The 72,089-nt window shown below is 37.0% G+C and overlaps 2 protein-coding genes and 4 pseudogenes across 4 annotated transcripts; 2 read left to right on the top strand and 4 right to left on the bottom strand.

The window, feature by feature from the left end:
• Positions 1-15,607: 15,607 nt before the first annotated feature.
• Positions 15,608-16,144, top strand: LOC132611584 (uncharacterized). Its single transcript, XM_060325994.1, has 2 exons — positions 15,608-16,032; positions 16,135-16,144. The coding sequence occupies exons 1-2, from the start codon at positions 15,608-15,610 to the stop codon at positions 16,142-16,144; spliced, it is 435 nt and encodes a 144-aa protein (XP_060181977.1).
• A 6,588-nt stretch (positions 16,145-22,732) lies between these two features.
• LOC132610900 (E3 ubiquitin protein ligase DRIP1-like) lies at positions 22,733-27,727 on the top strand. Of its 3 annotated transcripts, none has more exons than XM_060325310.1 (8): positions 22,735-22,963; positions 23,141-23,262; positions 23,838-23,937; positions 24,890-25,349; positions 26,104-26,693; positions 26,942-26,992; positions 27,275-27,347; positions 27,428-27,727. In XM_060325310.1, exons 2-8 carry the CDS (start codon positions 23,154-23,156, stop codon positions 27,590-27,592), a joined length of 1,548 nt encoding a protein of 515 aa, XP_060181293.1. In that variant the 5' UTR covers positions 22,735-22,963; positions 23,141-23,153; the 3' UTR covers positions 27,593-27,727. The 3 variants fall into 3 exon arrangements, with proteins under 3 accessions (XP_060181294.1, XP_060181293.1, XP_060181292.1); XM_060325309.1 differs by having other exon boundaries at positions 22,738-22,963; positions 26,101-26,693; XM_060325311.1 differs by lacking the exon at positions 27,275-27,347 and having other exon boundaries at positions 22,733-22,963; positions 26,101-26,693.
• A 1,084-nt stretch (positions 27,728-28,811) lies between these two features.
• On the bottom strand, positions 28,812-31,363 carry LOC132611583 (phospholipase A1-Igamma1, chloroplastic-like; annotated as a pseudogene).
• Positions 31,364-33,268: 1,905 nt separating this feature from the next.
• LOC132611582 (phospholipase A1-Igamma1, chloroplastic-like) lies at positions 33,269-37,036 on the bottom strand (annotated as a pseudogene).
• Positions 37,037-38,111: 1,075 nt separating this feature from the next.
• Positions 38,112-48,325, bottom strand: LOC132611581 (phospholipase A1-Igamma2, chloroplastic-like; annotated as a pseudogene).
• Positions 48,326-50,645: 2,320 nt separating this feature from the next.
• On the bottom strand, positions 50,646-52,565 carry LOC132611580 (phospholipase A1-Igamma2, chloroplastic-like; annotated as a pseudogene).
• Positions 52,566-72,089: the final 19,524 nt, after the last annotated feature.

Raw genomic sequence — 72,089 nt, 5'->3', positions numbered from 1 at the left:
TCTGTTCGATCATATTCACAATCAAGAGAGAATCAAGTTCAAGGAGGAACTGATTGTAACCATTCGTCATGCACCATTGTACACCAAACAATGCAGCACTGGCTTCTGCCAAGTTATTGCTTTCGTATCTTGATGGTGCGGAGAAGGCAATAATTAAGGAGCCAAGAAAATCTCTAATCACCCCTCCTATTCCCGCTTTACCAGTTTGAGCAAAAAAGCTTCCATCAGTATTGATCTTCACCCATCCAGGCTCCGGTTTCTTCCATAGAACTGGTTGGCAAATGACTTTTGGTTTCATCCTTTCCACTGCACTGCACATTCGTGTCCATAATGGAGGAAAATTGATCTTGGGGAAAGCATAGCCCACTGCCCTTTGCACAGTCCAATCAATCTGAAAAATGATTTTGCTTTGAACAGGTTTAAGCTGATCTCCATATTTGTATGAGCAGAAGCTTTTCCACAGCGCCCAGCAGATCACTATTGGAGTGATTTTAAGAATCATCTTGTGAATGCCATTGATATCTCTCATCTTCCACCAAATCTGCAAATTGCTCTTTGGATTTTGATTTGTAACTTTAATGCCTAGAGGAGCTCCAAAGTAGTTCCATATCTGTACCGCCAATTGTCCCTGTACGAAAAAATGCTCCAAAGTTTCACAGTTGGGGTTAGTGCAGCATTTACACGTAGGTAGTAGTTGACTAATATGTTGTTTTTTAAATTTACAAAGTATATCATCAAAAGGAAACTTCCTTCTTAACATCCTCCATGAGAGAAAGGATATTTTGATAGGAATCTTCTTATGCCAAACCTGATGGATGAAATTCATTGCAGGGTACTTAGCTCTTATCATTTGCCAAGCACTATGATTATCAAAATTACCATCCATGGAAGAATTCCAAATTGCATAATCTTGTTTATCAGGATTGCCCACAGAGATACTAAGAATTCTTCTGACAATGCTATCAGGTAGCAGAGTACCAAGTTTCCTCTCATTCCAAGCATTTCCTTCTAGGAAATTCTTCACAGTGATCTTTTTGGATTTCGGAGCATTGGGCCATTGAAGAGCTAAAGCTCCATTTCCCATCCAGTTATCCCACCAAAAGTTGCATTCTCCATTGTTGATTTTCCAGACAATATTGTCTTCTACCTGAAATTTGATGTTCATCATTTTTCTCCAAGTATGGGACTGTCCATATGCTATTTTCCTAGCCACTGGATGAATAGTAGAACAGTACTTAGAATACAGGAATTTAGCCCATGTAGATTGGTTGGTTCTGAAATTCCACCATCGTTTGGTGGCAAAGGTGTCGCTGATCTCTTGTAATCTTTTAATCCCAATGCCACCTTCCTCTTTGGTTTTGCATAAATTTTCCCAAGAACTCCAATGGTGTTTGGATTTTTCAGCAGTGGAGCCCCAAAAAAATCTTTGTAGATGTTTTTCAATAAGCTTGAAAGTTGCTTTTGGAGGGTCCATAGCAGCAAGGGTGTAAACTGGAATAGCCTGCAAAACATGTTTAATAAGAGTTAGTTTCCCTCCATAAGAAAGTAATTTTCCATGCCAACCACTTAACCTATTAACTATCTTTGTTACAAGACCATCAAAATATTCAATCTTCCTACAGCCAATATAAATAGGACAGCCTAAATAGTTAAAAGGAAATTGCTTTTCCAGAAATCCAGTAGCCTGTCTCATTCTATTGATCCTGTAGTTGGCCGTTTTGGGAGCTGTGACAAAAAAACTCTTGTCCCCATTAACTTTCTGACCAGAGCTCCTCTCATATCTCTGAATCACTTTCATGACGGCTTTAATGGATCTAGTCTTGCCTCTACAGAAGATAACAATGTCGTCTGCGTAGGCAAGGTGATTGATTTGCGGTCCCTTCTTGTTCATGGAGAAAGGAGTGAATCTGTTATTGTTGTAGAGGTTATTGAGTTGTCTTGTCAACACTTCTGCAGCTAATATAAACAAAGAAGGAGATAAAGGATCTCCCTGCTTCAATCCTTGTGTAGAAGTAAAGAAACCTTTTCTGGCTCCATTAATGATAATGGAGTACCATACTCCAGATATCAACCTGTAAATCATGTTAGCAAAACTATCACAAAAACCAAATTTCTTAAGAACAGATATAAGAAAAGGCCAAGCTAATCTATCGTAAGCTTTAGCCATGTCAAGTTTGATAATCATGTTGCCCCCAGTGTTCTCCTGTTTAACTCCTTGAACAATTTCTTGAGCTAACAGGACATTTTCAGTGATAGATCTTCCTTTTACAAAACCACTTTGATTTTCCGAGATTAAAGTAGAAAGCAAAGGATTTAATCTAACAGAGATAATTTTCGAAATAATTTTGTTGGAAAAGTTACTAAGACTGATTGGTCTTAGATCAGAAAAAGTAGAAGGTGAGGAAATTTTAGGGATTAATGCTAAGCAGGTATGCGTATAGTACTTAGTAAGCATTTTACCAATGAAAAATTCCCGAACCATCGCCGTGACGTCCACCTTAATAATATCCCAACACTTTTGATAAAAAGTGCCATTATAACCATCTGGTCCTGCTGAACTTACCGGACTCATATTAAAAACAACATTTTTAACCTCGCATTCGGAAGGAATGGTTGTCAGCATCTTGTTTTCAGCTTGTGAAACTATACCAGGAATGCAATCCAAAAGTTCCCTGTTGGTCTTGTACTGTTGCAGATTGAATAATTTCCTAAAGTGCCTGATTGCTGCTCTTGAAATTTTTTCATCACCTTGAATCCACTTGCCTTTGTTGTTCTTTATTCTATGCAGTTTCATTCGGTTTCTTCTATCTCTTGAAAGACTGTGAAAATACCTGGAGTTACTATCTCCTTGCTCAAACCAATCAACTTGAGCCTTTTGTTTCAAAATGGATTCCTGAATAGTCATCCATCTTAAATATTCCGCCTGACCTTTGTTAAGATCAGTTCTAGTAATATCGGTGTTATCCTGGATATCTCTTTCTTCTAGAATCTGAATTCTATTTTCCCATTCTTCAACATTCTTGTGAGCATCCCTTATAGTAATTCTAGACCAGTCACTTAGCTTTTTGCTCAGGATTTTCAGTTTCTGTTGTAATCTCCACATTGGGTTACCAATGATATTGATGTTCCAAGTTTGCTTGACCAACTCCATGAAATCCTTCTGCTCAGTCCAGAAATTTAGGAACCTGAAGTAGTTAACAGAGGTAGAGTGATTAGAATGGCATTTAAAAATAAGAGGTCTGTGATCCGAACCTGTTCTCACTAAGTGCCTCACATAGATACTGTTGAAGTTTTGAGCCCATTGGTTGTTAATCATGATTCTATCCAATCTTTTCCAAATCCTTTTTCTTGGCTCTCTATTATTGCACCAGGTAAATTTCGGCCCCACGAAGCCCGCATCAGCCATCCCGCAATTATCCATACTGCTAATAAGGTCGAAGCTCTTGGATGCTCTATGAGGTTTACCACCCAGTTTCTCATCGGGATCCGCTATAACATTGAAGTCTCCTCCAATGCACCAAGGGTCTGAAATATTCTGGCTGATAACCTCAAGACTTTCCCAGAGATCTTTCCTTTCAGCTTTAGAACATTTAGCATAAACACTGGACATGTAGAAATTTTCATTGGTCGCAGCATCATTGAATTTAATAGTAATGAACAGTCCAAAAACACCAAATTTTACCATTAGCCAAGTAATGAACAGTCCAAAAACACCAAATTTTACCATTAGCCAAGTAATGAACAGTCCAAAAACACCAAATTTTACCATTATCGTTAGAAACACAATGTTGAAAACCAAGAAATCTCTTATAGCCTTCAATTTTGTCTTTACTAACCATAGGCTCCATAATAGCCACAAACTGGCTATTATTCATTTTGACCAGATTTCGCAATCTGTGAATCGCTTTTCTCTTTTTTGATCTAACCCCCCTAATGTTCCATATAATAGCACTAATCATAGAAACATTAGAGGGTAGATTTATTTTGACCTTCCTTCCTTTTTTTGGCTTTTTTCTTGCTTTTGCCTTTTCCTATCTTTATTGGTAAGATTCCAGCTTGTTCAGATTCTGCAGGGGTGTTGTCAATATGCTCCTGAACTTGTTCTGGTAATTCTTGTTCCGATTGGCTTGATGAGTTCACGTCGTCAAGTTTGTCTTCTTTTTCTTTTACCCTGTTTTTATTAACACTGCTAGTATTGTTGATGTCTTCTCCATTCCCGATATTTAAATCAACAAACAGCTGAATGCCCTGCTGATTCCTGATATAAGTGTTAACACTAGAGGTTATGAAGCCAACCTCCTCCAGCCCCCGTGAGCTGCTATCCTGCTTTTCCTCTTCTTGAGAATCAGCTACATACTCTTCAGTAACACTATTATTTTGATCGGCATCATCTTCCATGTCGGTTTCATTCAATTCATTTCCATCCCGTTCATTGTTAGTATCACGAAATTGTTGAATGATCTCATTCTCTTTAGTCGCTTTCTTAATTTTTTGGCGCTGTTGTTTCTCCTCATCGCTGGCAGCAGGCTTAGTTTTTTCAGCTGTACACAATTGCTCTTCAGTGACGAATTCTTTCTTGTCCTCCCCATCTCCAACTGATCTGTTATGGATTTTTTTTCGAGCAGCACTGACCAAAATCTTGGTTCTCTTTTTTGGAGGCTTCTTTTTCTTCTTCCTCTTAATCCTATCCAGCTTTTCTTTCAACACAGAAACACTCTTAGCCTCAGTATAATTCTTTTGATCATTGGCCTCTACAATAGACTGGTCCATTCTCGTGTTAGAGGCTTCGTGCAGCTTATCTAGCCCCTGTTTCTCTGCTTCGTCTTCAGCTTCTTGTAGATTATTTTCAACTACATTATCAACATCAACAATTTCCTCTACCTGTACCTTATCTTTGTGCCTTATCTTCTTATTTTCTTTATCCTCCAGCTCCTCAACTTTCTTTTTTTCAACCCTTCTACATTGCAATATAGAGTGTCCTAAAATCTTGCAATGAGTACAAAATTTTGGAACGTTCTCATATTCGATCTTTTGGTAGAAACCTTTTCGAGGACAATTTTCATCCTCCGTTCCAACAAAAATAGAAGTTAACTTGGTCTTGGTCAAGTTGACCTCCACTCTAACTTTGGCCATGCTTGGTCTGGTGCGATTTTCAGTTGCAGCATCCATAGTTAGCGGAATTCCTATTGGGGCTACTACTTGTTTAACATAATTCCAGGTGTGCAAATGGAAAGGCAATCCTTGTAACAAAACCCAAACAGGGACTATCGGAGAGTCCTCATCAGGTTTGAACTCCGGTGTCCATTTTTCCAGCCACATTACTTGTTCGTCGATTTCAATGGATCGTTTATTCCATACAGCCTTAAAATCTTCTTCCATCGAGAAATTAAGAAAAACAGTACGATAATCATAAACCCCGATAGTTGCCTTACCTTTGACAGTAATTTTCTCCGCAAATCTAGCTCGAAGTTTCTCTATTTGTGGTCTGGTTCTAATAAATTTTCCAACCAAAGTAAATCTGCATTCATTAGACATCACTCCGTAGTAATCTTCCAAGTTGAAGAGAACCGCTGCTACTCCATTGTGATTTGTGAATTTTGCTTTAACGTCGGGGTTCCCAAATCGATTAGGGTTCTGAAGAGCAGGGGTCTGGATTGCTTTAGCATAGTTGGAATTGGATGGGGATTTTTTGGTGGATGTGTTCGCAATGTTGTTAGCATCCACATATGGACGCTCACGCGCCGTTTCCGGCGCCATTATCGTCCCAAAGGGGACGGCGCGTCTATTACAGACGCTGGTATGTTGCCGTGGGTTGTGGAGATGAAGTTTGTACGGAGAGCGTTTGTTTTAAGAGAGAGAATATGTAGTACCCTTCATCTCAATTTATGCGGTAGTATCCGACTGAATGCAATTTTTTTTTTTTGAAAGAAAAATGAACATTCTTTGAAACTTATGGATGAAAACAAGTCACAGACATTTGTGCGATTGTAAATCATTTTATCAAAGAGTAAATTGTGAAGTATAAAGTTAAATTATTTCTGAATAAGAAAGTATGACATTCTTTTTTGGACAAAACAAAAAATATGATACATAAATTGAAACGGAGGGGGCAAAAAGTATGGAGTTTTATGTCTAATTATGAAAATATGGCGTCCTTATAACTCTTCAATAAGTTCAATAAGGACTTGAGTTTAATCTTTTTTCCTCTTTGTACTTTTTTTATTGCGGTGAATTTTGTTTATATATGACTTGTATGCAAAGAATGGAATGTATATATGCATTAGTTTATACGGAAAAAAATAAGATTTGGTAGACGCGGTTCTCCTTATGTTCAACAAAGTAGTGTATAACTGTATATATATGTTTTTCTTCGACAACTAGCTGATGGCTAGCTAGTTAGCAGCTAGTTAACAACTAGTTTGCCCGTATTAAATGTAAGATATGATATAATTTTATTTTTGCTGGGGTGAAAAGGTAACACAAATTTACTAGCAGGTTTAGCAATTTTGGGTTGAATTAAAGAAGAATGATATTTAGGGAAAGCTTTGAAATTCACGTGCAAGTCACGTGACTGAAGTGTGAGAATGATATACTTCTAAAAATATTTGTGATGTTTATTGAGATATCTTATAGGTGTAATTTAAGTGGTGTATATACTTCAGGGATGTGTTTTATATATAATTTTTGTCACGACCCAATTCGTGAATCGTGATGGCACCTATATCGTCCCCTTCAAGTAGGCGAACCATTCCCACATCATTTTGGTCATTTATAAGAATTATGGGGAAATAAACAATGATTTAACTAACAGATTCAACTTATATAAATGATAAGTGCGGAAGTAATAATAACTCCAAAATCTGGTCTAGACTAGTTCAAGAGCTACTATTAAGAAGATACAAAGTCTGATAAAAAATACAAATCTCAAGAATACCAATACTATCTCAAGACTATGGAATAGACAGTTGTATACAAAGGAAGAGTATCCAGGTTGCAGATATAGCCAAAACTCACCCTGGAATCTCTGACAAATGGACTCGATCGGATCACTCTCGAGGACGGTACTGGAATTAATAACAAACTCTGCACTCAAAAGAAGAATACAACAAGAGTAGCATCAATATAAATAACAAGTACTGGTAGGTATCATAGGCCGACAATAATTAGTTCACATATACGAAGAAAGAAATCAACAAGTAGGTAGATAAGCAATCAAGCATGCTCACAAATCACATTATCATAATAATTAAAGGCTTCCACCCACACATACATCCTACAAGAACTCGTTTTCCAAGTCATAAGCCTAGGTGAAGCTTCTAAACCACAAGTCTGCCAGGTCTCAATAATCTCAATTCAATAATAAAAAATTCAAGTCGGGAACCTAGGTAGAGTCATTAATTCACAATCTCGTCCAGTCTATAATCAGATCCATGCCACAACAATAATACAACAAACCATACCAAAATCAGATATAAGGAGCCAGATGATGATGTAGGATGAAATGTAATGATGTGCGATGCAATGCAATGCACTGGCCAAATACCTCAAATCTGTACACACATGCTTAAGGCATTGTTCGCACAATAGTCATGACCAGCGGGGGACCCATGATGTCCATGTACCACTCACTCCAGAACAGACCTCGAATTACGAGTTCACAAAATAGGCCACATCCTCACCCCCTGTCAAATGTGCTTTATATATATATCACAAGATCGGTCATATCCTCACCCCCTGTCAAATGTGCCATATATATACCACAAGATAGGCCACATCCTCACTCCTTGTCAAATGTATCTCACATATACATATATGTATGCAAGATGAGTATTCAAAATATAGTTTAAGTATAGAAACCCCAAATATGGAATGATGAGTTTGTGGAATGAGAATGAATGCATAATACTCAACCATGGAATGAATCAACAAACCAGTCCAACAATATAGAGAGTCTATGACACCCTTTACTTCCAAATATAACAAGTACACCTCACAACTAAGTCTTGTGTCACCAAAGTGTTCCACTTTCTCATTTATCATCATTAGTACCAAGTCATAATTCAATATCTAAATACATGTGAAATGAGAATGTATGTCATGCACGATATCTTTATCAACAATAAATCATAAGTCAAGATTTCATCCGTGTATTATCATAATTATACCTCACAATTCAGGCCTAATCTCATTATCCTTCCTTTCTCCGATGATAAGTGACACAACAAGAGAGAGAGATGAATACAAAACATGTATCACAACATAACAAATAAGGCAACAAGCCTAATCACAATAACAAGGCAAGAAGTCACAATCAACAACAACCAACCTAATAGAATTCCATCCCAACTCCATACCCGAAGGCCTAGCATGCTTTCCTCGTCAATATCTAACTCCTACATATGTATCACTAATTGGAGTCTAACCGAAAGGTAAGCCGTAACCTACCTCGAATGCAGAACATGTGCCACAAACTACTCCACTTAAGCCTTCCTTTCCGAAGTGCCTTGGATCGATCGAAGTCTAACAAATATCACACTAAGCAAGTAAATGACTACAAGTCAACTAATCCAAAGAAGAATTGATTAGGGGAAAGTTACCCAAAATACCCCTACACATTATCAGGGTTAAACCGAAAATTAGGAGTGAAATTACCCTATCTATAGCCCCAAATAGTCATCATCCTTAATTTCATGGATCACTAGTCACAACTAATCCTTCAATTTCATCAAATACCCAAAACCTCCAATTTCAACCTAGGATTTATAGATTTCTAATTCTCAACCCCACATGATTTCAACCACCAAATAATGACTGGAAACAAGTTGGAAACACAAAACTAGGATTAGAAACTTACCCCAAAGCTTAGATTCGTAGAAGCCTCTTGAAAACTCTCTAAAGCAAACTCAAAAACTTAGAAATAGGAAATGGGAATGAAGCCTCAGATTCTAGGAATTTATCTTCTGTCACTACAGTGCCTTATTCGTGATCGCAATCTGAGACCAAGCGATTGCGAAGACGAAACCAAAGACCCAACTCGAAAACCTATCGCGATCGCGAGACTATGGCTCCTGATCGCGAAACACCGCGACTAGCCAACTAAAAAAAGCGCCTCTACGCGATCGTGGGGACACTTCAAGTGATCGCGAAAGAGCACACCAGTAATAGCTGAAACAGATTTACCGGTTTTTAACTCCAACACCCCGAATCCCGAGACTCATTCGGAACCTCCCGGATACAAACGAAATATGCACATATATGTAAAAACGCGCTACGCATCCACCCGTGACCTCAGAATTCCCAACGGAGGTCATCTTGACCAAGTCAACCCCTAAACAGCCAAAACTCGCTTTCCAACCAAAGACACAAAATGCTACCGAGCTCCTTGGGAACCGAACCAACTACCCCCACCAAGTCATAATCGACCCTCCGGACCTCATGAAATTGACGGATTTTCTAGAAATATCCGTTTACCCAAAAGTCAAGTATCGGTCAACCATTTTTCACTTTAAGGCTCTATTCCACATAAATCATCATAGAACTCGGCCGACTACCTTGGGAACCGTACCACCGATCCCCGTGGTCAAAATTGTACTAACAGGGCTCAGAGATGGGTCAATGAGGGTAAATGAGTCAAAAGTGCAATAACGACCAAGTGGGTCGTTACAATTCTAGCCATATTTGACACGTATGATACAAAATATTACTGACATGGAAAGTTATGATTGGTTAATATACATAATAATTTTATTTTGTTTTAAAGTTCATGTTGATAACAAGGTAATTTAAAAATTATCTTATGACTCGATTATCACAATCTTGAAGTCGTTGTGGACATCACAAAACTAATTTTGCCATATTTTATAACAATCCTAAAAATCCAAACTTCTTTAAATCTATTACTTCATCACAAAACCTGTCGTTTCCCCTTTTTCTATATATCCCTCTTTGTTCCATACACACAAAACACAAATCAAGAATCAAGAAAGCAAGGTAGCTACACATATTTACTAGCAGATTAAGTAATTTTGGGTTGATAGAGTAGAATGATGTCTAGGGAAAACTTTAAAATTTCACGTGCAAGTCACGTGACTGAAGTGTGAGAGTGGTTAACGTCTAAAAATATTTGTGATGTTCTTTGTTTATAGACATCACAAAACTAATTTTGTCCATATTTTATGCTAACAATCCAAAAAATCCAAACTTCTCGAAAAATGACTTCTATCAAAGAGCTAGGAAAGTCATTTTCTCTTTTTTGTGAAATTACAATTCTATATCATAAAAATATAGTAGTCTCTTTTATACTATACGTCTTTTACTTTCCAGTGCGTCTCTTAAAAACTTCCATGAGCATGTTGTACATCTTTGTTTGGTTAAAAGAAACAAATAATATTCCTATAGCGGCTGCTGGTGTATATACTTCAGGGATGTTTTTATATATAATTCTAGCCATATTTGACACGTATAACACAAAATATTGCTGACATGGAAATTTCTAATAGGTTGATATACATAATTATTTTATTTTATGTTTGATGTTGTTAACGAGGTAATATAAAATTATCTTATGACTCGATTATCACAATCTTCACGTCGTTGTAGACATCACAAAATTAATTTAACCCATATTTTATAACAATCCCAAAAATCCAAACTTCTTCAAATCTATTACTTCTTCACAAAACCTGTTGTTTCCCTTTTTCTATATATCCCTCTTTGTTACATAAACACACAATACAAAATCAAGAATCAAGAATCAAGAAAACAAGGTACCTACACATATTTACTAGCAGATTTAGTAATTTTGGGTGTTTAGGGAAAATTTTAAAATTTCACGTGCAAGTCACGTGACTGAAGTGTGAGAGTGGTCAACGTCTATAAATATTTGTGATGTTTATTGCTTATACACATCTCTTGAGCCGAGGGTCTTTCGGAAACAGCCGCCCTACCTTTCAAGGTGGGGGTTAGGTCTGCGTACACTCTACCCTCCCCAGACCCCACATGGTGGGATTATATTGGGCTTGTTGTTGTTGTTGTTGTATTGCTTATACACATCACAAAACTAACTTTGTCCATATTTTATTCTAACAATCCAAAAAATCCAAACTTCTAAAAAAAATGACTTCTATCAAAGAGCGAGGAAAGTCATTTTCTCCTTTTTGTGTAATTGCAATTGTATCTCATAAAGATATAGTAGTCTCTTTTATACTATACATCTTTATACTTTTCGGTGTGTCTCTTAACAACTTCCATGAACATGTTATACATCTTTTTCTAGTTAAATAGGGATGTCAATATGCGTTTTTCCTACATAAAGAAGTACCTTGCAGTAAAATTGAGTCTCCAGAGCGATGACGAGGTAATACTTACAATTATAACATTTGATTTATTGTCTAACAGGATTTGCTTTGTTAGCTGTAACAATCCAACCCACTACTGATATTATCCGTTTTGGGTCTAGGCCCGCACGACTTTAAAACGCTTCACTAGGGTGTAAGACTTCCTTACTTATATACCCAGCATCTGTCTTATGTTTTACCGATGTGGGACTTTCTTCTAAGCTGGGTGTCACATACACACTTAGGAGAAAACACCATATCGACAAAACACAAGGAAAATGCTGGGTATATAAGTAAACATGCCTTACACCCTAGTGATGCATTTCAAAGTTGTGCGGGCCTAAGCCCAAAGCGGACAATATCACTAGTGGGATGGGCTGTTACAGATGGTATCAGAGCCATTCTTGTGTCAGCCTTCTCGATGGTGGATCATAACTCAACTGAGTTTAGGCAAAATTTATGGTAGGTGGGGCAAACCTCAGTGCTGAGTCTAGGAAAATTCCATATAGTGGGCCAAACCTCAGCGAGAACGTTGAGTCCATAAGAGGGGGTTTATGTGACACCCCAGCTTATGAGAAAGTCCCACATCGACAAAACACAAGAGAGATGCTGAATATATAAATAAGCAACCCTTACACCATAGCGATGCGTTTTAAAGTCGTGCGGGGCCCAAAGCGGACAATATCACTAGTGGGCTGGGCTGTTACATTAGCTGTCGCATGAAACCTACTTTTTGCAGGTGGAGCTTCGCTTGTTGGGCATACCATTGCGCCTTCCTGAGCAGCCACTGCGTCAACTAGCAGATATGTGGTTACGTTTAGTACCTAACTCTGGAATTAGAAAGGAAAAAGTTACGTTGGAGGTTCTGCCAAAGATTTTGTGATGGTTTTTACATATGGTCGCCAATCATAAACCTCAGCCTTAATATCAGTGTATTAAGAATGTACTATTTCAGTTTATCCTTTGCTTAAATCTTCATTTGATGGGATATTTGCAAGGAGAAAACTTCTTGTTACATGTTGTTGTTACCTTTGTATGCTTTTTGTAAACTCGGATGCTTTTGGTTGCTTGTTTTGCACCCCCATATCTGTTGTTTATTAAGAGTTGTGTGTTTTTATTTAATACATCATATTAAGCCAATACTCAGTATGCAAAATGTATTTTCATTTTCTTCTAATATTTGTTAGGTTGCAGTTTGGTAGATATTGCGCCAGCGACGAATCTACATCATTAGTTACGGGTCAATAATTTTAGTCAGATATTTGTATTAAAGATTTTGTGATGGTTTTTGCATATGGTCGCCAATCATAAACCTCAGCCTTAATATAAGTGTATTATGAATGTGCTATATTAGTTAACATCCCACTAATCAATCTTGATGACGAAAATGAAGAGGACGACGACAATGACGGCGAAGAAGACGAAGAGTATGTGCCTTCTCCAAAAACAAGGGAACCCAAAGTTAGCAAATAGAATATTGTTCATCAAATAGAGGGAAAAAAATCAAATGTTGTTCCAGCTGCAGCAGCAGCACTTCAACTAGTAATAATAGATTGATAAAGGAAAAGGGGGAAAGGGACGACGTGGCAAAAAGAAAAAATAAACAAATAATATTCCTGTTGCTGCTGCTGGTGTATGTACTTAAGGTATGTTTTTATATATATTTCTAGCCATATTTGACACGTATGACACAAAATATTGCTGACATGGAAATTCCTGATTGGTTAATATACGTAATAATTTTATTTTATATTTCATATTGTTAACAAGGTAATTTAAAAATTATCTTATGACTCGATTATCACAATCTTGAAGTCGTTGTAGACATCACAAAATTAATTTTGCCATATTTTATAACAATCCCAAAAATCCAAACTTCCTCAAATCTATTACTTCTTCACAAAACCTGCCATTTCCCGTTTTCTATATATCCCTCTTTGTTCCATACGTACAAAATCAAGAATCAAGAAAACAAGGCACCTACACATTTTCTTGCTGTGAATTTTGTTTATATATGCTTTATATGCAAAAAATAGAATGCACATATGCATTGGTTTATAAGGAAAAAGGATTTGCTTTGGTTTCCTTTTATGATTGTTTTTCTTCAATTTTTTGCAGTTTATGAAGGAAGATGATTGATTTTGCTACACGGCAAGCGAGTATCAAGATTGTTTTAACATGCAGAATTTGCACAAAGCTATACAAAAAGGCACCCTTATTGAAGAATGTTGTCACATATGTGGGAAAATTTTAGTTTTTTTTTTTTTTTAAGGAGAAGGGTAAACAACGTGCGGAGTATTACTCAGAAAAATAGTCGATGTGTGCAAAAATTGAATCATACATCACTGTTACAAAAGAACGACTCAAAAAATGGATAGTATCAAAGACCTATATTTATTTTACGGGAAATATGGAAGGCTAGATGTGCCTATAGATATCGAAAGAAAAAGGTTTCAAACGTCAGAATCATTTATCAGATCTTCTACCATATAAAATGGATAGTATCAAAGACCAACTCTACTATTCAATGGGTATGGAAATGGCAGGATCTCACCAATCAAGTTATGAGCAGCTCACACAAGATTGATTGCGGTGGATCCGACCTACAATGGGTTGGATAAAACTCAATACTGATGGCAGTCACAATGCAGCTGACTCTATTGGAGCGGGAGGAATAGTTAGAGATAATAATGGAAAAATAATCATGGCCTTTGCTAAATACATGGGAATGGGCAGCAGTAATTTGGCAGAAGCAAAGGCTATAATCTATGGCTTACAATGGTGTATTTCACAGAATTTTCTAAATATTGTTCTGGAAAGTGATTCGCTAATCATTGTTAACATGATAAAGGGCAAAAGCAACATAGCTTGACAGCTTCAAGATGCAATAGATGATATCAATAGAATGCTCTCTCAGACTTCCAACAAAGTTCAACATTGTTATATGGAGCCAAATCAAGTTGCGTATGCTCTAGCCAAATGGAGCATGGAGGATTGGGAAAAACAATTTTATGATACTAAAGATCTTCTAAAACAAGCTGGTGGCGCTTACTACCTGGATTTTCAAGAGATAGCCTCCATAAGACATAAACAAAGAAAGAACATGCTTATTTAAATAGTCTTTTGATCTTAAATATTTCTCCCGGTAAATTAGACTAAGGAAAACTTTAGGGGTTTAGTCACATCTAACCTCTGTTATTCTGTAACCTCTGTTCTTTTTGTGATGAAATAAAAGGAAGCACCTCCTTAAGGTGTAAATTACATTAAAAAAAAAAACGACTCAAAAAATGTTGCACATGACTTGCACGAATAAAAATTTATGTTCATAAGGAAGTTACAACGGATTGCCAATTTAGGGGAAAAAAGCCCTCAAAGAATGTCTTATTTAGTAGTGGTGTCGGCGTGGACTCTAATGGATTAGCACCAAAAAATGTTTCTATTTACACTGAATTGGATGACGACAACAGAGAGTTCTCTTAAGCAAGTTCTGGGGGGAGGAATTGATATTCAGCCAACAAAGAAAGTGAAATTGGGGAATTTGAAGATGATGAATTTAGTGGTGCAGCTGGCGTTACACCAATTAACAAAGACCAGTCAGAAGAAGATGGATGGTCCAAGTTTTGCTGATAGATATGAATACCCTCAATGAGATTCATGTTCATAAACCGTAATAGACTGAGTATGTATTTTTTCACCTTAAAGCACGTGTTGTATACCTAAATCCTCATTTAATTAAGCTATAAGAGAATAACTTATAAGAAGGGTAAACAAAATAAATAGTGTTACCCGTGAAAATAGTCAAAGTGCGCAAAAACAGAATCAAATTTCACTGTTACAAAAATAAACTCCAAACAAATCAAAGGCACGTGCTTTGAAATTTCACATGCAAGTGACGTAACTGAAGTGTGAGAGAGAAGTTCACTCAAAAAATCTTTGTGATGTTTATTGTTTATAAAGATATCTTAAGGAGTAATTTAAGTAGTGTTTATATACTTTATGTGTTATAAATATTATTATTATAATATTGTGATGTCTATCTTTAGGAGAGATTTTAGGGTTTGTGACTTTGGCACCAAGTCAATCCTCTCCTATAAATAGAGATGTTCTCTTCATTGTATTTCAACCCTCATAAGAAATAAGAACTCTCTTCTCTCTTGTTCTACATATATTCTTGCTTTATTTTATTGTTCTATAACACGTTATCAGCACGAGACTCTACCGTCTCAAGGAATTTTTGAAGGCTAAGGTACTATTTTTATTCTCTCTATTTTATGGCTAACCTTACAAAACTCGAGTTCGTTGCCCTTGATATTTCGGGCAAGAACTACCTATCATGGTTGCTAGATGCTGAAATCCATCTTGATGCTATGGGTCTTGGAGACACCATTGAAGAAAATAATAAAGCATCCAACCAAGAAAATGCCAAGGCTATGATATTCTTGCGTCATCATCTTGATGAGGATCTGAAAATTGAATATCTTACTATTAAGGATCCACTCGTTTTATGGAAAAACTTGAAAGAAAGGTATGACCACCTGAAGATGGTCTTCCTCCCAAAAGCACGACACGAATGGATCAATCTAAGGTTACAAGATTTCAAATCAGTTATGAAGTATAACTCTGAGATGTTCAGAATTACTTCTATATTGACACTATGTGGAGAAAAGATTAGTGATTCTGATAAGCTGGAAAAGACGTTCTCCACTTTTCATGCCTCGAATGTGCTCCTGCAGCAGCAATATCGAGAGAAAGGTTTCACAAAGTATTGTGATTTGATTGCTCATGGTTCTGTGGTTAGAGATGATTGAGTTGTTTAGTTTAATTTTTGCTAGTCGTAGTAGTTGATGAAGACCATGTAACAGTAGTTGTTTACATGAGTACTAGCTTTTAATTAGTCTAGATTTAGTCATATTCTTATAGTTGGTTATTCCTAAATTTTTAAATCTGGTTTGTCTTGATTAAATAATATTTTAATATCGGTATTAGTATCCTCTGCTTACTAATTATAAAGGCTCACTGAGTATTTTGGGAGATTTATAAACTTATGACACCAATTCAATGGAGTTTGAATTATCTGTATCTTGTTACTTCTTCTATTCCTCTGGCCGACAAGATTTTTCATTTTATCTACACTTTACATTCTTTTAATCACTACTCTTTATACTTGAAGTGTAATAGAATTAATATACTACTAAAGAGCGAACTGGAAAGATGGGAATTGGTTTATCAAATCTAGTGGTATAAATTGTAGTGTTATGCTATTTCATTTTTACAGTCAAATATTTAATTCATGTCTCTTGGTACTTTTATTCTATAGCTTGTTAGCATAGATTGAGATGTGTATAACGTGGCTATACCTTATTAAGTTTCTAATTGGAGGGATGTGGTAACAAGTCACATGGATGATAGCTTGTCAACTTGCTTTTTGCACGAGTCATGGTAATGGATATGTCAGTACTTCATTTTATCGGATAAAATACGTGAAACTATTTAGCATTATCTAACCTTCTTGACTTTATATGTGTGTAAGTGTTAATATTTAATGGGTATTTATTTAATTTTGTGTATGTAATTTCACTTGAAGATATGGATAATTCTCAAAGCAAGTTTGGATTAAAATTCAATTATGAAGACATTTGTTTGATTGATTCTGCTACTACACACACGATATTCAAAGACAAGAAATATTTTTCTCATTTACTTATGGGTAAGGCAAATGTTAATACCATATCAGGTAGTACTAGTTTGATTGAACGCTCCGGAAGAGCCACCATAATTTTGCCTAAGGGAACAAAACTCATTATAAGCAATGCCATGTTCTCTCCTAAGTCCAGAAGGAACTTATTAAGTTTTAAAGATATCCGTCAAAATGGATACCATATTAAAACAATGGATGAGATGAATCTTGAATCTATTGGTATCACCGAGGATGTCTCTGGCCAGAAAGTTGTTATAGAAAAGTTTCCTGCTTTGTCTTCTGGCTTATATTGGACAAAAATTGGTGTAATTGAGGCTCTGTCGTAAACCAGAAGTTTACTGACTCCAATACGTTTGTACTTTGGCATGATCGATTGGGACACCCTGGATCTATAATGATGAGACAAATTATAGAAAATTCAAATGGGCACCTATTAAAGAACCTGAAGATTCTTTTAAACAATGAATTTTCTTGCCCTTCTTGTTATCAAGGCAAGTTAATTATTAGGCCATCACCTACAAAGGTTGAGTTTGAATCCCCTGAATTTTTGGAACGTATACATGGGGATATTTGTGGACCAATTCACCCCCCTAGTGGGTCATTTAGATATTTTATGGTCCTAATAGATGCTTCTTCTAGATGGTCTCATGTGTGCCTACTGTCATCTCGCAACCTGGCGTTTGCGAAATTATTGGCACAAATAATTCGATTACGTTCACAATTTCTTGATAATCTGATAAAGTCTATTCGCCTTGATAATGCTGCAGAGTTTTCATCCCAAACATTTAATGATTATTGTTTATCAATTGTGATAAGAGTTGAACATCCTGTAGCTCATGTTCACACTCAAAATGGCCTTGCAGAGTCATTAATTAAACGTCTGCAGTTGATTGCAAGACCATTACTCATGAAAATGAGGTTGCCCACGGCTGTTTGGGGTCACGCTATTTTGCATGCAGCAACACTTGTTCGTCTCAGACCGACAAACTATCATAAATTTTCTCAGTTGCAATTGGTTTTGGGTCAAGAACCTAATATATCCCATCTAAGAATTTTTGGATGTGCCGTATATGTGTCTGTAGCACCACCACATCGCACCAAGATAGGCCCCCAAATAAGATTAGGAATATATGTTGGGTTTGAATCGCCCACCATTATTCGCTACCTTGAACCATTAACCGGAGATTTGTTCACTGCTCGATTTGCAGATTGTCAATTTGATGAGACAATTTTCCCAAAATTAGGGGGAGAGAATAATGAAATAAAAAGAGAAATTTTGTGTAATAATTCATCATTGTCTCATCTTGATCCACGTGCTTCTATTTGTGAGCAAGAGGTTCAAAAGATTATTCACTTGCAGAAAATAGCAAATCAAATGCCAGACGCATTTACAAATTTGAAAAGGATTACCAAATCACATATCCCTGCAGAGAATGTCCCGATTCGTATTGATGTCCCTGTAGGACCATCTACTAGTGTCATAGCAAATGAGTCCAAAGCACGCCAGAAGCGTGGTAGACCATTGGGTTCTAAGGATCGAAATCCTAGAAAAAGAAAAACAAATGGTCAAGATGACACTACGAAAGAACCTCATAAAGAAATTCAAAATTTGAACAATAGTGATATTCTTGAAGAAATCAATGAGCCTGAGACTCAAGAAAATTAGGAAATATCAATTAATCCAATTAATATTGGGACTAATTTGAATCGATTGGAAATAAATGTGGATTATGTCTTTGCCTATAATGTTGCAACAAGGATTATGCAAGATAGCGAGGATCTTGAACCCCAATCTGTTAAAGAATGCCAAGAAAGATGTGATTGGCCAAAGTGACAAGAGGCAATTCAATCAGAGTTAAACTTGCTTACCAAACGAGAAGTTTTTGGACCTGTAGTCCAAACACCTAATGGCATTAAACCTGTTGGTTATAAATGGGTTTTTGTGCGAAAAAGAAATGATAAAAATGAGATACAAAGATATAAGGCACGCCTTGTTGCACAAGGATTTTCAGAAAGGCCTGGTGTTGATTATGAAGAGACATACTCCCCTGTTATGGATGCAATAACATTACGTTATCTCATTAGTTTCGTTGTCCATGAGAGACTTGAGATGCATTTGATGGAAGTGGTTACATCCTATCTATATGGATCACTTGAAAATGAAATATACATGAAAATCCCTGAAGGATTTAAGCTGCCTGAAGCATGTAGTTCAAAGTCTCGGGAAATGTATTCAATCAAATTACAAAGATCATTGTATGGTTTGAAGCAATCCGGGCGCATGTGGTATAACCGCCTTAGTGAATATTTGTTAAAGGAAGGCTATACAAATGATGCAATTTGCCCATGCGTTTTTATAAAGAAAGTAATATTGGAGTTTGTTATACTTGCTGTATATGTTGACGACATAAACCTTATTGGAACTCCTGCAGAGCTCAAAAAGGCAATTTATTATTTAAAGAAGGAATTTGAGATGTAAGATCTTGGAAAGACAAAATTATGCCTTGGTTTGCAAATTGAACATTTGACAAATGACATTTTTGTCCATCAATCTGCCTATACAGAGAAAGTGTTGAAACGATTTTATATGGAGAAGCACATCCATTAAGTACTCCGATGGTTGTTCGATCACTTGATGCGAATAAAGATCCGTTCCGACCTCAAGAAAAGAATGAGGAAATTCTTGGTCCAGAAGTACCATATCTTAGTGCAATTGGTGCACTAATGTATCTTGCCAATACCACAAGGCCTGACATAGCATTTTCAGTTAATGTGTTAGCGAGACATAGTTGTGCTTCTACAAGGAGACACTGGAATAGAATTAAACACATATTGAGGTATCTAAAGGGGACTGTCGATTTGGGCTTATTTTATTCTAGCAATTGCAGTCTCGATCTTGTTGGTTATGCCGATGCAGGGTATTTATCTGACCCACACAAAGCTAGATCTCAAACAGGCTATGTATTTATTTGTGGGGGTGCTGCCATATCTTGGCGATCTACAAAGCAGTCTATTGTGGCTACCTCATCAAATCATGCTGAGATAATAACTATTCATGAAGCGAGCCGTGAAGTTGTGTGGCTGAGGTCAATGATACATCTCATTCGAGAAAAGTGTGGTTTGAAATGTGATAAAATACCCACAATCTTATATGAAGATAATGCAGCATGCATTGCCCAATTGAAAGGAGGATTCATAAAAGAAGATAGGACAAAGCACATTTCGCCAAAGTTGTTTCACACACGAGCTCCAAAAGAATGGTGATATCAACGTGCAACAGATTCGTTCAAGTGATAATATTGCTGATTTGTTCACCAAGTCTCTACCAACCACAACTTTCGAGAAGATGGTGCACAAGATTGGAATGCGAAGACTCAAATATTTGGACTGAAGTTCTCATCAGGGGGAGTTAATACATGTTGTACTCTTTTTTCCATACAAGGTTTTGTCCCACTGGGTTTTTCTTGTAAGGTTTTTAATGAGGCAACCAAAATGTATATTATTAGAAATATGTACTCTTTTTCCTTCACTAGAATTTTTTCCACTGGGTTTTTTCTAGTAAGGTTTTAATGAGGCATATTATCTATCGAAATAGACATCAAGGGGGAGTGTTATAAATATTATTATTATAATATTGTGATGTCTATCTTTACGAGGGATTTTAGGGTTTGTGACTTTGGCACCAAGTCAATCCTCTCTTATAAATAAAGATGTTCTCTTCATTGTATTTCAACCCTCATAAGAAATAAGAACTCTCTTCTCTCTTGTTCTATATATATTCTTGCATTTTATTGTTCTATAACATTATGGATGTTTTTCAATATTTATTAGAGCCTGTTTGGATGGGCTTATGGCTTTTGACTTATAAACCAAAAGCCATAACTTAGAATTTGGCTTATTTTGGTTGTTTTGGCTTAAAAACAAGTGCTTAAAAATACTTTTTTGTTTTACCCAAACACTACAAAAGTGCGTAAAAGCTATTTTGCTTAAAAACACTTAAAATAAGCCAATCCAAACAAGCTCTTATTCTTGCCAATTATGACACGTATGACACAAAATATTGCTGACATGAAAATTTGTGATTGGTTGTATGCAATAATTCTACTATTTTTTAATTTCATGTTGTTAACAGGGTAGTTTTAAAAAACGGAAAAGAGTCAAATATACCCCTGAACTATCAGAAAAGGGTTAAAAATACCTCTCATTATACTTTGGGTCCAAATATATTTTTCCCGTTGTACTTTGAGTTCAAATATACCCTTCTATTATACTTTGGGTTCAAATATACCCTTCCTCCATTAAAATTGTCCATGGTGAACATAAAATATGACGTGGCACTGACAACTCGGTGACATGGACACCACATGGCATGCCACCTCACCACCCAAACTCATTTACCCCTCTTTTCCCCTTCTTCTTCCACCACTACTATCTCCTTACCTTCACAACCTTTACCACCATTAGCACTACCACACCACTATCTCCGGATTGGAATTTTTGCCCTTTCAGATTCCTGATGGTGCCAACTAAGTGCGTGAAACTTGACGATGAAGAGAAAGAAGCAGCCATGCTTTTTAAGCAATTGATTAGAAGAATGAAAATCAGACACTAAGAACCTAGATACCATTGTTTACCTGCAACAGTGATATCATAATAGAGGGCAATCGCAAATGAATAACTGTCTCTTCAGATAGCAGCAAAATGTTTATCACATGTAGTTGGACAGGAAAATTATACCTATTTACTGGCTGAAGAGATTCAAAGCTGGATACACGCCTAAGGTTAGATACAAAAGAAGAGAAAATACTTCATAAAATCACCCCATATAATACTATTGCTTGAGACCAATCAATTTCAGCAATTGTGCCGTGTCAGTGTTCAAATCAACCAATATAATTCTAAAGTGAACACGATCCTAGAACAATGAGATCAAAGGAAGGGAACCAAAAATCTCAATTCTTTTAACGTGAAAACACATAATCAAGGGAACCTCTAGTTATGTGGTGTGGTGGTGCTAATGTGGCAAAGGTTGTGGAGGGGAGGAGATGGTAGTGGTGGAAGAAGAAGGGGAAGAGAGGGGTAAATGAGTTGGGGTGGTGAGGTGGCATGCCATGTGGTGTCCACCTCACCGAGTTATTAGTGCCACATCATATCTCATGCTCACCATGGACAATTTTAACGGAAGAGAGGTATATTTGGACCCATAGTATAACGGAGGGGTATATTTGAACCCAAAGTATAATGAGATGGGTATATTTGGCCCCATAACGAGGGGTATATTTAACCTTTTTCTAATAGTTCAGGGGTATATTTGACCCTTTTCCGTTTAAAAAATTGTTTTATGACTTAATTATCACAACCTTGATGTCTATTGTAAGAGTTCAAAAAATTGTTTTATGACTTAATTATCACAACCTTGATGTCTATTGTAAGAGTTCAAAAAATTGTTTTATGACTTAATTATCACAACCTTGATGTCTGTTGTAAGGACTTATGAACTTTAAATTATGAATCCGCTTATATCTAGAGTCACCCAATACATGTGCGAATGAGAAATAACGAATACTCAACAAAAATAATTAGATTGTAGGTAAGTTGGACACAACCCTACAAAAATAAAAGAGGGTAAAACAAACAAGAATAGCCCATAGTATAATATACACAGGTTCTTCACTTTTGAAAGGGTGAATTCTGCTGGTATCATTCACATTGGTGCTAAAGCTATGGAAGAAACAGTTGAGTTTCAATATTATCATCATCTACACAAAACTAATTTTGTCCATATTACTATTACTATTGTTATTGATAAACCAAAAACCCTTTCACATTTTATTCTAACAATCCAAAAAATTCAAACTTCTTCCCCTTTCTATGTAACCCCCTTACTTCCATATACACACAACACAAAATCAACAATCAAGAAAACAAGGTACGTACCTACTCAATTCTTTTTTCCTTCTTTATACCTTTTTTTTTTTTTTCTCTTGCAGTGATTTTTGTATATATATGGTTTACATGCAAAGAATGAAATGTATATATGCGTCGGCTTATAAGGAAAAAAGATTTGATTTCCTTTTATATTTATTTTTTTAATACTTTCTTGCAGTTTATGAAGGAAGATGGATGATTTTGCTACACGGCAAGCGAGTCTCAAGAGTGTTTTAACATGCGAAATTTGCAAAAAGCTATGCAAAAAAGTTACCATTATTGAAGAATGTTGTCACAGATGTGGGGAAATTTTAATATTTTTCTGTCAAACAGAAAATTAATTTAATCTGTTTTGGGTTTCTTTTTTTATTTCAGTGTCGTTGATAAATCGTTTTTCCTAGTGATTTCATGATCTTGAAGTTTTAGATTTTATTTTTTTGACGTTCTTTCCAATGTTTTTCAGTGAAGTTTGTGTCATTTTTAAGGTTTATATGATGTAGGTCTTTGCACGGACTTTTAATCTAGCACAGCTCACGGTTCTTGATTAAACTCTTTAACTTTTTTTTTTTTTTTTGGATTTTTTTTTCTTCTAGCTATCAAAAGAGGTGAATTTTGCGTGGTTCAACAATTTTTCTTCTTCTTTTTTGCCCTAAATTTCAGATCTATATTAATTCAAAATCGAATCTTCAGCTTGAAAATTCCATGTCATACATGCTAGATATAAAAGCGTTACTTCTCACCACAAGAATTTGTTATCTATCAAAGTTCTTTATTTTTATGGGGGGAAAATTAAAGTAGATAATTTTGTGTGTAATAATTGGGGGTTTTATGATTTTTTATGAAATCTGATTAATTTATCTATAAATGTTTCACAGTTTGCAAGAAGTGCATAACCAGGAAGATATCAGAAGAGAAATTGCATGTTTGTCCAGTTTGCAACCTGGATCTAGGTGTTGCCCCACTGCAGAAAATTAGGTATCACTTTATGTGACACAAATACTATTCGATTTTTCAGCATTTTAAATATGATGAATTAGTAATTATTGTAATTTATAATATTTTATATAGTTTTCAATAAGTAAATTTTATTTCAAAAGCATGAAAATTTTAAGTCCGAATTGAACCAAAAATTAGATGGTTTAACTTTCGTGATACAAATCGTATCACTTAAGGTGGAACAAATGGAGTTACTATATGCTCCTTCCGTCCCATCTGATGTGAAAGTGTTACTGTTCTGGAAATCAAACAACATAACTTTTATCAAACTTTTTAAAATATTTTGAATCATTCGCTTGACTTGTAGTACTTTTAAAAAAAAAATTAAATATGTAAACTTATTTTTTTAGAAATTTGAAGAATTTATATCTGAATTATAGTCAAAATTAAGTATTTTAACCTTTGTACTTTGAACACTTTCACATAAATTGGGACAGAGGGAGGAGTATTGATTATACAACCTTATTTATAGAAAATATTTTAGAGTTCCGAGTCGTTGCAGGAAAGAACAAAATGCACAGGCGATTCTTCCTATATGCTTACGGTGGAAATAGTAACTCAGTATATGTGTTGGTGAGAAGTAATAGGTATCCGATGAAATAGCCAAGATGCACTGAAACTGATCCAGTCACTCAGTTCAAGTGCCGGTGGGATCAGGATTCATTGTCTTTTGATCTTGGCTTTACCAACTACTTTATTCTTTTCCATTTAATCTTCTAAGAATGAAGAAGATGAAGAAATTAGACACTGAAATGCTAAAATTATTGCCAGTTTGTTCATGGCCTAGCTATAAGTATATTTAGTAGAGAAAACAATTAGAGGTGGAGTCTGGATTTTTATTTTGATAGGTTCAACCTTCAAGCTTTTATTTTGACAAGAACACTAGTGAATGCATATACTGATCATTTGTCATAATGCTTAATTTTTACAGGCCTGATCACCAAGTCCAAGAGATCAGAGACATATTCTCAACTAAAAGAAGAGAATACATTGAGCGTGGACTAATCCAAGATAACTCGAAAAAAGGCGAAACCAAAAAGTTAGCTCATGAGGATGGTGATAATAATAAGAGTGCCAACATGCTCATTGATAATCCATTGCCTGCTGCTGCTGCTGTTGCTACAAGTTCAAGGAGAAAGGAGAAATCAATTGCTTCCTTAGTAAATACTACACCTGTTGATGATCAAGTTCCGGTTCAGCAGAACATTTCGGGTACTGGAAGAAGAAGAAGAGGCAAATCGCGAAATGCTAATAATAATGCTCTGCAATTTCAAGATTCATCCAAATTTAACAATGTTGAGGTTAATACTCAGATAAAGGAAGATCATCAGCCAGGAAGTTCATGCATTCCTCTTCTTTCTGGCAAAGCAACTACTAAAAATACACAACAGGTTGGTGAATTATACTTTATGTTTTAGTCATATGTATACATGTTAGTATTAGGTAGTAACATTATTTTGAATTATCCCATAATACTTTCAACATGTGTCACTGAGAAGTGAACCTTTTGATCCATTCATGTACTTCTAATTAAAGGCATTTGCTAATAATAACTGGAGGAGAATGTAATTACTCCTCCATTCCCAAATTTATGTGATGCACTGCCAGACTCGAAATTTAAGAAAAAATAAACTTTGAACTTATGGTCTAAGACAAGCTATATGTATTTGTGTGGTTATAAATAAACTCATTAAGGGCCATATGTCTAAAGTTAACGTATTTTGGAATATAAAAGATATCATTCTTTTATACACAAACTAAAAATGCATCACATAAATCAAGATAGAGGGAGTAACATGGTTGGAATCCAAGCTGGATCTAGGTTGGCTTTTTTAAGTTCAGTTGAAACCATTGTTTGTAATTTGAACTGGAACTTGGCATGACTGACGCGTCTCTGTAATTAAGTTCTAACTATATATTTTGTTGATCGTTGGACCAAGATCCAGGGGCGGAGCTACCCTTGTCCAATGAGAGTCAATTGACAACTCATAGCTAAAAATTACACTATGTAAATAGATTAAATTATCTTAATGTATGTATATATAGTTATGTATTACACATTGAATTCCCTTGATTTCTCTAAATACTTTGAATTCCCTTGGTCAATAAAAAAAGTGTACTAACTCTTTTCATCACTTGTAGAAGGTTGAGAGTGCTGCTTGTGCTACTGAGTCCTCAAAGAATGATACTATCTCAAAGAAGAATAAAAGTACTGAACCATTGGATGGTATGAATGACCTATGGGAACCATTGAACACATTGGTAACTAATAAAGGTCTCACTTTAGGTTCCAACAAATCCAAATCCTCAGAGCCTGTTGCAACCTTCACTCCACTAATCAATTTTAATGACAAAGACGAAGAGGAGGATGAAGACGATGATAGAGACGAGGAGTATGTGCCTTGTCCAAAAACAAGGGAACACAAAGTTAGCAAACAGAATATTGTTCATCAAAAAGAGGAAAAGAAATCAAATGTTGTTCCAGTTGCAGAAGTACCTGCACCATCAAGTAGCAATAATAACAATAACAATAATGACAAAGGAAAAGGGAAAAAGGGACGACGTGGCAGAAAGAAAAAAGAATCAAATAGTATTCCTGTTGCTGGTGGTGTTGGATCATCAAATAATGTGCAACAAGTACGAGTTACTCATGAGGCTGCAGCGACAAGCAGTGGTGCTAGACTGAATGCAAGAGTCCATCCCATTTGGCTCACTTTGGTTGCATCTGATAAGCCGTGAGTTTTCTATGCCTTCACTTTTTCTTTTAAAAATAAGTTAAAAAGTCTTCTTGAGTTTAGTGTTGATATCTTATAAGAAAGTATGACATTCTTATAACTCTTAAATAATAAGTTCAAGAGAAGTACTTGGTTTAATCTTGACATTCTCTTTTTTTTTTTTTTTTTTTTTTTTTTTTTTGGTGTGTGTGTGTGTGTAATAATCTATACATAATAAGATGATTATTTTTTTGTGCTTGTTGTTTCAGAGAATGTCCATCACCCTTACCACAGATTTCTTCCCGCTACATAAAGATCATGTAAGTTTTTTAATTAGCTTGTGGGTTTCAGTATTAAGATTGATAATAATGTCTAAGTGTTGGTTAAAGCAGTAATATGAAATTAAGAATTGAGATAATTGTGATGGAAATTAACTTAATTCTGTCGAAACGTGGGGGAAGTCATTTTCCTCCTTTTGTGTAATAGAAAGTTTACCTCATACAAAAGATAGTATTCTCTTTTATACTATACGTCTTTTACTTTCCTATGTGTCTCTTAACAACTTCCATGAACATGTTATACATCTTTTTATGGTTAAATAGGGATGTGAATATGCCTGTTTCCTACATAAAGAAGTATCTTGCAATAAAACTGACTCTCCAGAGAGAGGACGAGGTAATTACTTAGAGTGACATCTGATTATGGTCATTCAAGATTTACTTTATTAGCATCCGCATGACACCTAATTTTTGCAGGTGGAGGTTCGCATGTTGGGCATACCATTGCGTCCTGAGCAGCAACTGCATCAACTAAAAGATATGTGGTTACGTGCAGCACCTAACTCTGAAATTAGAAAGGCAAAAGTTGGAGGTTCTGCTAAAGATTTTGTGATGGTTTTTACATATGCTCGCAAATTATAAACCTCAGCCTCATTGACCATTATTAATATCAGTGTATTAAGAATGTACTATTTCAGTTTCTCCTTTGCTTAAATATTCATTTGATGGGACATTTGCAAGAAGAAAACTTCTTGTTGCATGTTCTTGTTACCTTTATATGCTTTTTGTAAACTCGGATGCTTTTGGTTGCTTGTTTTGCACCCCTTATCTGTTGTTTATTAAGAATTCTGTGTTTTTGTTTAATAGTATATAACTAAGCCAAGACTTAGTACACAAAATGTATTTTCATTTTCTCCTAGTATTTGTTAGGTTGCATTTTGGTAGATATTGCGCCAGGGATGAATCCACATCATTAGTTACGGTTTCGGCGGAACTTAGTAATTTTTGTCAGACTGTAGTGAGTTAAAAAGTTCACTTAGTATGCCCTACTGTAATTTCCAGTTTCCCGTTAAATTTTTGGGCCAAAGCCATTAAATTGAGTCATGTAACAATCTTGAATTAGTGTGCTCAACTACTCTGCTTGTTTCTAATGGAACAAGAAACCATAACAATAAATGTTATGTAGTTAGATTGAAGCAGAGGTAGCATTTTCTTTTCCTTAATTAAGTATATTGACATGGAGATACATGAATTTCGATTCAATTTTTCCATTGTCATACCCCTGGGGACAGGTAGCAGGTAATCCAAGCAAGTGATTTCTTCCCACTTGTTCCAACTTTGATGGATAGAGTTAATTAGTCGAAATGCTCGCAAGCTGGCTCGGACTCCGCTAACACTGAAGAGAGGGATTTGTCCACACTTATGATGGTTGGTGTTCATCGTTTGCAGGGGAATGGTTCTTGAGACGAAGTTTTTGACGATACTGGTTTTTCGTGTTCCCAAAGCTTTTAATGTACTCTACGTCCCCCTTGACAATCTTCCACTTTTTTTTCAAGTCATCTTCAATTAGTTTATGCTCAATGTATTTTCTTCTAATTTTACTCAATAAAATGGAATTAGGAGAGAAAACCATATCGAATTGGCCGTTTTAACTATTTAAAAAACAAAAATAATATTATATTGAACTAAACTAATTCAGAATCGACCAAATATATCATTATTACCAAACTTTATGAGCAAGCGACAAATAAATTAAATGTAATGGTCCCCCACGACCGTGATTTACTGGGTCCGCGTAGAATTAATTAATCGAAGTGCTCGCAAGTTGGCTCGGACACCACAACTACGGCTTTGTCCACTCTTATGATGGTTGGTGTTCATCTTCTTTAGGGAAATGATTCTTTAGACGATGTTGTCGAAGATACTGTCTTTTCAAGTTACCAGCGTGCTTTATGGATTCTGTGTCCCCCTTGACCATCGCAATATGCTTCCTGAGATCAGTAATTGCATTCTCCAAATCTACGTCCCTCCGATTTCGAAGCGAAAATCCTTTCCCTTTCCCTTGAAACCTGCTCGTTTATATGAACATATTGTTAATATTGGCATATCTAGTATCAAAATCTTGTGAAACCATGTTGTAGATGTGTACAAATATAGGAGTAAAAACAATAATTTTACGACAAGTACAAGGCAAGGACAGAGGAGGGCCCCGTAGGGTGCACCTAGTGATCAATGCAACGGGTTAAGAACTATGAGGTCGCAGGTTCAAACCCCACAAGAGGCAAAAATACTAAGTAGTTGATTTACTTCCATATGTCGAAGTCCTGGAGGATAGAGTTACCCGGTAGTTGTGCTCCATGTTGCTCAAACTCGGGTGCAGGTACCTGATACTAGTGCGGATCTAGAGGTCGGACCCTTTATCACATTTGCAAGTTGACCCGAACATCACGATTATTTAAAAAAGGACGGCGGAGGGGCAGATCAATGAGGCTTGCTATAGTGTTAGAACACATTTCACACCTACCAGTAGTTAGAGATTCAAGCTACATGGATAGTAATTGGTAAATAGGAATACTGTTGCTCCTGTCGGGCTAGGTAAGGAGAAAAACATTACTATAATTTTATAGAGTTAAAGATTTAGATGAAAAAAGTGAAGTTAATCCATTAGAGTTAGATGAAAAAACTGATATTGTCTGGTGTTAAGACTAGTGATAGCTCACAGCAGAGCCGGGCTTTTGACAGAGAAAACTTGTCTGTAATCAGAATTCAGAAATATTTGATATAACATCTACAGAAATGATAAGAAAATTGTACTAACCAGTCGAGTAAATGCAGGTGAACCTCCAAATCATGGATATATGTAAGATTATGCATCTCTCTTATGGAAGGAGATATGTTGTGATCCAAAAAGAGCTCCTCACCAACATGCCAGTAACACCAAGGAGAGAAGAATTCTCCAAGTTTTTGAAGTAATCTTGTTGGAACCTGATCATGTTTGTCTATTACTCTTAAAACCTTCACTCCCAATCCTTCAACCCGTTGCTTAAATCTAATACTGCCAACTCTTGGCCCTGAGAATTAGAAGACACATATAGGGATAACGCGTCCGTCTTCGCGTACATCTAGTCCAATCTCTGCAATGTCATAAGCATTTATTATAGCTAAAGCACTTCCCAAGCTGTGTCCTGTTATAGCTATGCCGATTTCCTCATTCGAATATCGATCTATCAGCGTCTTAACTTCATCTAAAACCTTTTCCCTTGATGATAACTTGCATAAGTTGCACTGATCGTCTTTTCTCGTGTATACGTTTAAGAATCCAGCTTCTATTCTGATTGTTGGATCACGGCTAGGCATGTTGTAATCTCTAGCTGGTCTTTGGAAGTCCATGAGATCTGCTATCTCCTCAACATCTTTCACTGTTTTACGCCAAACAATCGTTATGTCTCGTCGACCTAAATATGCAGAATACTCATCATTTGATACTGCAACATAGCCAATCCAATTTGCTTGGTGATTCCAATCACTAGGCCAAATTGAATGAGTGAGGCACTTGGAGTAAATATAGCTGGTTACATCATAGCCCTGGTTTGAACGGCCAGTAATTTTGAAAAACAGACTAGGATCAATCTTACAGTTATGATCCAAATCGTATGCATCGTAACATGCTTGTGCCATATCTCCGTAACGTATTAGCTCTGTTCGTAACAGGAGATCGATAGGATCAAGCATGCCTTCCCAATCATTTCGACCATGTATGTCTTTCCATTTATTTGCTAATATTGCCTCGGATTCTTTAGCCATGGCAATCTCTTCATGGTCATGAAATTTGTTGCCTTTGCTCTGGAGCTTTGAAATAGGAGAAAGGGAGTCATTCTCGGAGATAGCGCATTTGAAGGAGTTTCTACTAGTACCTTCTTTGTTTCTCTGCCTTGGGAAAAAGAGTCTAGTACTGTCTGGAATAGCATTTTTGTTTGGCTTTTGTCCATTTAAGAAGAAAGTTATTCTAGAATGGGAGAGGATCATAGTTTTGGGGATTGCGATAACAAGAATTGCACTTAGGTTGGTGTGAAAATTGTGCTTCTTGGCCTACTGATTATATGACTTTATATTACTCATTAGGTAGCCTAAGTCTTTTTTTTTTTTTTTTTTTAATTTGCAAAATTCTCTTTGAACATTCATTGCCATTTCTCCTACTCTTTATTTATTTTTATTTTTTTAAGAAAAACTTGAACTTGATGATATGGAGTCTCTTACATTCTTTCTGTAATTTTCTTTGAGATTGAACGTCAGTATCTGAATCTAATGCTTCTATATACTTTTTTCGATAATCTGTGAAGGCTAGCGATGCACGATTCGAAGTTCGGTGAATAATCGACCCGCCCTTCTATCTTTCTCCACTTAAATACCAGGCTTTTGTTGGTGATAGGATTCGAAAATGTGATGTGTACCTAGCCTACACATCACAAGTTGTGCTCTAACAACTAGAATATGATGCTTCTATATTTTAGTTTACTAGATCAATGGTCCAGCTACTTTAGAAATTAATTAGGTTGCTAGTTGGAACTAAAGTTAAATCAACTTGAGCACATTAGTGTTCCTTAAATGACTACAAATAATTGTAGGTAATAATCAAAACACTATTATAAGGGCCTACTGTTATGTATTAGCAGGAATTGTGGTAACAGCCAAAATCTTGAAAGTGGTTAGGGATTTTTTATCTGGATCTGGGTGGTTCCCCTTTAAAAAAAGTGGTTAGGGGTTCGATTATAAAAATATTATATTGAAGTCAAGAAGATTTAGGTTTCGGGTGATTTAGTTAATTGTACACTTCTAGAAAGTGTTTTTACTGAAGTACTTAATAAATTATGTATTATTTAAATAATCAGTGTGATTTCACTTATTTTGTGAATTCAAATTAGTTGGGTAATGAATAATGATCACTATCAGGTTTGATCCCAAGAAATATTTTGGTAACGGGTTTTCTCCGGTACCAAAAACGGGCATTACACAAATTCGTGATTGCTGCATAACTTCTTTCTTTTCTGTAGATTTCTTCAGAATACTGCTCCCTCAGACCTCAGTCATAAAATAAGTGCCGCTTTAGCAGGAAAAAATTGTCCCAAATAGGTGTTAGCTTTAGGAATTCAAGATAAAAACCAGTACTCCCTCCGTTCATTTTTACTTCTCATGTATATTAAAAATAGTTGTCTATATTTACTTATTCGGTTTGGAAAATCAAGAGATAATTTATCATTTATTTCTATTTTATTCTTATTATTAATTATTGGGTTGGAAACTTCAAGAAATTGTTAGTAGTTGCACAATTTTTAAAGTATACTTGATTGATTTTAATCATTAGATGACTTGATAATAATTAGGAATGATATAGTAAAATTGTCATTCTTATGGCTCTTTAAGGGTGTGTGAAGTTAATATACGATAAGTAAAAATGGACGGAGAAAGTAATTGTTTTTAACTATACCTAATATAAAAGAACTACTTATTAGTGTGAAATGAACTAAAGCAACGGTTGTTTTGGGAAGGAGGGAGTAACAGAAGAAGAATCTCTCTGCTTTTTTCTTTTAATCAGTGAACGAAATTGTAAAGATAATCAGCAATAGAAACATTCATTCGCTTGCTAGCTAGTGTGACAAGGAATCATTCCCAATAACAAAATTGCTTGATTAAAAATAGGAATTTGCCCATGGATACATTAATTCATAGGAGTAAGTTCAAGGTAAAAAAAAACACTGAAGAGAGGATACTTCTACGATTTTATCCACTGATGGTGATTGGGAAGACTCAATTTTAGAGGTGATGATGTAATCAATGGCGGATCCAGGATTTGATTGATTGATTGGAGTTCAAAATTCTATCACAATCTATTATTTTTAGATGGGTTTTTTTAAATACATACAGGGTATGAGCAGAGGCGGAGATAAGATTTTGAGTTTATGTTTTTTTGGATTCTAGAAAAGTCAGCTTAATGGGTTCAAGATAAATGATTTACACATAGTAAGTGAACTTTTAAACACAAATACAAAATTTGGGCCGCTATGGTGGAGCTAAAACTTTGAATTTATGAGTTTTGGATTCTAAAAAAGTGCATAATAGGTTCATAAACTATTTATACATATTGAGTGAACATTTTTAAAAACAAATACTGTACATATTAAGTGAACTTTCAAACAAATGCAGAGCTCGGACTAAAGGTACTAGTTCTGCCAAACTCGTAGACAGGTTTGTAGCTCCACCCTGGCTATGAACTAAAGCTGGAACCCATAAATTCTACACTACATCTACCCTTGACTGTGTTCATCTTCTCCATGTGGAATGATTCTCGACACAACATTGTTGATGATCGATCATCCATTGTCCTTTGAGGTTCTTAATAAACTTTCTGTATTCTTCCCACCATTTTGGTGGAACCAACAGATAATCCTTCCAGAAATCAGTTGATTTATTAACCAAAGCTAAGTTCCTCCACTTCAGAAGTGAAAATTCTTCCATTTTCCCATGAAACCTGCTCATATGAAAATACTCTAGTTAATATTGGCATGTCCAATATCAAAATCTTGTGCAACAATTTTTTTTGTAGTGGACTCATTAGAAAATGTCATTTCTCTGGTGGACACAAAAGTTTGATGATGTCCAGAATATTTAGTTGTCTACGATGATGTGGGAAAATTGAGATAAGTCAACTGCAGAGGCTTTCAAGCTTTTGTGGATCTACAATAAGCTGAGTCTTGAAGCATGATCACTAGAGTCATGCTAGATTTGTAAAGAGGGGGTAAGATGTGTACTAAGGGTGTCAATGGGACGGTTCGGCCGGTTATTTTTAAAAAATTATACCATCCCAATTTTTCGGTTATTTCACAATGTATAACCAAAATTAGATTTTTCTAAAACCATCTCAATCATGTCGGTTTCTCTTCGGTATCGGTACGATTCGGTTAATTTTCGGGTATTTTACTTTTAAAATATCACCTAAGAATACAATCTAGCTTTATATGTTAATACAATAATTAAATGAATAACAGAGAGGCCTTTATATATTTGCTTTGAAACAACAGGGGAATGGCTAATTAGCTATATGTACCTTCTAGCCAAATAGAATGAATAGATTTATCATACATCATTTAATTTGTACTAAATAGAAGATCAGAATATAACCAACTAACAAGTATTCGAGAATCAATGCTATGGTGAGTATATTGTAATTTGTCTCCATGCCAAAGTAACTTATATGGAACTCTAGAGACCTCCACAAAACTATATGTAGTACCATTAAATAAAACTTCTATTTATTTCTTCTGAAATATCTAATGACTAACATAAAAGCTATTAAAAAAACTACACAAAGTAATTAAATTGAAATGTTAACTATCAAGTATCAAGTAGCAAAACCATAATAGCAACAATAGGTTTGCCGTCGATGAATTGCGTGGTATATGGTATGCATATGAGTTGTGACTGTACAACTTTGGGTCTGGGATATCCTTTTTAACTAAACCCATCAAGTACTCCAAAGTCCAGTGGCCAAATTCACTTTTATAATTGAAACATAACTTATAAAATATATTTTATATATTCAATTATTTATAATATATAAAATATATTTCTACATGTAAGGCTATTTGGTTCGGTTCGGGATTTTTTCGGATTTTTTATAAATTAAAAAAACACTCTAATTGTTCGGGACGGTTATAAGCTTAAATAAAAATCCACGATTTAATTGAAAAAACCCTATAAATTGGTTCGATATGGTTAGGTTCAATCGATTCGGTCGGTTTTTCATATTTTTTTGACACCCCTAATGTGTACAAATAGGAGTAAAATATAAAAAAAATTATGATAATTACAAAGGCAAGATGGGAGGAAGGACAGAGGAATGACGATAGTGAACAAGAATACTATTGATCCTCTTGGGCTAGCTTGGGAGTAAAAAAGATACTACAAGGATGTGTTTGGTTATGAAGGAAAATGTTTTCCTCGAAAATGTGTTTGTTTTCTTACTTATTTTTTTATGTTTGGTAAGTAAGTAGAAAATATTATCTCAAAAGAGCATTGAGATGAGACAACCAACGGGGAATGCCAGTTATGAGACTTGTTTTCCCTACTCCATCTGGGAAGATACAAATTTAAAATTTAAATTCTACGAGTTCAACTTTTATGGTTCTTCGTATTGAACACATTATAGTTGTAAGGCTTAATGCATATGTAGCCCCCTGAACTTGTCTCTTTTTTCCATTTTGACACCTTAATTAAGTGTTGTTCCTATTCAACCTTTGAACTCGTCTTCAAGTGTGTCTATCAAACACAATCTGACTTACATAGTATTCTATCTTCAATGTAACAATATGCTAATATATATTCTAATTTAATTATGTCATTTAGCTAAGATTAGCAGCAATTGAGAGGAAAAAAAGAGCAAACTCTTAATTAAGCTGGCAATGGAAGAGAAGAACCAGCAGAAAATAAAACATCCATGACATAAAGAATAGCTTACCACACGTCTAAAATACTACTTCACCTTCATTACCACAATTTAATCTTTGCTTCTAATAAAAATCAGATTTAGAGGGTTTGATAGATATACTTGAGGACGAGCTCGGGGGTTCAATAGGAACAACACTTAGTTGAGGTGCCAAAATGGAAAAAAGTGACAAGTTTAGGGGGCTGCATATGCATTAAGCCTATTTATAATTTATAGGTTCATATCTACTATTTGTTTTGCACATAAATTTATACTCCGCATCGAAAGTTTTTAGTTCAGATGAACCCCGTACAGTAAGCATGAAGCTGCCCCTGCATTCGGGAAGTCATTTTCCTGTTTTTTAAGAAACTTGTTTTCCTAGAAAAAATATTTTTCAAAAATTTTTGACTTAACTAAACATTAGTAAATTGAAAATATTGTACTGACCCGTCCAGTAAATGCAGGTCAACCTCCAAATTGTGGAAGTATGTGAGATTTTGTATCTCTTTTAAGAAAGGAGATATCTTGTGATCCAAAATGAGCTTCTCACCAACATGCCAGTAACACAAAGGTAAGAGAAATTCTCCAAGTTCTTGAAGTAGTCTTGGGGAATTCTCATTGAGAATAACACCAGGAACTGCTCGAACCTTGTCATGAATATTTACTACTCTTAGAACCTTCACTCCTAATTCTTCAAGCCTTTCTTTGAATCTAATATTCCCAACTCTGGGCCCTGAGAATGAAAAGACACAAACGGGAATAACGCGCCCGTCTTTGCGTATATCTCGTCCAATCTCTGCAATGTCACAAGCGTTTATTATAGCTAAAGCACTTCCCAAGCTGTGTCCTGTTATTGTTATACTTATTTCCTCGTTTGAATATTTATCTTTGACTCTCTTAACTGCAGCTAAAACCTGTTCCCTTGCCGATTGGTGGCATAATGTGCTGTCGTTGTCTTTTTCGCGTACATTTATAAGAATCCAGCTTCAGCTCTAATTTTCTGATTTGGGCTCGGAATCGTATAATCTCTAGTTGGTTTTTGGTAGAACATGAGATCTGCTATCTTCTCAACATCTGTCACTGTTCCACGCCAAGCAATCGTTATGTCTCGACGGCCTAAATAAGCTGAATACTCATCATTTAATACTGCAATATAGCCGAAGGGAACGAATGAGGTACTTGGAGTAAATATAGCTGTCCACATAATAACCATGTTTCGACCAGCCTATACTCTCGAAAAACAAACTTTTATCAAACTTACAGCTATGATTCAAATCGAATGCATCGTAACATGCTTGTGCCATATCTCCGTAACGTCTCAGCTCAGCTCGTAATAGGGGATCTATAGGATCAAGCATCCCTTCCCAATTATTTTGACCATGGATATCTTTCCATTTGTCAGCTAATATTGCCTTGTATTCTTTCCTCTGTACCTTTGAAATCAGAAATAGGGAGTCGTTGTCAGATTCAGCCTTGCATGAGAAAGAGTTTCTACTAGTGACTTCTCTCTTTCCTTCTCCATGGAAAAAGAATCTAGTACTAACTGGAATAGCATTCTTAGATAAAATTGCATTTGGCTTCTGTCCATTTGAGAACAATGTTACCATGGAATAGGAGATGATCATTGTTTTGAGGATCACTATAACATGAATTGCACTTAGGTTGTTTGGAAAAGATGTGCTTCTTGGTCTGCTGGTTTTATGTCTTCATAATATCCATTAGGATGACTTTATATTCCTCATTAGGTCAGCCTAAGTCTATATTTTTTGTTCACAGAGATTTTCTTGAACATCCATAGCCATTTCTTCTAGTCTTTGTTTATGTTAACTAGATAGTTTGGAGTCTCCTATATTCCTTTTTTAATATTCTTTGAGGTGAGACATCATTGTCTGAATACGATGCTTCTTTTATTTTTACTATTTTACTGGAGCAACGTTGAGTGTACCAGCTACTATAGATTAATTTAGGTTGCTAGTTGGCATTAAACATCAGCTTAGGCATATTAGTGTTCCTTGAATAATTAAATAAAAAGGATAGGTAATTATCAACCACAATCAGGACTTGTTGTCCAGTATTAGTACAAATTGCAGTAACAGCCAAAAGTGTTGAAAGTGGTTAGAGATTTGGTTTTGAAAATCTTGTATTGGAAAATCCAAGTTTTTTCAGAAGCCTTATCTAGATTTCCTGAAATAGTAGATTTTTATGATTACATTGGCAATATCTCACAGAAGTATGATAACAACAACAACAACAACCCAGTGAAATCCCACATCGTGGGGTCTGGGGAGGGTAGAATGTACGCAGACCTTACTCCTACCAAGGTAGGATGGCTGTTTCCGAGAGACCCTCGGCTCAATAGAAGCATAAAAAGGGAGTCAGATAAGGTTAAAAGATTCAAAACGATATTGCAATGAAATAATGCAAGCGACACAGAAGTATGATAAGATCATAAGAAATACCTAACTGCTAAACTTAGGATCCGAGCGAGATGAAAGTCTCATGCACGGTTTTGAATGAAAGAAAGAAGTGTGGAATCCTCTTGTAACAAGAGAAGTGATTATTCTCTTGTTACAATTTGCAGAAAGTTAGAGGAAAGGGAGAAGAAGAAGAAGAGAGAAGATTTAGCTGAATATTTTCTTAATTGCCTCCCTTCAGTACAGACTACATAATACAACGGATATAAAGAAAATACAGCTGACACTGGGTCCCATTCATAACTGAATTGAGGACTATACTGCAATTATTTAATAACTAACTTAAGGACTTAAAAGCAAACTGCTACAAAACACATAACTAGACTTAGGGGACTTAAATGACTTATTTAATACCTAAACTTAATTTATTACAATTACACAATTGTGACACCTCTTTTCAACTCTGACTCTCTTCCAGTCGTCACGTTTCTTTTTGTTACTTGGAAAGTAGGTTCCATAAATTCTATTCAACATCCACCCTTGATGGTGTTCATCTTCTTCAGGGGAATTAGTCTCCAGACGATGTTGTTGGTGATCAAATATCCACTGTCCTTTGAGGTTCTTTGTATTCTTCTGTTTCCCCCCATTTTGGTGGAACCAACAGATCATCCTTCAAGAAATCAGTTGATTTATTCACCAAAGCTAAGTTTCTCCCCTTCAGAAGCGAAAATCGTTTCCTTTCCCCATGGGACCTGCTCATATGAAAATACTCTAGTTAATATTGGCCATGTCTAATATCAAATTATTTTGTGCAACAATTTTGTAGTGGACTAGAATATGTAATTTCTCTGGTGGACACAAAAGTTTGATGATGTCCAGAATATTTAGTCGTCTACGACGATGAGGGAAAATTAGGATAAGTGAACTGCAGAGGGTTTCAAGCCTTTGTGGATCTACCAATAGTCTTGAAGTATGATCTCAAGAGTTGAGCTAGATTTATAAAGGGGGGGTAAGATGTGTACAAATAGGAGTAAAAATAATAACTTTATGACAATTACAAGGACAAGGAGGGAGGAGGGAGAGAGGAATGACGACAGTGAACAAGATCACCATTGATCCTCTTGGCTAGGTTGGGAGTTAAAAAAATTACTTTTAGAGTGTGTAGTTTGGAAAATATTTTCCTCGAAAATATGTTGTTTTCTTACTTATTTTCTAATGTTTGGTAAGTAAGTAGAAAATATTATTCCAAGCGCATTTATGTATGGAGGTGCGGTGTGGGTGGGGTTGACGTTGTGAGTAGGCAGGGCGTGGGATGAGGTGCTGGGGCTAGGGGATGAGACAATCAGTTGTGAATGCCACTTATGAAACTTGATTTCTCTACTCCCACCAGGGAGGTCATTTTTCAGATTTTTAAGGAACTTGTTTTTCTAGAAAAATGTTCTCCAAAGCATTTTGACCAACTAAACATGAGAAAATTAAAAATATTTTCAAGAAAATGTTTCCTCCATGCCAAACACACCCTTAAAGAACTGGCTCAACTTATAGATGAAAAAAGCGGAGAATTAGGCCAAGAGGTAGATGAAAACGTAATATTATGATGACTAGTGAAAGATCTTACCGAAACTTTCACTGGAAAATTTGAGAAGTCTAAAAACTCATTTGAAACCAGAAATATTTGATAAGCTTCTAAAGAAATGAGAAGAAAATTCTACTGACCCGTCGAGTAAATGCAGGTGAACCTCCAAATCGTGGAAGTATGTGAGATCGTGTATTTTCTTTAAGAACGGAGATATCTTGTGATCCAAAATGAGCTTGTCACCAACATGCCGGTAACACATGAAAGGAAAGAAAAATTCTCCAAGTTCTTGAAGTAGTCTTGGGGAATTCTCATTGAATAAACACCCAGGAATTGCTGGAATCGTATCATGAATGTTTACTACTCTTAGCACCTTCACTCCTAATTCTTCAAGCCTTTCTTTGAATCTGATGTTCCCAACTCTTGGCCCGAGAATGAGAAGACACATATAAGGATAAGGCGTCCGTCTTCGCGTACATCTAGTCCAATCCCTGCAATGTCATAAGCATTTATTATAGCTAAAGCACTTCCCAAGCTGTGTCCTGTTATTGTTATTGTATACGGTAAAAACCGGATGCGAGGCAAACCGGTGAAGCGAGGGGGCCGCCTGATCTGCCTTCTTCGTCATTGGAACGACCAAGCCCCGTGACCCGAGCATTCGTGGCCGTTGGTCCATATAGCCGTTGGTCCGTACGGCTGTTGGTCCGAGTAGCCGTTGGTCCGTGTGGCCGTTGGTCCGAGTAGCCGTTGGTCCGGGTGGCCGTTGCACGCGGGTCACGCGCCAGTAATGTCCTGTCCTGGTCAACTACCTACCATGCGTGTGTCAGACGGCGCCGTCAGTCTAATCCCACCAAATCCGTGCATAGCTGTCCTTGTTGCTATTATTTTATTAGCTCACATCATATGAGACCCATGGAGGTCACACTATAAATAGAGCACATCCCCCTTCTTTGTAAGGGTTGGCTTCTTCATCCTCCAAGAACACTTGTAATAGAAAAATATATATGCAATCTCTCTCTCAATATCTGATCCGGCCAAGGCCGTTTGTTTCCATTTACGTTGTGTTTCTTCCATTAAGTATTCAACATGGCTTCTAAATATTCATGTCCATAGCAAATTAAGCAAATCACTGTTACTAGCCGTTTTATCGCCAAATACTCACACGCTTATTTTCCGCTATCAAATATACATCAAGATCCAAGCACATATCCTATACCCGCGTACATATTCAATTGGTTTCCCAATTTCGGGGTAAACAGTTTGGCGCCCACCGTGGGGCTAGGATAATAGTGGTCTTTGATCTTGATCTCTATCTTACCCATCAAAATCGGAAACATCTGTTGTCCGTCTCGGAAGAAACGGACCAAATGGCTAATAGTGGGCAATCTGGTCACGTCAACAACAACGAGATCGTGGCCGAAAATGAAAGCAGCGGGCCACGAGGATTGTCAAACCCCACTGACCCTTTAAATACTAACAATTCAATTACTTTGTCTGGGACACAAGTCCGGAAAGAACCGGATACCCCGAATGATAATATTGACTTGCGTTTAATTTTTAAAATGTTGCAGGAACAGAGAGCGGCGATTGCCGAACAGGGAATCGCAATAGCCCAGCTGCAAAACGGAAGAGGTAAAACGACCCCGGAAAAGGCGAAGAGTGTTGCTGAACCCAGAAGAGATGAGGAACGGATGGTTGAAAGCAATGGCTCTGGAGCTGGTTCATCAACCGAGGTTCTGAGAATGCTCGAAACGTTGGACTCGACCGAAAAAAGGGTGGAGACATACAACTCTCGGGTGGATCAAATCCCGGGGGCTCCGCCCATTTTGAAAGGGCCGGATTCAAAGAGGTACATCCAAAGGCCTTTTCCTCCGAGCGCCGCTCCGAAATTGATCCCGAAGAGGTTTAAAATGCCGGATATCCAAAAATATGACGGCACAACGGACCCTCACGAACACGTGACCTCATACGCCTGTGCTATAAAAGGCAATGATATGGAAGATGATGAAATCGAATCCGTGTTACTGAAAAAGTTCGGGGAAACTCTGTCAAAAGGAGCATTGACTTGGTACGATCATCTGCCCGAGCATTCAATCACTTCTTTCGAAATGCTCGCCGATGCCTTCATAAGAGCACACGCGGGAGCCAAAAAGGTGCAGGCTCGAAAGGCGGATATTTTCCGTATAGCCCAAAGAGACAAGGAGCTATTGCGTGAATTTGTCAACCGGTTCCAAAGGGAACGAATGAAGCTCCCCCCGGTTCCGGGGGAATGGGCCTCACAAGCTTTCACAAAGGGGCTCAATGTTCAGAGCTCGACGGCTTCGTTCAAATTAAAGGAAAGCTTGCTGGAATACAAGGCTGTGACCTGGGCGGATGTCCATAACCGATACGAGTCAAAAATTCGGATAGAGGATGACCAACTCGATCTTTCCCCGGGGCCCGTAAAAATGGACAAAAGCTCAGAGAGATCACGAAAGAATTACGAACCGGAGGCCGGACCATCGAAAGAAAGGTATCGACCATACTCTCGAAAACCAACCTTCAGGTCGGAAAAATCAAGGGATGGCCCGAGTCATTTCTCCGGGCGGGGGTGATAAACGGGCCGAGTCCCCGGTTCAGGTATACCACCGAGGAGTCAAACGAGGAGGCCACGGCTGTGAAACTCGATCTCACAGATGAACTTCGCGAAAACGCGTTGGTCCGTATTGCAACCCAGAAGCAGAGAATGGGAAGGTACTACAATCGGAGAACCAATTTTTGACATTTCTAAGTTGGGGACTTGGTGCTTCGGAAAGATACCTTGAGCACCAAGAATCCCAACGGAGGAAAACTGGGTCCGAACTTGGAAAGACCGTACAAGATAACCAAGGTAACGGGCAAAGGATCATGTCAGCTAGAATCCGTGGACGGGCAGCGATTGTGCAACAACCGGAACGTGGCTCATTTGAAGGGATATTACTGCTAAGGTATGGACACCTCATGTTTAACCTTTTTCTTTTTTGTAGGAAGTCAAGTACCGGATAAAGTTAGGATCTAGGTCTGAAAACGCGTGTTGCACTCTTTTCCTTAGTACGGTTTTGTCCCAAAATGGGTTTTTCGACGAGGTTTTTAATGAGGCAACAAGTACAACGTGTTACTTAACAAAATAAGGACAAACGGTCGGGAACTCGGGGTCACGGCCTACGAGTGGGGGCTTGATAGCGTTCGCCTGATCTTGCAGCTCGGATAAGCACTAGAGGACTTATACCCACATCGAGGTTTACCCCGGTTAATGGAAAACGGAGGAGCTCAACAAATAAAGACCGGACCTTCTGCATTAGGTTTCGATGTAAGGACCAAACGATCATAATGAATCGTGTCCCATTCAACATTTGCTACGGCAAAACTAAGGCCCGGCCACCGGCCACAACCTCCGATGTAAGGACCAAACAATCATAATGAATCGTGTCCCATTCAACATTTGCTACGGCAAAACTAAGGCCCGGCCACCGGCCATAGCCTCCGATGTAAGGACCAAACGATCATAATGAATCGTATCCCATTTTTCATTTACTACAACAAGGCAGAAGGAATTAAAATTCTCATATGTACAAACATTTTGCAAACGCAAAGTCATCAAAAGCTGGTATAACAAAATCTTGGGTGTCTTTCTGTTAAAAGGACTTCGCCCCGATGGTAACCGTCGTATTCCGGCACTGCCTCACTCACATACTCTATATCGAGGATTGTGCCCGAAATTCGACAAAGGCGACAAGGTCACAATGACCCAAGTCAAAGTTCTGCAAATTCCCCCCAAACGGGGACTGCTACATCAAAAACTTTGCCAAGGTTGAAAAAATACCGACCCTGAAGAAAATGCCTATCGTAATTCGGAGACATCTGAACTTATGAAGCATCGGATAAGTCCCACGGGCACGGTGAATTAACGACTATGAGTCGACCTTGTAACACCTCGTGCATTCGGGTTAAGATTTGTATTATAAGATGGGGGTATAATGAACCCAATTTTAGTAGTGTATAAATGGTGTTTGAAACCCAATCAAAACTTGAGAAGAGTCTTTGGGCAAAACAAAGTTGAAAACCACTCTACGGGGCATGTTTGCAAGTGAGTTTATAGATGACCTTACTTCCAACGACCATAACCCCATTATTAATTTGGAATTTGGGAAAACTTTCTTGATGAAAGTTGTAGCCCTTTGAAATAGATTTCCAACGGTATATTATGGGCCTCAAACGGACATCTGTGCAAAGAGTTATGCCCATTATACGACAGACTGTCCGAGCAGAAGAATTTTGACGGACCATTTGACGGTCCGTAAAACATTTTGACGGTCCGTAAAATATTTATACGGTCCGTCAAATGGTCACAGAGAATGATATTTCGTTGGTCAGTTTTACGGTTCAATTTTACGGTCCGTAAAACAATTATACGGTCCGTAAAATTGACTCAGACCACCGTAAAATGAGCACAGAATGTCCAAATCACTGGAATGGTTTTACGGTAAGTTATACGGTCCGTAAAACCATTATACGGGACGTAAAACACACCGTAAAATGAGCACAGAATGTCCAAATCACTGGAATGGTTTTACGGTAAGTTATACGGTCCGTAAAACCATTATACGGGACGTAAAACACACCGTAAAATGAGCACAGAATGTCCAAATCACTGGAATGGTTTTACGGTGAGTTATACGGTCCGTAAAACCATTATACGGAACGTAAAAATGGGCGTAGAATTGCCCGATGGGTCAAATTTTAAGATGTTAATAAGAGACCCAAACCCATTTTTTTTCATTCCCATTTCTCCTACACGACTCAAGGGTTCTCTAGAGCCATCCAAACACTTCATATGCAAGAATCCAAGTGAAACAAAAGATCCACTTCATCAATCCACCAAAACTAAGTGTGAGAAACACATCAAATCCATTCAAGTCAAGAAATTCCATGGAAGGTGGAACTAGGGTTTTGTTCAAGTGAAGCATTTCAACTCAAGGCTTATTCCTACAATAACTAAGGTAAGTTTTATGATGTTTCCTGATGATTAAAGTGTTGATAAGTTCTTGGGAGAATAGTAAATGGGTTTGATAAAGAAAATTATATGAACTATGCTAGGGTTTTTGGATTGTTGACTTGGGATTGTTGTATTCATATGGGTGATGAAGAATGATGTCAATTACATCTAATTGAGATTGTAGAATCAGCTAGAAGTAATAGAATGGGGATTGGGGGAAGAAAACACCATTAATGAAGGTTGTGGAGCTTCATGCCCACCAAGTGTTTGATAAAATGCTTAAATGAACAAAACATGAATATTGTTGCTAATATAGAGTCCCTATGACCTGTATTGCTATAGATTAAAGTTGAAGGGATTGAAGGACATTGTGATACACTCAAAAGCAGGAAGTTAAGGTATGTATAACTTCCATCCACATGTGGGAATCTCTATGTTCTTCCCCATGATCCGTTTCGTAAAATCCATGAAGTTCAAATCCTAGGGCATTAAACCCAACATATTGGTAGCCCGTAATTATGTATTTATGTGCATGAATTTTGTATCTATATTCGTTATTGCATTCCTAATCTTTCATTACGGTTATTAGGAAATCCTAGCTTAATCCATGAATCATGAATTCTTCCTCATGTGTTCTCATTATGTTTATATGAAACTTTATGATTTCATCCAGCAAGTTACAAGCATGTTTTCAAGACAAGTATATATATATGATTTCGAACTATTGTTATTACTCATGAACGAAAAACATGTTTTGCAAGACTATGACAAGTTATCTTATGAAACTATACAAGCAAGTTATGATTCATGAAAACCATGTACAAGCAAGTTATGATTCATGAAAACCATGTACAAGCAAGTTATGATTCATGAACACTATGTACAAGCAAGTTATGATTCATGATATACCATGGGCAGCAAGTGCCACTATTTTTCATGTTCATGTTTTGGGAGTTGCATTAATTACCGAGGAGGGCTTCAGATAGCCTGAAACTACGTAGCCACCGTAGGATGAGGATCGCTCCACCCATGTTCCGGACGATCTCTCATAATGATTGGATCCTTTCATATTTTATCAAATCTCATGTTCCCTGGCAAGGACTGAGTGTTCTGCTGGCGGGACGCAAGCACCAGACCATGGATCGGTTATAAGTTATTGCTCTCCCTACTTATCATGTTTTTACTTATGTTATATATATACATATGCACTCATGCCCATGTTCATGTCCAGGTTTTCAGTTTCAGTTCTTATCATGTTATTTCATGTCCCATGTTGTTTCTTTCGGTTGCTTTACATACCAGTACATTCAATGTGCTGACGTCCCCTTTTATTGCCCGGGGGCCTGCATTTCACGATGCAGGTACTGATATACAGGACGACACATCTGCTCAGTAGGACAACATTCGTATCAGCTTATTGGTGAGCCCCATCTCATTCGGGGTTTAGTCAACGTTTATTTTATGATTAATTATGCATCTAAAGGTATGCTGGGGGCCTTGTCCCAGTAAGTATGTTTTCCAGTCAGACTCATGATAGAGGTTTCATAGACTAGACAAGTCAGTTATATCATGTCAGACATTTGGAGTCGTATAGCCATTTTGGCTCACTCATGTTTAAACAAGTATTTTATTAAGTATTATGACTTAACATGTTTTATAAAGGCTCATCATGCATTCACGTTATATTCCGCATATGTTATGTATCATGATGATTCAGCAAGCCATGTGGTTCGCTCGGTCACATGCAGTCAGGCACCGAGTGCCGTGTTACGTCCAGGCCATGGTTCAGGGCGTGACAAAACTATGCAGCTCAATTGGTAAGAGGCGCTCCTTCGGGGAACAAAAGGCTTGAGGTCACGGGTTCGAAGCTCTGCAGGGCGCAGCGAACTGGTGTGATTTCCTGTCCATACAATACCTGAGTATGTCAAGCATGCATGTCATGGAGGGGGCCCGCAAGGGGTCTACTCACCGGTCCTGGGCGACCCAGGCGGTGGGGTCCTTACAAAAAAGGCGACTTTTTGTCGAGGATCCGAAGGTGTTACCCATACATGCAACGGGTTGCCCTCTCATAACATGACATGCCTTGCGCATGGACTACTTGGCTATTGTAGGCAGTGAAATCACACCAGTTCGCTACGCCCTGCAGAGCTTCGAACCTGTGACCTCAGGCCCTTTGTCCCCCGAAGGAGCGCCTCTTACCAATTGAGCTGCAGCTCAATTGGTGAGAGTCGTCTCCTTTGGGAGAACAAAAGGCTTGAGGTCACGGGTTCGAAGCTCTGCAGGGCGCAGCGAACTGGTGTGATTTCCTGTCCATACAATACCTGAGTATGTCAAGCATGCATGTCATGGAGGGGGCCCGCAAGGGGTCTACTCACCGGTCCTGGGCGACCCAGGCGGTGGGGTCCTTACAGACCTGTCCTAAAACGGACCAACGATCATGACCAAAATAATGGCAAACATTCAAAACGAAGAAATAAGAAGGTAACGACGAGCTGACAGGGCCACCGGTTTCGGAAGTTATCCACTCCCCGTTACTCCGATAGATCGGAGATCCGGGAAGTGTGGGGCTATCTGTATACGGTAAAAACCGGATGCGAGGCAAACCGGTGGAGCGAGGGGGCCGACTGATTTGCCTTCTTCGTCATTGGAACGACCAAGCCCGGTGACCTGAGCATTCGTGGCCGTTGGTCCGTATAGCCGTTGGTCCGTACGGCTGTTGGTCCGAGTAGCCGTTGGTCCGTGTGGCCGTTGGTCCGAGTAGCCGTTGGTCCGGGTGGCCGTTGCACGCGGGTCACGCGCTAGTAACGTCATGTCCTGGTCAACTACCCACCATGCGTGTGTCAGACGGCGCCGTCAGTCTAATCCCACCAAATCCGTGCAGAGCAATCCTTGTTGCTATTATTTTATTAGCTCACATCATATGAGACCCATGGAGGTCACACTATAAATAGAGCACATCCCTCTCCTTTGTAAGGGTTGGCTTCTTCATCCTCCAAGAACACTTGTAATAGAAAAATATATATGCAATCTCTCTCTCAATATCTGATCCGGCCAAGGCCGTTTGTTTCCATTTACGTTGTGTTTCTTCCATTAAGTATTCAACATGGCTTCTAAATGTTCATGTCCGTAGCAAATTAAGCAAATCACCGTTACTAGCCGTTTCATCGCCAAATACTCACACGCTTATTTTCCGCTATCAAATATACATCAAGATCCAAGCACATATCCTATACCCGCGTACAAATTCAATTGGTTTCCCAATTTCGGGGTAAACAGTTATACTTATTTCCTCATTCGAGTATTGATCTTTAACTCTCTGAACTGCAGCTAAAACATGTTCCCTTGTCGAGTGGTGGCATAATTTGCAGTCCTCATGTTTTTTCGCGTACATTTTTAAGAATCCAGCTTCAGCGCTAATTTTCTCATCTGGGCTTGGAATCTTGTAATCTCTAGTTGGTTTTTGGTAGAACATGAGATCTGCTATCTTCTCAGCATCTGTCACTGTTCCACACCAAGCAATTGTTATGTCTCGACGACCTAAATATGCTGAATACTCATCATTTGATACTGCAATATAGCCGATCCAATTTGCTTTATGACTCCAATTGTTAGGCCAACGGGAATGAATGAGGTACTTGGGAGTAAATATAGCTATCCACATAATAACCATGTTTTGACCAGCCAATACTCTCGAAAAACAAACGTCTATCAAACTTACAGCTATGATCCAAATCAAAAGCATCGTAACATGCTTGCACCATATCTCCATAACGTATCAGCTCAGCTTGTAGTAGGGGATCGATAGGATCAAGCATGCCTTCCCATCATTTTGACCATGGATATCTTTCCAGTTATCAGCTAATATTGCCTTGGAATCTTTAGCCATTGCCATCTCATCATCGTCAGGAAATTTGTTTCCCTTCCTCTTAGCTTTGAAATCGGAAACAGGGAGTTATTCTCGGATTCAACCTTACATTTGAAAGAGTTTCTACTTGTAACTTTTCTCTTTCCTTGCCCAGGGAAAAAGAATCTAGTACTAACTGGAACAGCATTCTTGGAAAAAATTGTATTTGGCTTCTGTCCATTTGAGAACAAAGTTATCCTGGAATAGGAGATGATCATTGTTTCGGGGATCGGTATAAGAATTGCACTTAGGTTGTTTGAAAAAGATGTGCTTCTTTGCTTGCTGGTTTTATGACTTCATAATAGTCATTAGGATGACTTAATATTACTCAATAGGTCAGCCTAAGTCTAATTTTTTAATTCACAGGGAATCTCTTGAACATGCATAGCCATTTCTTCTAGTCTTGTTTATGCTGACTTGATAATTTGGAGTCTCCTACGTTCCTTATTTAATATTCTTTGAGGTGGACACCATAGTCTGAATATGATGCTTCTTTTTGTTTTACTAGTTTACTGGAGCATCGTTGAATGTTCCAGCTACTCTAGAGATTAATTTAGGTTGCTGGTTGGCATTTAACTAACATCAGCTTAGACATATTAGTGTTCCTTGAATAATTTTAAAAAGGGTGGGTAATTATCAACCACAATCAGGAGGACCTATTGTCCTGTATTAGTACAAATTGCAGTAACAACCGAAAGTCTTGAAAGTGGTTAGAGATACGGTTTTGAAAATTTTATATTGGAAAATCCAAGTTTTTCAGAAGCCTTATCTAGATTTCCTGAAATATTAGATTTTTATGATTACATTGGCAATAACTCACAAAAGTATGATAAGATCATAAGAAATACCTAACTGCTAAACTTTAGGAGCCGTGTAAGATGACAATCTCATCCATGGTTTTGAATGAGAGAAAGAAGTGGGGAGTCCTCTTTCGACTCTGATTCTCCTATTCCAGTCGTTGCTTTTCTTTTTGTTACTTTGAAAGTACGTGATGGTTTACATCTTCTTGAGATAACGTTACTGATGATCAATCATCCACTATCCGTTATGCTGCTTAATAAGCTTTCTATAATTTTTTTGCAACTAGTGTGGTGGAACAGAGAAATCATCCTTCAAAAAGTCTGTTGTTTTGTTCACCAAAGCTTTATCTCTATTACTCGAAAGCCAATATCTTCTCCCTTTCCCATGAACAGAGCCAGCTCAAGGGCCAAGCGGATAAAGCCACCGCTTTAGGCCCCCGAATATTTTAGGCCCCATATTAATTAAGTAATATATTTATTGGATGTGCGAACAAAGTACCATATTGGTAGCTAAAAGGAAAAAAAATTACTTATAAGGTGTTGGATACTCTTAATAGGGTGAGACCTTTGCGAAACCCGTGCGGGCTTGGCCCAAAAGCGGACAATATCACACCATGTTAAGAGTATTTTTGAGCCGTTTTAGCCCAACAACTGATATCAGAGCCAATGATTGGCTGAACGATTATGAAGATGTCGGAGTGTGGCGTGAGCCCGACTTAGCGCCTTTGCCCATCTATGGGTCAGTTTATGACGATGTAGGTGGCACACAGACATGTTGAATCTTTGACCCGTTGGGTGTGCGAATAAAATACCACATTGATAGCTGAAAAGAAAAAAAGACCTACTTATAAGGTGTTGGATACTCTTAATGATGTGAGGCCTTTTGGGGAAAACCTTGCGGACTTGGCCCAAAGCGGACAATATCACATCATGTTAAGAGTATCTTTGGACCGTTTAGGCCAACAATATTAAAAGTTGGTCTTATGTAAATGTTTTGAAAAAATCTAGTAAAGGGTATAAGATCTATAGAACTATTTGTTATGTAATTTAAAATTTATTTATATATATTTGAGGTAATTTACATATATAATCCTAATTATTGTTTTTTTTTTTCTATTCTCATAAAAAAAACATATGTATTTTAATACTCTCTTTTCTTCCTTCTAGTAAACTATTTATTCTCACGAAAACAAGGGTAAAACTAAATCAAATTGCACTCTTTTTTATGTTTTCTCGTGTTGTCATGCATAGCAGTAAGCAGATAGAAGTCGTTAAATTTTGGTATAATATCAAGTTATCAAATTTTGGAATTAGGTTCTATTGTTCTAATAACTTGCTGTTTTTTTAATTTCTTTTCTTTTTAATTTAAAATTTTTTAGTACTTGCATTTCAATTTATGTGACACACTTTGTTTATTAGTCCGTCAAGAAATAACAACTAACAACTTTGCATTTAAAAAGCTAGAAAAGTACACAGCAAATGATATATGCATGTTTAAAAAAAAAAATTTAAAGCCTCATACTGAAATTTGGCTTTAAGCCACCAATTAAGTTGAGCCACCCCTGCCCATGAAACCTGCAACTCATGTAAAGAACATATAATAGTTAGTCATAGGCCTCGGCATTTGATATTCAGATTCTTATGCAACAATATTGTAGAGGCCTCAATCAAGCATGACATTGAGCCCCAGGTCTTAGGTCTAGTGATAAGAGCACACGCGTGATGTATGGATTAGCCGCACGTCACAAGTTCAAACCTGTTCTAGACAAAAAACTTGATATTTAAGTGAAGAAGGATCAATGAACGTGTTCGTTATCCCATCGACCTTCAAATCGTGTGTGAGCTGGCTCTCGGGAATTTCTCGGTTATCAGAAAAGAGGAAAAGAAATATATCATGAACTTTGATAGAATATGAGAAGAAGTTCTTAATATCAAGACTAGTTGATAAGCTTAGATAGAACTTAAATAGGAAAGTTATAGTTACCTTTACCTCAAAAAAAAAAAAAAAAAAAAAGGTTATACTAACCCATCAAGTAAATGCAGGTGAACCTCCAAATTGTGGAAATATGTGACATTGTGTATATCTTTTAAGAAAGGTGATATCTTGTGATCCAAAACAAGCTCCTTTCCAACATGCAAATAACACCACGGTAAGAACAATTCACCAATTCTTTGAACTAGTGTTGGAACATTCTCATTGAGAAAAACACCAGGAAGTGCTGGAACATGCTTATTTACAACTCTTAGCACCTTCACTCCTAGTCCTTCAAGCCTTTCTTTAAATCTAATGTTCCCAACTCTTGGCCCTGAGGATGAGAAGACACATATAGGGATAACGCGCCCGTCTTCGCGTACATCTAGTCCAATCTCTGCAATGTCATAAGCATTTATAATAGCTAAAGCACTTCCCAAGCTGTGTTTCTGTTATTGTTATGCTTATTTCCTCATCCGAATATAGTTCAATCAGTCTCTTAACTTCATCTAAAACCTATTCCGTTGCTGATAACTTGCAGAAGTTGCATTCGTCGTCTTTGCTCGTGTAGATGTCTAAGAATCCTTCTTCGACTTTTATGGTCGGGTCACGGCTAGGAATCTTGTGATAGTCAATCAGTCTATTAACTTCATCTAAAACCTATTCCCTTGCTGATAACTTGCAGAAGTTGCATTCGTCGTCTTTGCTCGTGTAGATGTCTAAGAATCCTGCTTCAACTTTTATGGTCGGTTCACGGCTAGGAATCTTGTGATAGCTAGTTGGTTTTTGGAAGTCCATAAAATCCACTATCTTTTCAAGATTTGTCACTGTGCCACTCCAAGCAATCGTTATGTCACGACGCCCTAAATGTGCTGAATATTCGCCATTCGACACTGCAACGTAGCCAATCTAATTTGCTTTGTGACTCTATCCATCAGGCCAAAAGGGTACTTTGAAAAAACTTGGGACATCAATATGGTACATGGAATAACTATAGCTTGTCACATCGTAACCATGATTTGATGACCATCCAAGCCTCTGAAAAAATAATCCAGGATCAATTTTACAGCTACCACAGAATTTAGAATCTTGATCCAAATTGAATGCATCGTAACATGCTTGTGCCATATCACCGTATCTTATAAGCTCTGCTCGTAACAGGGGATCGATAGGATCAAGCATCCCTTCCCAATCATTTTGACCATGAATATCTCTCCATTTATCTGCTAATTTTGCCTCTTGATCGCCGTAGACTTTGTTTTTCTTGAAGTTCTTAATCTGTGATATAGTAAACGACGAGTCGTTCTTCGATACAACCTTGGTGATTTCTACTAGTAACTCTTTTTCCAGGCTCAGGGAAAAAGAATTTAGTGGCTGGATTAGGATTCTTGCACAAAATTATGCTTGGCTTTTGTTCATTTGAGAACAAAGATATCCTGGAATGAGATATGATCATTGTGTTTTGTGGCTACAATATTTATTTTGTTTGGATTAATGAGAAGAAGAATTGAACTTAGGCTGGTTGAGAAAAGATGTGTGTTTTCAGCCTGCTGGTTTAATGACTTTATATTATTTTAAGTCTTCTCAAGTCTCATCTTTTTTATTCTCTGAAATTTATTGAACATTCATTGCCATTTTTGTTTGACTTTTTAAAGTTTACATATAATTTGGAGTTCCCTAGATCCTTTTTATGATTTCATTATGTTGGAATTAACATCATTGTCTTTAAGGTGATGGTTCTATTTTGGTAGTTTAGTAGGCATGGTTCCAGCTACATTAGAGAAAAAAATTGTTGGCTATCAAGTTAATAACTTAAGTCTCTATTTTTTTGTTTCTTTTTTTGAAGTTAGTCCAATTGACTGGATAGATAGAAAAAATAAATGAGGTTAGCTAATATCAACAACCACAATTAGAAGCAATAGTTATATATTATTACACTTAATGGTGGCAACAGCTAAAAGTCTTCGATAGACTTTAGAGATTATATATTATAAAAAGACCATATTAGAGAGTCAAGAAGATTAAATCCTTGGGTGAAGTTGACTATTTCCTGTTAAATGGTAGAATCCAGCTATATATGTTCATATTTGTAGTTTCAATCGGTCGCAATGGACATAAACTACTGTTAAGCGGTCAATAGAAAGTGTGTTTGGCATGGAGGGAAATTTTCTGGAAAATGTTCCAATTTGTCCGGTTTGGATGGTTAAAATGTTTTGAAAATCTGCTACATCAGGTAAGCTATTGTTATGTTTGGTAAATATGAAAATAATGCCTATATGTTTGGTAATAATTATACAGTTCTAATCGAACTTTAAAAAACAATCCCATTGGTCCCCTCCATTTAAATGTGTATGGCCATGCATCTTCCGAGGATTAACGTTTGGAACCTCACTTCTATTTCTCAATCAAAATCTTCTTGTTCTTAGCTTTGGGACATCATTGTGTTGAGGGAGGTTTAGCCTAGACCTAAACATTTTTGCAATAGAAATACTTCTTTGATAGAGCTTCAAGCAAAGGGGAAGGCCTTCTGTCGCCGCAATGAATTCGAAATAAGCGACTAACTAGACTGAATTCTAAACGGAATTAGCCTCAAACATGAAATCCTCAATGGGTTGTTAATAAAACAATGTGTTCTTAGAAGTGTCAGAAACATTTCAGTGGAACAGGTGAAGAACATCGACTAGCTACACACTTATATTTGAAATCTCTAATTAAGCACGGAAACTCTAACTTGCAAAGCTTTACAGTAACAGCAACTGAAAGTTTGCCAAAGAATTACTGGAGCTAGGGATGTACAAAGAAAACCGACAAACAACGTCAAACCGACAATCGGAGTCAACCCAAGAAAAAAGAGCCCGACTAGTGGTTTGCTTTGACTTGGTTTGGTATTGGAAATAAAAACCCAATCATAATTGGTTTGGTTTGGTTTTAAGTAAAAAAGTCAAATTGAATCAAACCAACCCGACATTACACGCATACAACTTTTTTAAATATTTTATATATAAAAAAAATTATTTGTAATGTGATTTACAATATCTTTTTAAAAAATTTCATTGTTTTTGTCTTTCATAGCCCACAGATGTTAGTAACTCAACTAAAGTCTAAATCAAAACCAAATCCATTCTGATGCTACCAAAAGAAATACAATTCTAATGCTAGGAATAACAATAATATTGGATATTTATTTCATAGTTTTTCATTGGTTTAGTTAGTGTAAAATATATAATTTTAATTTTGTTTTTCTTTAATATTTAGTCGTAATTAATACTACTTATTAGTCATACTTATTTTAGCATGACCTAGTACCTTTAATTTGGATCATTTTCATTATGGCTTAGCGATTTTGTTATATTTTTTTTTTAATATTTTAGTACAATATCATCACTCATCTTACATTTTGTATTATTTTCTTAAGAAACACCTTAATTAGATAGTTGTATCTTACTAGAACTAAAAAAAATATTTGAAGCACAAGTTTTGTGTTTTGTATGAAAACTTTACCCGAAAAAACCCGAAGTTGAAAAACCTGACTTTTATTGATTTAATTTGTAAATTTAAAAACCCTACATAATTAAGTTGGGTTGGTATTTAAAAAACCCGAACCAAACCGATCCATGTACACCCCTAACTGGAGCAACGCAAATAACAATTGTAGAAGATTTGACCATCAGCCAAAACATTAATACTAATATAATTGTTACATGTTTCTAAATAGGCAATACCACTTGACAAAGGATACAATTACAGTTACAGTCAACCCATTAGGTCAAGTGAGAAATTGGGTTGGGCTTAGGGTGTGCTGATACTAAATAAATTCAAGTATTGATTTAAATATTTAAATATTTTTTAAAACCCGTCACGTCATTAAATATGTATCGAAAATTTATATTTTCACATCATAATATTTTACAAGTTATGTCCCTCGCGCTTAAAGAACTATGCTCCGCTAGGCTCAATTGCTAAGAGCAAAAATTAAAGACTAGCACATTAAGGTCAAACCGTGCAATTTCTTCGACAGGTGTAAAAATGATGGATCCGACCTATTCTGATTGTTGAGCACAAAGCCTGAGCGGATTGCTCTTCATTTGGGGTTATCTTTAATTTTTGCCCTTTAAATTGGTGGTATTTAAGTTTTGCCCTTTGCCTAATACCCCGAGGTTGCGGGTTTGAACCCTAGCTTAGTAAAAAGAAAAAAGAAAAAAATTGCAAGGTGAAACTTGAGCCTTAAGGCAGAATTTGCAAGGGCAGGATTCTGCCTTAAGGCAGAAATTTGCAAATTCTGTCTTTAAGCAATGTAACACCTCGGACCTTTAACTTAAGTTTTGACCATAATTCTAGACTTAGAAAAAAAAACCAGGCAGAAGAGTTGGAGTTGGAAATTTGGAAATTTGAAGGTAAAGTGTGGGTCGTACTTCAAAGTACGGGATCCAAGTGCAGGACGTACTTCTGTCCCGTAGTTCGCCAGGAAAAATTAGTTACTCACTAGAATTTGACATTCTAGGTACGAGCCACAAGGCGCGGCCCGTATTGGCGCTCGTACTTCGTCCGCTTCTGTGAACAGTATAAATACACAGACTCAGCTTTATTTTCTTATTTTCAAGTTCCTGAACCCTAGAACGACATGCTCTTCTTCTTCGTTACCAAGAACACTAAGGTAAGCAATCCTAACCTATTACAAGTGGATTCTAACATATATTTATGAACATTAAGCAAGAATTCATTGTTCTTAACCTAGAGTTTTCAAGAAAACCCATCTAAAGGGTTCAAGACTTAGGCTTTTGGGATTCTTCTCAAAGTTCAGACCTTTCTTGCAAATTTTGGAGCATATACAGGTATGTGAGGCTAACTATCTACGTTAGGGAATGTTTATGATTCTCCTTCTCCCTAAGCCTCGTTATTCATACTTATCAGTAAATTGACTCAGAATACAGTTTAGCCCTAGTTTCTTGAATAATTATAGAACTGCTATCTTCTAGGGTTATACTTTCATAATTCGTTCATAGTGATCATTTTAAATATCATGAACTCAGTACGTAATCGTCATAGACTTGTGTATTGATATCGCATGAGTCTCAGTTAGTGTGTAAACAGTTATTGGCTTAAGTTCAATAATCAGAAACAGTTACCATGCTATCAGTTATATATCAGTCTCAGTATCATGAATTGTTTAATGTTGAACACGTGTATCTGTATTTTTGGGCCCTAGGCCACAGTTTATACATGCGTATTGCTTGGGCGTGAGGTCACAGTATTGTGCACATTTATTTGGGCCCTAGGCCACAGTTTATATTTACAGTTATACAGGTGGTTCTTCATTTCGAATAGGAAGCACTTCAGATCCTTACCTCCCTGTTTAGTTCAGTTTACAGTTATCAGTTTCTGTTTCAGTTTCAGTACTTATATTTCCTTTTTTCAGTTGTTTTACATACCAATACAATTCAAATGTGCTGATGTCTTTTTTTTATTGCTTGAGGGCCTGCATCGCGACTTACAAGTCGATGATCCAGCTAGCTAGGACTTGCTCGTATCAGCTGCTTGGTGAGCCCCAGTTCCTATCAGCTGCTTGGTGAGCCCCAGTTCCTCGGGGGCATTATCCTGCTTTCAGTCTTCCAATTTTAGACAGTTATCCTTTCAGTATTCCTTAGAGGCTTCATAGACATAGTCCAGTCAGTCAGATATTAGCAGATTTTAATGTGTTAGCCTTGATGGCATTTATTTCAGATGTTCTACACTTAAACAGTAAGTCCACATTTAATATATTTCAGTCAGACTTTTAGTAAATCAGCATGCGTTAGTCATATTTTCTTATTATTGCATGTTTTGATATCACATGTTGATTCAGCCAGCCTATGGGTTCGCTCGGTCATATACAATTAGTTACCGAGTGTCGTGTTATGCCCATGCCATGGTTCGGGGCGTGACAGGCAAATTCTACCTGAAGGGCAAAAGTTAAAGACCACCATTTTGAGGAGCAAAAATTAAAGACCACCCCCAGCGAAGGACAATCCTGCAAATTGCCCTATTTTTTTGCGCGGATTGCCCTTCATTTGGGGTGGTCTTTAATTTTTTCCCTTCAAATTAGTGGTCTTTAAATTTTTCCCTTCGCCTAATACCCCGAGGTTGTGGATCCGAACGCCAGCTCAGTAAAAAAAAATTGCAAGGCAGAATTTGCATGGGCAGAATTCTGCCTTAAGGCAGAAATTTGCAAATTCTATCCATGGGCAAATTCTGCCTGAAGGGAAAAAGTTAAAGACTGCCATTTTGAGGGACAAAAATTAAAGACCACCCTCAGCGAAGGATAATCCTGCTAATTGCCCAATCTTTCATCTTAATTGTTAACTTGGGCTTGAGAGTTGCAGCTTCAGTCCATAAGCTAATCAAAACTAACAGGACAATGGCACTTTTAGCCCCTTTATTTTAAGGATATGTATAATTATTCTTCTGTCAATCTAGTGATTAAACACAGTATAAAACGTCATTATCCACCACACATTACCTGGTCAAATTTACACTCAAGGTTAGGGCCCAAGACTTTTGTAACCCAAAAATAAATTTTTGAAACTAAAATAACCCATTAAAAAAAAACCTAAATAGCCTTTACGCACATATTATGTGCGTAAAAGGACCAAAATGTAATTTTACACTGAAGTCCTTTGACGCACAGAATCTGTGCGTAAAAGGGGTTAAATAAATCGGGCCCTTCGTCTTCCCCACTGGTCCCCCTAATTCAAAAAAAAAAAAAATCAGCCATTAAAGGTCCCTTTCTGAGGTCCCACGCGATCAAAAATGTCATTTTCTTGTTGATTTCCAACCCAAAAGTCAATATTTTTGGTATATTGAAGTCTAGAAACAAGTTTCTTCGCAATAAAGCGGCGCATAATTCAATTCAAAAACTCAAAATCAAAGATTCAATCTAGATATTTTACTACGATTTTTTATTACATTATTAACCTAAGCATTACTATTGTGCGAATATAGACCAAAAAAAAACTTTTACACACTTTTTTTGTGCGCAAAAGGGTTGTTTTCAACCCGATTTTTTTTTTTATTTGTTTATTTGTTGTTAATTTGTTAATTGTTTATTTAGTATTTGATAACTGTTAAATTAGTTATTTCAATTGTTAGACTAGCTAATTATTTATTTAGTTTTTGTCAAACCAATTGTTTATTTGTTAATAATTCGTTAAGTATTTGATTAGTTAGTTAATTTTTTATTTATTAATTATATGCTAATTAATTTTTTTTATTTGATTAGTTAGTTAATTTTTTATTTAGTATTTGGCAATTGTTAGATTAGTTATTTCAATTGTTAGACTAGCTAATTATTTATTTAGTTTTTGTTAAGCCAATTGTTTATTTGTTAATAATTTGTTAATTATTTGATTAGTTAGTTAATTGTTTATTTATTAATTATATTCTAATTAATTTTTTTACTTGATTAGTTAGTTAATTGTTTATTTATTAATTATATGCTAATTTTTTGCTAGCTAACTGTTAATTTTTTGATTTGTTAATTATTAATCTTTATATCTTTAATTGCTAATTTATTTATTTGCTAATTAGAAATTGAAAATCCTTAGTTTAGGATTCAATCCTTTGTATAATTTCTCGGTAAAAGATTAATAACTAATACTACATATTAGAGATTAATTAAAAAAATAATGATTAATTTAAAATGCATAAAAAAATATACCACTTTAATCCTTACTTCATGTATTAATGATTAATTTAAAATTCCTAAAATAGATAGGACACCACCATGGAGCCGGGGCCCTTTGACAACAGAGAGGTACTTTATCTACAGCATGAGCATAGGTCCCAGTATGTATGGGATGCGTCGGTATCCTCTAGTAGAGTGGTCCGTACCCGTTCGGGGTAGTCAGCATGGGATATTCTAAAGGCTACTCCCCCACATCCCCGTGTCATAGATATACTACGTCGGGGCGGTATCTACCGGTGCATCGAGGTTGGTCGGCCTGTGCACGATAGGGCTCTAGTGACGGCCATGATTGAGCGCTGGCGACCGGAGACCCATACATTTCATTTCCACACTGGCGAGGCTACCATCACCCTGTAGGATGTCGAGGTAATTTATGGTCTACAGATTGATGGACAGGCATTGTATAAAGTGGAGCCTCCGGAGATGCTGCCGTATCGCCAGGAGTTGACTAGGCTCACTGGTTTCGAGCCTCTAGAGAGAGATATGCGTGGATAGAGTCGGTTGTTACTGTCCTCCCTCCATGCTCACTTGCGCCTCGTAGATCTGCAGGGTCCGATCGACGAGGCGACGCCTCAGGCTGATGTTGACCGACGTGCTCGCTTATATCTTCTCATCATATTCGGGGGCATCATGTTCCCGAACACGTCGGGTGCGGATATGAGCATGAGGTATCTGCTCTTTATTGAGGATCTACACCAGCTGGGATGTTACAGTTGGGGCACCGCTGTCCTGGCTTACATGTACAGAGGATTTGATCGAGCCTCTATGGGCGAGAGGCTTGAGGTCTGTGTCACACCCTAATTCCACTAGGGTGTGATGGGCACCCGGCCCTACATCCGGAGCCAAGCGAACCCACAGACCTTCGGGACACACAAAATCTTGTTAGACTTTTAAAATCAAATAAAGATAAAATACATAATAACTTCTCGAAATATTCTTTTCGATATTTTCCAAATCAAACAGAATCTGTGATCATATAGAATTTAATGCATAAGACAAGATGGCATATCGGCTGACGAAGCCGCTTACACAACTGACATACTATACCCACGACTCTGTCTGCAAAGTCTCTAACATCAATCCAGAAGAAGCACACATACAAACTCTGACTTCTGACTCGGTGGCACCCCAGGAACAAATGGAGCTTGCCAACTCTGCCGGAACATCCTCTATAATAACTCCACATCATCTGGGTGTACCTGCGCGGCATGAAACGCAGCCCCCGAAGAAAAGGGGGTCAGTACGGAATATGTACTGAGTATGTAAAGCATGAAGTATAATAAACAGAATCATAACCGAAACAGGAAGTACAGAAAATGAGTGCAATAATCAGAATATCAGAAATGCTTACTCATATAACATAGATAATGCATGTCAAAACATATGCCATATCCGGCCCCATTATGGGACTCGGTGAACAGAACGTGGTCGCCACCCCGTCACTGGCGCCACAACACATCATACTCCAGAGTAGGGAATAGCTCCGTAACATATCATATCATATCAGAATGTGCACATATCATAACATATCAGATGGCCATATCATATCATATCGTAACATATCAGAATATATGTACATGGCACAGCATACTCCACAACCCATGTACAGATATACCTGCCCCCTCACATCGAGGCACGGCGAACAATGCAGTGGAATACGCGTGATAACATATCCTGGCCCGGGCTCAGTGAAGGAAGCATTGAGGCATCCACGAGTAGAGTAGTGGGAAACTATATACATCATAAAACATTTGAAAAGACTCGACAAAGTAATCCGAACGATAGGCCATTTAGAAAAGAAATCAAACGGTAGTCATAATACGTACCTTTCGGATGATACAACGGATTATGTCAAAACAAAAATTCTGAGTTCATTTGTACATGTCAAAATATATCATAGGTCTCCATAGAATAGTTAAAACAATTTTTGATGACAATCGGAATAATAGTCAAAAGTTTCTTTTGAATGTCGCTCGAAAATAAGTCTAATAGAACCATATGGAAAGGGTTAGGGAAAAGTGGGCCCACCTCGGGTCAAGCCGAGGTGGCGTACATAAGTTACGAACCTTAGGCTTTATGGATTCATTTGCAACAAGTTTCGGGGCATTCCGAATTTATATGTGGAAGTTATGGACGTTTTATGACGCAAGACTCTTTTAGAAGTAAAAGTGTTCAAACATATTTTTTTTTTCCAACAAAACATGGGTTCATAATTCAATTACATTGAATGTTTAAGGGCCGAATCTAAGCTCGAGTTTCTAGGAATGGAGTTTCCCCCGAGGCTCGTGTCATAACCTATTATGACTAAGACATGCCAAAGAAAGAAAAGGTAAGGCTTTACATACCTTATTTGCTTTTTACGCTTGTCCAAACTCAAATCCCGTTTCCTCCGAAATCTACAATTGGTCACAATTACCAAATATTAATTATAAGCCTTTATGAATTCAATCTTAAATCCATACATGTCTACAGAAATTTGGGCAGCATCTCCCCTATAAATTCAACATCCCCGAGAATTCAACTCGGCCAAAAATACAACAAAAAACCCGAGAATTTAACTCGGCTACAATATCAACAACAACACCCACCATTATCCATAATATTTCCAGCTCCAAAATATTCCATAGAATAGCCCACACATTATTTTCCAAATTTTCCAACCAACCAATTCGCGATATAACTATTTCGTAATTTTTATTTCCGTAACGAAGTCGAAATTAATACTAACAACATCAATAGCAACATCCTCCACATTCTACAAGTTAACTACATTTATTTTCATCCAAAATTCTCTTCAAATCTCATTCCATAATTCACAATACCAACGGACGAATTTATATCGCTATTTTTCCCGTTCTAATTCGTTAAAACTTTAAATAAACTTGTTAGCAATGAAAAGGAGCCTTATCCATACCTTAAGAATTCAGCCACCACGTTATCACCCCCCTCCTTGGTTGATTTTTAACTCAAATTGAAGACAACGCAGCGTACAACACTTTTCCCTTCATGGGCTTCGGGATTCGGGGCTCGGATTTTGGTCAAAATTGATTTTTCTTCTCCAATGCTTTTTTTTTTCTCTCTATCTCCAGAATTTTCTGGTTGTTCCAGTTCTGAAAATAAGGAGGGAAGTGCTGAAATATCACTTATATAACATGGGTCATGGGCCTAACCCGGTTGGGCCCGAGTTGGGCCTAGCCCACTGACCTTCCGGACTTAAAACGTTCATATCTCCTTGTCCAGACGTCACCTTGGAGCCCACGAACTATGGTTGGAAAGATAATTAAATTATCTACAACTTCTATTTCTTGATATTTTTCCAAATTCCAAACTTATAATACCGTTTTTGCCCCTCGAAGTCAGGTCACCCGAAAACGTTTTCTTAAAAATATTCGTTTGGAGGGCTTCTACTTTGATTTGGCCCAAGGGTCCTTCGTGAGTTGTGTTTAACTTCACATATGTGATTCATATAACTTTTCAGATGTTCCGAAAAAAATCTCGATGTGTGGGCCCCACCTCAGCTTACAAATAATCCGACGTTCAAAATATGGGATACAACACTATCAACGTGAGTTTAAATTATGTAGCAACAACATGATTGTCAATTCAATGTTTTTTGAGGAACCTATCTTCCGAAACAACTTCACCACATTGTAGAGGACCCTTAAATTAGTAGGAATACCACAAGAAAATAATTTTTGGGACAAGATTTCAAGGGGCAAAAATTTCATGGACATGGCCGAATGGCCTTCTTTTTTTTTTTGCTCTTCTTTCTTTTGTTTTTCTCCTTCTAAGTTTTCTTGAATGTTCTAAGTGTTAGATGACTACTAAATGTTCCCTTTTATTAATTCATCACTGTTGTACCCTATTTTTACCAAAGGCTAAACAAAGCACAACTTATGGGACTCTAAAATAATTAATTATGTACAGAGTCGCCACCTAGCATTTAAGGTATACTAGGGTACCTATAAATTATTAACATATGCAGCTTAACATGGTCTACGAAAATAAGTGAGATTCTAGGTAAGGGTTCAAATTATTCCGAAGGGAAGGTGTTAGGCATCCTTCAGAATCCACAAATGTGGTTCCCGGCTGGACCAATTTAACTATTCGAGGGATGTGTAAAAAGGCTTGATTATTACTTACAAAAATTAGTAGAATTTAGACTAAAGAATAACTAATATGACTATTCACATAAATAATCGTGCAATATGTATTTTTTACATATGTGATATAATAATTACTTTTTTTTAAAAAAGGTTATGTGCAACTTAGAAACTTGGGTTTGTGACAAAGGTATAAAAAGAAAATGGACATGAAATTATTTTGCACTCGAAGTGAGTTAACTAATTTAACTAGTTAAGTATGTACGCCTAATCAATTAATTATGAGAGTACATTCTAAAGCCTAAATATTGAGGCAAATCACCCTATTTATTCACTTAATTGTGCTAAGCTATTGAATTAAAACTCTAGCGAAACATGATAACTATAAGAATATTAGCTACAAAAATAATAACTGCCTAAAATTAATTTGTCTAAAACACATAAAATTTAAATCACCTAAGCAGATCATAAATAAATACAACCAACCTACACCCTAAAAAGTAAAGTTTCACTATATTTTATGCTTGCATAATTTAAGAATGTAAATGAAAATATAAACAAAGAATTTAAGAAGTTATTTGAACTTCTTTTGAGTGCCATCTTCAAAAAGTAACTCCGGATACCTGCGTGAGACTTAATAAAAATGTTAGTAAGAAAATAAATAACTATCGGATGAATTAAAGAAATAATGAATAAACTTAAAATAAAAACCCGTCTTTGTACATGGAAGGCCTTGGAAATCGACGGAAATTTCTTCATCGGCCATCATTAAAACCTGCAAATCTCCTTCAGAACCTGAGTTCTGAATCTGTGTTGAACCTGATGAATTACCACTAGAAGTAGGCATCATAAAATAAGCAGTACTACTAGTAGTAGTAGTAGTAGTATTGTATATGTACAAATATTAAAATTTTAGGCCCTGAAAAAAAAGTACTAATTATATGGTATACTAGATTAATTAATTTAACTATGGATCAAGATATTTTTATGGGGAAGTGATGAATTCTGAGAACACATAAAAACCAGTAGAGGAAACAAACTGAGAAAGATTGAACAAGATGGGTTCTACGTCTAAGAGATGAACTGATTATAAAACCGGAACGAAGGATTTCATTAAGAACTGGAGACATGAATCTTGAACATGAATAAATTTCTATGGAGCATTAATTTTTACCACAACAAAGTAACAGAGAGTCCTTAACAAATTGGTATAAAAAGTTTGAATCTTTAATGGTTTTCACCCTCAAAGATTAAAAACATAGATGATAAAAGCTTAGATCTTTAATGGGTTTCAGCCAAATAGACTAAAATCCTAGAAATTGGAGAAAAGCTTGGAGCTGTAATGGGTTTTAACCACAAAGATTAAAAAAACCAAGAAATCAAAGCTTAAAAGGAGCAGATTTGGAAAAAACGATTGGATTTTTAATGAGTTTTAGCCACAAAGACTAAAACCCAAGATATCAAAACCTAACAAAGAGCAGAAACTGGTGGAGAAAACAAGAAAGGATCCTAAGAAGAAAATATCAGAAAACTCAAAAGAGTAAGCAAAGGAGAAGAAGAAGAAGAAGAAGAAGAAGAAGAAGAAGAAGAAGAAGAAGAAGAAGAAGAAGAAGAAGAAGAAGAAGAAGAAGAGGAAGGAAGGAAGGAGCAGACTGGGTTGTGATATTCATTGTTGACTGCTCCGGTTCATCAGAGCTAGAAGCTCCTCACCGGAGCAGTGATGAAGACGAAGGAGAAGCAAGGGGTGTCGGTTGATTGTTCGTTTGGTGTTGTGGAGATGGAGTTGTGGTGGTTACGCCGTCGGGGAGCTCGTCGGAGCTTAGGTGGGCTGGCGGCTGTCTTGGAGAAATAAGGAGAAGAGATGCTTTTAGGGCTTTAGAAGAGAGAACCAAAATCTGAAAATTTGGAGTGTGTTGTGCAAATATGTGTTGGATTCCATCATTAAATTAACCCCTCCTTTTTCTTATAATATAAACAAACACCCCTTATTATGCCCAAAAATAATGAAACCATACCCCTTTGTCCCCAACACATCACCTCAATCAACTTTTTTTTTTAAAAAGTGATAAGACCTTTACTTTGATCGAATTCTTGCTCCGCGTTTAAAAATTAATTGCTCCAATTTTTTTCTACACTGTCGGACTGCACTAAAATATAATTAATTAATACCTGTATAAATAATAACGTAAGTATAAAATATAAATATTAATGTGCAAGATATGAAAATGTATTGCTATAAAATTAAGAAACAATTTAAATTTCACGAAAATGATAATATTACGTTGTACATGTGCAAAATAATGATTCTTGAAAAATGACAATAAATCGAGAAAATTCCTAAAATAAGGATAATCATCAATAAATTGTTGAAAAAATGTAAAAATGTGTAAAACATGTATTTCGTGCTCTTTAACGAATCAGGGCCCCCCAAAATGTTAATTTTAAGCACGTCGAGCCAAAATTAGGTGTCAACAACTTGTCCCTCTTCGATCGGAGACGATGAAAGAGTTTTTGGACGAAGACGTTGACATTTAGCCTATTTTGGCTCGACAAAGAATTGCTAAAAGGATACGTACGGAGAAAGAAGCCAAACGTTGGTAGAGCTTTGACAATACTCTTAGTTCGTCGGCAGGGTTTTGATAAAAAGAAGAATGATAAAAGGGGAAGAATTGTTCAGGGTCGAAAACATTCGCGTACCCACGTCATCGCTTCCAAAATTGCCCCAGTGTCAAGTCACGAGACGCTAGGGGGGTGCAAGATTGTATACTTGCTGGGGAAAGAATGATTTTCGTCCCGATTTGACCAAACTCTGCATAGAGCTTCCTACATATCTCGTCAATCACGAGAATCAGGTCAATGTAGTTCGAAAGGCGATAACTAATGGATGTTGTGGCAAATTTTGATCGTCCAATCAAAATTTTGCCCCAGTGTTGTTAGAATGGTCCTAGCAAGTGTAGGATGAAGAACGGTCGTGCTCAAATTTGAGCTACCTACATATCCCTGGGATGGGAGTCAGACCGATTGTAGTTCGGGATGTCATGCTATGTAACGCCTTTGCTTCGGCGAAGAATGCAGGTGCAGAAGATGATGCCTTTGCTTTGGCGTGAATGCAGGTGCAGTGCAATGTGGCTGCAAGCATACGCAGGGGCATTTGAAAATAATAAAGCAATGCAGGTGCAGTGCAATGCGGCTGCGAGCATACGCAGGGGCATTAAGAAAATAATAATAATAAAACAAGGCAGATGCGGTGCGATGTCTTATGCAGAAATTTTCAAAGGGCGGTGCGCGGCCCGTGCAACATATGAAAGGCGGTGCAAATTACAAAGGGCGGTGCATGACCCATGTAACATATGAAAAGGATGCAAAGGGTGGTGCGCAGCCCATGCATCATATGAAAGGCGGTGCTCAGCCTTATGCAGAAATTACAAAGGGCGGTGCGCAGCCCATGCAACATGAAAGGCGGTGCTCAGCCTTATGCAGAAATTTAAATGGGCGATGCGCAGCCCATGCAACATGAAAGGCGGTGCTCAGCCTTATGCAGAAATTTAAAAGGGCGGTGCATGGCCCAGGCAATATATGAAAGCGATGCAAAGGGCGGTGCGCAGCCCATGCATCATATGAAAAGCGGTGCACAGCCTTATGTAGAAATTTAAAAAGGGCGGTGCATGGCCCAGACAATATATGAAAGCGATGCAAAGGGCGGTGCGCAGCCTATGCATCATATGAAAGGCGGTGCTCAGCCTTATGCAGAAATTTAAAAGGGCGGTGCATGGCCCAGGCAATATATGAAAGTGATGCAAAGGGCGGCGCGCAGCCCATGCATCATATGAAAGGCGGTGCACAGCCTTATGCAGAAATTTAAAAAGGGCGGTGCATGGTCCAGGCAATATATGAAAGCGATGCAAAGGGCGGTGCGCAGCCCATGCATCGTATGAAAGGCGGTGCTCAGCCTTATGCAGAAATTACAAAGGGCGATGCATGACCCATGTAACATATGAAAGCGATGCGAAGGGCGGTGCGCAGCCCGTGCATCATATGAAAGGCAGTGCTCAGCCTTATGCAGAAATTACAAAGGGCGGTGCATGGCCCATGTAACATATGAAAGCGATGCGAAGGGCGGTGCGCAGCCCGTGCATCATATGAAAGGCGGTGCTCAGCCTTATGCAGAAATTACAAAGGGCGGTGCATGGCCCATGCAACATGAAAGGCGGTGCTCAGCCTTATGCAGAAATTTAAATGGGCGGTGCGCAGCCCATGCAACATGAAAGGTGGTGCTCAGCCTTATGTAGAAATTACAAAGGGCGGTGCATGGCCCATGTAATATATGAAAGGCAGTGCTCAGCCTTATGCAGAAATTACAAAGGGCGGTGCATGGCCCATGTAATATATGAAAGCGATGCAAAGGGCGGTGCGCAGCCCATGCATCATATGAAAGGCGGTGCACAGCCTTATGCTGAAATTTAAAAGGGCGGTGCATGGCCCAGGCAGTAATAAAAGGCGGTGAGCAATGCAGGTGCAATGCAATGCGGCTGCGAACATACGCAGAGGCATTTGAAAATAATAAAGCAATGCTGGTGTGGAGGGTAACGCCTTTGCTTCGGCGCGAATGAAGTGCAGAAGGTAAGGTCCTTGGGCCATGAAATGGTGCCTTTAGGCGATGAGAATGATGCCTTTAGACTATGACGCCCTCGATGTCCTGTTGTGGGGCTGGACGAGCCAATACAGTGTCCTACTGTGGGGCCGGATGAGCCCGTGCCTTTTCTCTCAAAATGTGCCATTGGTGAAATTTTTGAGGGCCCCCTCAAAAATTCTGTCCCAGTTTAAACAAACAAAAATTCGCATACTTCCAGCGGAAAGTGATGTGCACTTGCTCTTTTTTTTTTTTTTTTTTTTTTTTTTAAGCTACTCAAAAATGTTCTCCCAATTTCATGCTTCAGCGGAGAAATACGAGGATCTTTCATGGTAAGACCAGATGTCGATACCTCGTAGAGTTAGTAACAACACAACAACATTGAACTATATTTACTGTGCAACGATAAAAAACAAAATTAAGAAAAAAAAATAACAAAATCACGAAAGCAAAATCCAGCAAAAAAATTTTTTTTTTAATAATAACAATGATTGATATAACATGCCCCGACTTCAGTTGGTACCAACAATTAGTATTGTGCATAAGAATTCACCATTATTTATCGTCCAACAAACCAAGATCGACTTATTGGTAATTCCTATAGCTTCAAGTGGTACCTCAGACATACCTAAAGATCGACAAGATTGGTTCATTTTGCTTCAAACAAGGATTATGAACTATACCTATCCTCATGTTTCAAGTGCCCTCACCAGAAAGAAAGTCCCTTTTCACACATATTCAGTATTTTTGAACTTTGAGACATCTAGAGAAGTACACTCAAACTCAGAAAGATGTTCAATGCTTGCAATTGTAATACCATAAGCTTAGCCGTCATGTAAGTATCCACTAATGAGAGAAACCTTAGCATAGAATCACGTAGGGCTTGTTATGGTGTTGTAATGTAGGCTTGGGAAAGGGTAGGATATTATTTGGGTAAGGAGTGACTAATCCTTCCCTAAGCGTTGCACTATGTCTGTGCTTAGTATTTGTGTGCTCTGACGCTGATCTACTTTGTTTTATTGTCCCTTTCTCTTGTACTTGTGCGACCTCTTTTGCAAGTTAAAGCCCTTTTTTTTTTGAGTTTAGGGTTGCATGCCCGAGACTCTGTGGGGATTAAGAGAATTGACCTGGGTTGTATGCCCGAGGTCTTGATACTAATTCCGAGTTGTATGCCTGAGTGTGAAAAATAAAAAGGAATAACGGGTTGTATGTCCGAGATCCCGAATGACTGAGGTTTTTTTTTTTGTTATTTTGCTTTTGTGGGCTCCTTCTTGCTTTGGAGGTCGTTCTTAGCCTTTGTTTTTCTGGGACGGTCGAATCATTTTTTTTTTTTTTGGAAACTTCAGCTCAGATCTCTATCCGCTATTGCACATTTTTAGTGCGCTCAGGGAGGTTGGGCCAAGAGAGAGATAGTGCATATAAGCACTCAGAAATGGTATGGGCTTATGATGTGGTGGTCAAAGAAAAGGCTTTAGGCTCAAATGCTAGGGATAATGTCATTTGGTAGGCTAGAAAGGCTCAAACGGGTCAAAGAAAGCCTACGATCCTTTTCTATGCTGAGTGTTACTCATAATTTCGCCTCAACAGACATTCATGCCAAGTTCTAGATCACAATGCAATGCAATTGAACGCTATCTAAAGCTCACCACACAATGCACATGAAACAATGAGGTTGGTTTTGTTCTTTTCTTATAAGCATGCAACAGAATTTTTCAAGTATCACTTAAGGTGTGAATGAGAGGTACCAAAAGAATCTATGGTTTACCACAAAGTCAGTCCTCTCTATCATATTGATTATCACTTGTTTATTTCATATGCACAATCCTAACTGTGTTGCTACCAACAAAGTCAAAGATATGAATCTAAATTTTTTTTTTTTTTTTTGTATTTTTTTTAATAGGGGTACCGAACCGAAAAAGGGTTGCCTACGTATCTCATCTTAGATGAGAATCAGGTGCGCGTAGTTCATTCAGATAAGATAGAAAGAAAGAAATAAAATATTTTTGTGATTTTTCAAAAATAAAGTTTTTTTTTTTTGTGATTTTTTGAATAATGAATACCGAACCCAAAAGGGCTGCCTACGTATCTCATCAAAGAAGAGAATCAAGTGTGCGTAGTTCTTGCAAATAGGGTATAAAATGCATGATTGAAGAAAAAACATTTTATAAAATGCAGGGTTCAACGCAAGTCAACTAAAAAATAGTTAGATAAAGTGCTAAGGTAGTGCAAAGCAAATAACAACAATATTTATTTAAAAACAAAACATTTAACAAATAAAGAGTATGTGAAAAATGAAAAAAATGTTCGAAATAAAAGATAAAATTCAACCTAGCTAAAAATAACTGCAAAATGGGATGTACAGTAACCTAGGAATTCTAAGAGTTGGTTTTCCTATGACACAAGGCTCCCGAGCGGACTACTCGAGTGAGAAGGCTACGCGGTCCCCGTTACTCGGGCACCCCGCGCATACGCCAACTCTCCTAAAATTTGGATTCTACGAAAAAAAAAATCGCGGGTGCGCAAAACACACCTCGCGTGTACGTGTGATAGTGTGAGTTTTCCAGCGTTTGGAGGAAATATGAACGGCATGCCATTTTATATAAACCGATAACACATATGAATATTAATATAAAACCACCAAAAGATAGCAATCAAAGAGAAACAGTAAAAGCAAGATGCACAATTTACAATAAAGTAAAAAATGAGTACGGTAAATAAAACTTGCTAGTAAAAAAGGCAATAATACAATGTATGAAATTAAAAGCAGATATGTACGTAAACAAATAAGAGAACAAGGGAAAGGATATACATGACGAATAAATACAGGCAAGTAAAATAAAGAAAAATTCAAATAAAGACAACATACCTCGAATAACAAATTAAGTCCATATGGTTAGAACCTAAGTGTCCCCAGCAGAGTCGCCATGTTGTTGTACCCTATTTTTACCAAAGGCTAAACAAAACACAACTTATGGGACTCTAAAATAATTAATTATGTACAGAGTCGCCACCTAGCATTTAAGGTATACTAGGGTACCTATAAATTATTAACATATGCAGCTTAACATGGTCTACGAAAATAAGTGAGATTCTAGGTAAGGGTTCAAATTATTCCGAAGGGAAGGTGTTAGGAATCCTTCAGAATCCACAAATGTGGTTCCCGGCTGGACCAATTTAACTATTCGAGGGATGTGTAAAAAGGCTTGATTATTACTTACAAAAATTAGTAGAATTTAGACTAAAGAATAACTAATATGACTATTCACATAAATAATCGTGCAATATGTATTTTTTTCATATGTGATATAATAATTACTTTTTTTTAAAAAAGGTTATGTGCAACTTAAAAACTTGGGTTTGTGACAAAGGTATAAAAAGAAAATGGACATGAAATTATTTTGCACTCGAAGTGAGTTAACTAATTTAACTAGTTAAGTATGTACGCCTAATCAATTAATTATGAGAGTACATTCTAAAGCCTAAATATTGAGGTAAATCACCCTATTTATTCACTTAATTGTGCTAAGCTATTGAATTAAAACTCTAGCGAAACATGATAACTATAAGAATATTAGCTACAAAAATAATAACTACCTAAAATTAATTTGTCTAAAACACATAAAATTTAAATCACCTAAGCAGATCATAAATAAATACAACAAACCTACACCCTAAAAAGTAAAGTTTCACTATATTTTATGCTTGCATAATTTAAGAATGTAAATGAAAATATAAACAAAGAATTTAAGAAGCTATTTGAACTTCTTTTGAGTGTCATCTTCAAAAAGTAACTCCGGATACCTGCGTGAGACTTAATAAAAATGTTAGTAAGAAAATAAATAACTATCGGATGAATTAAATAAATAATGAATAAACTTAAAATAAAAACCCGTCTTTGTACATGGAAGGCCTTGGAAATCGACGGAAATTTCTTCATCGGCCATCATTAAAACCTGCAAATCTCCTTCAGAACCTGAGTTCTGAATCTGTGTTGAACCTGATGAATTACCACTAGAAGTAGGCATCATAAAATAAGCAGTACTACTAGTAGTAGTAGTAGTAGTAGTATTGTATATGTACAAATATTAAAATTTTAGGCCCTGAAAAAAAAGTACTAATTATATGGTATACTAGATTAATTAATTTAACTATGGATCAAGATATTTTTATGGGGAAGTGATGAATTCTGAGAACACATAAAAACCAGTAGAGGAAACAAACTGAGAAAGATTGAACAAGATGGGTTCTACGTCTAAGAGATGAACTGATTATAAAACCGGAACGAAGGATTTCATTAAGAACTGGAGACATGAATCTTGAACATGAATAAATTTCTATGGAGCATTAATTTTTACCACAACAAAGTAACAGAGAGTCCTTAACAAATTGGTATAAAAAGTTTGAATCTTTAATGGTTTTCACCCTCAAAGATTAAAAACATAGATGATAAAAGCTTAGATCTTTAATGGGTTTCAGCCAAATAGACTAAAATCCTAGAAATTGGAGAAAAGCTTGGAGCTGTAATGG

This window comes from Lycium barbarum, chromosome 9 (assembly GCF_019175385.1).
Source record: "Lycium barbarum isolate Lr01 chromosome 9, ASM1917538v2, whole genome shotgun sequence".
NCBI classification, from domain to species: domain Eukaryota; kingdom Viridiplantae; phylum Streptophyta; class Magnoliopsida; order Solanales; family Solanaceae; genus Lycium; species Lycium barbarum.
This window is presented reverse-complemented; position numbering and strand designations above follow the sequence as displayed.

Bases quoted from the DNA above. Each gene is read 5' to 3' on its own strand.
- LOC132610900 (XM_060325309.1), top strand. From the start codon at position 23,154: ATGGATGATTTTGCTACACGGCAAGCGAGTCTCAAGAGTGTTTTAACA. The intron at 23,263-23,837 runs GTGGGGAAATTT...AATGTTTCACAG, and splicing joins TGAAGAATGTTGTCACAGAT to TTTGCAAGAAGTGCATAACC. The intron at 23,938-24,889 runs GTATCACTTTAT...TAATTTTTACAG, and splicing joins GCCCCACTGCAGAAAATTAG to GCCTGATCACCAAGTCCAAG.
- LOC132611584 (XM_060325994.1), top strand. From the start codon at position 15,608: ATGGCTAACCTTACAAAACTCGAGTTCGTTGCCCTTGATATTTCGGGC.